Source organism: Trichosurus vulpecula, chromosome 6, assembly GCF_011100635.1.
Source record: "Trichosurus vulpecula isolate mTriVul1 chromosome 6, mTriVul1.pri, whole genome shotgun sequence".
In the NCBI taxonomy this organism is placed as follows: domain Eukaryota; kingdom Metazoa; phylum Chordata; class Mammalia; order Diprotodontia; family Phalangeridae; genus Trichosurus; species Trichosurus vulpecula.
Genome location: NC_050578.1, coordinates 150,349,211 through 150,421,299, shown reverse-complemented (window position 1 = coordinate 150,421,299; position 72,089 = coordinate 150,349,211). Strand labels below are relative to the sequence as shown.

Here is a 72,089-nt window from a genome sequence, read left to right as displayed (position 1 = left end):
ATGAGTGTTTCACACTCAGGTCCTCCAATTCCAGGTCCAACATGCTTTCCACTCTAGCAGACTAATCATTGCTACTTGCCAACATGCTTTTACCACCCCATCACCAGCAACACCACAACCCCAAAGGACTACTTTCTCTCTTCATGTATATGTATTTCAGAATATTAAATGAGTATATGCTGATAAATTCAGCAAAAATCAGAAAGGAATAAAGGAAGCTTTAGGAAAGGGAACAATAAAAGGTGTATGAATGTACCATTTTCATTAGTTATTAGATATAAACAAATCATTTGTGGTTTTCTATAGAGGTAGGTATACATATAGATAAATATAGACATACTTGTATCTATATCTATTAATATAGCTAACATTTCTTGCACTGTTTTCTGACGAAGTTTTATAAAAAATTTAAAAATAATATATTGAAATCTCAGTTTAAGTAGTTTTATTGAATTTCTGGCATGTTTGTAAGTACTTTGACATTTGTATGCAAAAATATTTTATATTGAAATGATGGGTTTCACTTATTATCAATCAATATCCTTCAATGATGTGGTATTAGAAGGATATAGATTTCCATTTTTTACTTGAAGATGTATGTAGCTTAACAGAATAAGGTGAATTGGAGGTTTTTCAATAATACACTTAAGTTTTCAAAAAATCAAATTACTTTAAAAATGGAAGAGATAATTGATATAATCTACAGCAGCTTCTTTTCTTTTCTTTTTTTTTTTGAAGGGGTGAAGGCAGGGCAATTGGGGTTAATTGACTTGCCCAAGGTCACACAACTGGTAAGTGTGAAAAGTGTCTGAGGTCAGATTTGAACTCACATCCTCCTGATTCCAGGGCTGGTGCTCTACTCACTATAATACCTAACTGCCCCGTAGGGCAGCTTATTTTTTTTTAAAGATGAGGAAACAGTTCTAGAGAGGTTAAGGGATTTAACTAAAATTATACAGCTCCTTGTTGCCAGGACAAATATAACTTTCAAAATTTTCTGTTTCACAAACCAGTTCTTTCACTAATAGTTTGCTATGTATGCTGGCTAACCAAAACAAGACTAACGTTAACCAAATGATCCCATTTTAGAATTTTTTTTCATTTAGTCTACTTAAATTTATGTTGTCCTGTGGTGCTTTTTCCCCCTCATGTTAGGAAGCAGTGTATGCAAGGAACATTTTACCATGTATATACTGTCACTGCATATATTTGGCAGTGTATGTAGAAAGGATATCTGACAAAGAGTCAGGAGATTTAGGTTCAAATTTCTATCCTGCCTCTCTTCAGTAGAATTTGCATTCTTAATCTGATAGTCCCAGATCCAGTAAACTGTGTGTTCATGCCCAACTCTTTGCCAGTATTACTTAGCATCACTGAAACTCATTTTGCTTATTTGTGAAATAAGGGGCTCAGAGATCTAAGTCAACTTTAATGTTCCTTCCAGTTCAGTTCTTGATGCTCTAACATCATGATGCTGCTGTCACTTTTGCACTTATCACACTCTCATTTATATCATATGTGAATATAACTTTTCTTATTCTGTCTCCTATCAATTGTTAGATTATAAATCTCTTGAGAGTAGTGTCTATGTGAACTCTATCTTAGTATCTACAGCAACTAACCCAGAAACTAGTATGAAATAGGTGCTTAGTTACTGTGTGTTGAAATGAAAATTTTTGAGTGGAAGTATTTTAAATTGGCCAGACTTTTACATGCCCATTTTGATGTGAGCAGTATACTCAAACTCTGCCTCCTGCAGGTTAGGATAGTTGTTGGTTTTGTTTTGTTTTCAATTAAAAGGTACTAAAACCATTCTTAAGATTTAATTTGCTCAGGGGACGAAAGCCCAGGCTACTGACAAGACTTCCTGGTCACCTAAGTACAAAAAAGAGCCAGGAGGAACTTCAGCTCGGCCCTGATGCTTGACCAACTCAGAAGCAGAGGAATTGCGATCTGCTAAATCCATGTGGACTCCTATTGAAAATCTGTATTAAATATCATTTCCATACTATGGCTAAGTAAATCTACTTTTAGTCATAATCAGGTCTTTTAGAAATGTTTCATTTCTTTACAATATCAAATCTGAGTGCCAAACCAGCCAGGTCAGCCCTCAACTGAAAGACATATTTTCTACCCTCTTCATCTTCATTTCTCTTTCAGAAGCAATAAAAAGAAATTTACTTTAAAATCTAAGTTGAAATTCAGAGCCAAGAAGAGAAAATGCCAAAATTCATTACATGTGAGTAATGAAAATTTGTTATAGGGTCATTCAATATTTTGATATTTTGATGAATTGAGTCTGTCATAGAAATAGATATTCCCACCAATGGAGCAGATCAAAACCCTATCTGTGACTTCTTTTCCTGTGCAACATTATCTTTGACCTTACTTCTTTTTTTAAAGAGCTTCTGTTTTCATTGCATTAAATGGATTTTGGTTGTTAACAAATAATTAAAGCACTGGGATCTTTTTTTTTTTCCCCATCTTACAATAGTGTGATTTTTGCAATTTTGTTGTTGTAGTCTTTCTGGCACTTTCTTCCTCAAATGCCTTTGGAATGAACTGGCTTAATCGAGTCTATCATCTACATTTCTGTTGACTCACTTCCCCTCAATTGTTTATGACTATTTTATGAGGTGATATGCTTTTAATCACAATCTATTTCCTTTGAAAAATTTTTGCAAATCAGTTTATATCCTAAGCCAATCTCATGAACCTCATCCCTCTCTTGTTGGACAAGTAAAAAGGAAACATGACAACAGTATTAGAAGTAAAATTAAGAGGGGGTGGAGCCAAGATGGTGGAGCAAGGGAAGCACTTGTTTGAGCTCCCACCCAAATCCCTCCAAATACCAGTAAAAATGACTCTAAATAAATTCTGGAGCTATAGAACCCACAAAATGACAGAGCCAAACAAGTATCCAATCCAAGACAGCCTGGAAGGATGCTGCGAATTTCTATCCCATGGTGCTGGGAGCAGAGTGAAGCCCAACCTGGGCCTCACCTGCACAGACTGGGCCAGAGTAGACCTGGTAGAGTAGGCCTCAGGGCACTGAATCACTGGCAGCAATGGCAGTTTCTAGACTTCTAAACCCACAAATGCCAAAGACATCATAAAAGGTCACTGTGAAAACTCAGACTTGAGTGAGAGAAGAGTCTGGCCCCAGTCCCAGGGCAGGGGAGGCAGCAGCTGCTTCCAGAGCTCCAGGCCCACAGACAGTGGAAGGATCAAGTGACTGATCAGAGGGTGACTGCAGGGATCTGTTTACTGGCACTGAGGCAGGATTCTTTTGCTTTGCCCTGCTTGGATCTGTATCGTGGTCCTGGGTAGCCATCCTGGGGTGAGGAGAAGCCTGTGGCAGAGCTTGTGTTGGCTGTGGAGAGAGAATACTGCTCACAGTTCCAGGGCAGAGAAGAGTGCTTGAGGTCACTCATAGACCAGAGTATAGGCCAGGAGAGGAGTAGATACTTCTCCTTGGATCATACCACCCCAGAAGAACTGAAAATTTAGAGGTGCCTAGAAGTAGCTCTGAAAACAGCTGTGCAAAACCCATAAAGCTTGGGACACAGCACTCTCCACTTTGGAAGTGGAGTCGTACCTTGACAAAGAGCTCAAAAGTCAAGTAATTGACTTGAAAAATGAATAGACAGCTTAATAAAACCTCAATCTTACTTTGATGACAAAAAAAGATCAAAACATACAACCAGAAGATGACAACAAAGTCAAAGCTCCTACATCCAAAGCCTCCAAGAAAAAGGAGAATTGGTTGCAGGCCATGGAAGAACTCAAAAAGCATTTTGAAAATCAAATAAGAGAAGTAGAGGAAAAATTGGGAAAAGAAATGAGAGTGATGCAAGAAAATAATGAAAAATGAGTCAACAACTTGCTAAAGGAGAACCAAAAATTACTGAAGAAAATAGCACCTTAAAAAATAGATTAACCCAAATGGCAAATGAGGTCTAAAAAGCCAATGAGATGATGAATGCTTTAAAAAGCAGCAATGGGAAAATGGAAAAGGAGGTCCAAAAGCTCACTGAAAAAAATAATTCCTTAAAAATTAGAAGGAAGCAAATGGAAGCTAATGGAGACATCAAGAAATTATAAAACAGAACCAAAAGAATGAAAAAAACAGAAGACAATGAAATATCTCATTGGAAAAACCACTGACCTGGAAAATAGATCCATTGGTAGGAAAGTACAGTAGGATGGAGTGTACTTGAAAAACATGAATTACAGGGCCGGAGTGAGATTTCAGGATGAAGAGACTTTTAGGACATGGTAGAGGATGCCTACACTTCCTGGCATCTAGGTTGTTTTATTTAGGGTCTATGTATAGCTCCAACTTTTGGTCTCAGTAATTGGAATATCAGAAGCAAAAAGAGATAAGACTGGCCCTTTAATCCCTTTGCCCCAAAATATTCCCAATAATTCCTTACTCAACAGATGATTTCATTTCAGTGTTCCTTTTGTTTAAATTACTGTAGTTAGTGTGCACATTGGCCTTCAGGTTCTGCTTATTTTGTTTGCATCAGTTCATACAAATCATCTCATGTTTCTCTAAATGCTTTATATTTATCAGTTCTTAACATACAAAAATAGTTCATTATATTCATTTACCAATTTTTTAGCTATTCCATTATTGATGAGCACTCACTTGGTTTCAATTTGTTTGCTTCCATACAAGGTTATACTATGAATACTCTTTATATAGGGATTTTCTTTTTATCTTTGAATTCCTTTAAGGTAAATGATCATCAGGGGTTATCTAATTGACTCTTCTATTTTGTCTCTTAGTATTTAGAGCTAGAAGAGTTCTTAATGACCATATAGTCCAATTTCCCTGTTACACAGAAGAGGAACCTGATGTCTAGGGCACTTAATGGACTTTTTCCTCATCACACAGGTAATCAATTGTAAGGCCAAGTTTCTTTTTTTTTTTAATTCATTTATTTAATATTTTTAGTTTTCAGCATTGATTTTCACAAGAGCTTTAATTACAAATTTTCTCCCCATTTCTACCCTCCCCCCCACTCCAAGATGGCATACATTCTGGTTGCCCTGTTCCCCAGTCAGCCCTCCCTTCTGCCCCCCATCCTCTTTTCCCTTACTTTCTTGTACAGCAAGATTTCTATGCCCTACTGCCTGTATATCTTATTTCCTAGTTGCATGAAAAACGTTTTTTTGGAACATCTGTTTTTAAAACTTTGAGTTCTAAATTCTCTCTGCTCTTCCCTCCCCACCCACCCTCCTTAAGGAGGCAAGCAAATTCAACATAGGTCACGTGTGTATCATTATGTAAAACCCTTCCACAATACTCATGTTGTGAAAGACTAACTATATTTTGCTCCTTCCTATCCTATCGCCCTTTATCCAATTTTCTCCCTTGACCCTATCCCTTTTCAAAAGTGTTTGCTTTTGATTACCTCCTCCCCCTATCTGCCCTCCCTTCTATCATCCTCCCTTTTTCATCTCCTTCCTCCTTCTTTCCTGTGGGGTAAGATACCCAATTGAGTGTGTATGTTATTCCCTCCTCAGTCCAATTCCGATGAAAGCAAGATTCACTCATTCCCCCTCACCTGCCCCCTCTCCCCTTCCTACAGAACTGCTTTTTGTTGCTACTTTTATGTGAGATAATTTACTCCATTCTATCTCTCCCTTTCTCCCTCTCTCAATATATTCCTCTCTCATCCCTTAATTTGATTTTATTTTTTTAGACATCATCCCTTCATATTCAACTCACCCTGTGCCCTCTGTCTATACATATATACATATGTATGTGTGTGTATACATATACATATATATGTGTATATATACATATATATATATATATATATATATATATATATATATATATATATATGTATGTATGTATGTATATTCCCTTCAGCTACCCTAATACTGAGGTCTCTTGAATTATACACATCATCTTTCCATGTAGGAATGTAAACAAAACAGTTCAACTGTTGTTGTTCAGCCCCTGTGATTTCTCTTTCTTGTTTACCATTTCATGCTTCTCTTGATTTTTGCGTTTGAAAGTCAAATTTTCTATTCAGCTCTGGTTTTTTCACTGAGAAAGTTCAAATGTCCTCTATTTTATTGAAAATCCATATTTTGCCTCGGAGCATGATACTCGGTTTTACTGGGTAGGTGATTCGTGGTTTTAGTCCTAGCTCCATTGACCTCCAGAATATCATATTCCAAACCCTTTGATCCCTTAATGTAGAAGCTTCTAGATCTTGGATTATTATGATTGTGTTTCTACGATACTTAAATTGTTTATTTCTGGCTGCTTGCAGTATTTTCTCCTTAATCTGGGAGCTCTGGAATTTGGCAACAATATTCCTAGGAGATTTCTTTTGGAAATTTTGTCAGGAGTCCATCGGTGGATTCTTTCAATTTCTATTTTAGCCTCTGGCTCTAGAATATCAGGGCAGTTCTCCTTGATAATTTCTTGAAAGATGATGTCTAGGCTCTTCTTTTGATCATGGCCTTCAGGTAGTCCAATAATTTTTAAATTATCTCTCCTGGATCTATTTTCCAGGTCAGTGGTTTTTCCAATGAGATAGTTCACATTCTCTTCCATTTTTTCATTCCTTTGGTTCTGTTTTATAATATCTTGATTTCTCATAATGTCACTAGCTTTCACTTGCGCCAATCTAATTTTTAAAGTAAGATTTTCTTCAGTGGTCTTTTGGACCTCCTTTTCCATTTGGCTAATTCTGCCTTTCAAGGCATTCTTCTCCTCATTGACTTTTTGGAGCTCTTTTGCCATTTGAGTTAGTCTATTTTTTAAGGTGTTGTTTTCTTTAGTATTTTTTGGGTCTCCTTTAGCAAATCATTGACTTGTTTTTCATGGTTTTCTCGCATCACTCTCATTTGTCTTCCAAATTTTTCCTCTATTTCTCTGACTTGCTTTTCCAAATCCTTTTTGAGCTCTTCCATGGCCTGAGACAAGTTCATGTTTTTCTTGGAGGCTTTTGATGTAGGCTCTTTGACTTTGTTGACTTCTTCTGGCTGTATGTTTTGGTCTTCTTTGTCACCAAAGAAAGATTGCAAAGCCTGAGTCTGAATCTGAGTCTGTTTTCACTGCCTGGCCATGTTCCCAGCCAACTACTTGACCCTTGAGCTTTTTATATAGGTATGACTGCTTGTAGAGTAGAGAGTACTTTGTCCCAAGCTTGAGAAGTTGCGCTGTTGTTTTCAGAGCTACACAGCAAGCTCTGCCACACCAGCGCTCCTCCTCCCCCAAGAACCGCCAACCCAGACTGGATTCAGGTCTAAGCTGGCTCTGTACTCCAGCTCAGATCCACCACTTAATTCCTCCTACCAGGTGGGCCTGGGGCCAGAAGCAACTGCAGCTGTAGTTCTGTAGCTGTACCACCGTGACCGAATGGTGAACTCTTTTCACTCTGTCCCAGCAGCTTTTCCCACTAACCTTCTCTGTTGTCTTTGGTGTTTCTGGGTTGAGAAGTCTGGTAACTGCCACAGCTCACTGATTCAGAGCACTAGGGCCTGTTTTGCCTGGCTCCCAGTCTGATAGGTCCAGGCGTGGCTCACGCTGGGCTCTGCTCTGCTCCACTCCCCATTCCCTGCAATAGACCTTACCCAGCTACCATCCAGGCTGTCCTGAGCTGGAGCTCTGCTTCCCTCTGGTATTTCGTGGGCTCTGCAATTCTAGAATTTGTTCAGAGCCATTTTTATAGGTGTTTGGAGGGACCTGGGTGGGAGCTCACGGAAATCCCTGCTTTCTGGTTGCCATCTTGGCTCCACCCCTAAGGCCAAGTTTCAAAGTGAGGTCTTCTATTTCTAAATCTAGGCTTCTTTTCACTATATCCTGCAGCTTCCTGTGACTATGGAAGTATCTACACAGCTGATACAGAATTTGATACTACAGGGGGAAAAAAAGAATCCTTCTGATACACAGTGACCTTTCAGCATAGTAGCAAAAAATGCCAAATCCCTAATATTTAGTTTTCAGGAACATAGTGCTTTCAAAATGTTCTATGGTCAGTAAGATTAACCATTTTTGTAGTTACGCCAATTTTATAGCAGTCATGAGATACAGTATCATATGTAACAGAAGTTTTATAATTATTTCGTTAATTTTATCCAAAATTTTTTTCCTATATGGTTGATCATAAACATAGGTCAAAATTATCAGGTGATTACTTGGTATATACTATAGCAGTTTGTCTAGTTCATACAGATTTGACAATGGAATACATGGTTCATACAGAGACAATGGAATATATATGCTTTCTATATCAATCAATCAACATTTATCAAGTGCCTACTATGTTCTAGGCACTGTTAATATAAAGGAAGAAAGAAAGAAAGAAAGAAAGAATGGAAGGAAGGAAGGAAGGAAGGAAGGAAGGAAGGAAGGAAGGAAGAAAGGAAGGAAAGAAGAAAGGAAGAAAGAGAGAAAGGAAGGAAGGAGGGAGGGAGGATGTGAGAGAATGAGGGGAGGAAAGAAGGAAGGAAGGAAGATAATGTGTATGTATATATACATATACACATATGTAAACAGTATATATGAAAATCTGCATATAAATTATACATTCACACATGCCCACAATATGTGTGCATGTTTGCATACATGTACATACATGCATAGTTATATACATATAGAATGTACATGTATTTATTCCATAATTGAATTAGGCCTTTATTTAAATTGGTATGGAGAACTAGGAGTGAGTAAACTTCCAATGCAGATCAGCAATTATGCAACTTACAGACTCAGCAAATTATCTGGGTCATCAAGTGACTTGACTAGGAACCCACAGCTATTATTTGTTAGATGCTGTAATTCAGGTTTTAAGTCCAGTCAGCTCTCTATTGACTGTGAAACACTGCCTCTTACATTAAATAATATAATTCTTTAAAGAAGAATACAATTTTAGTCTGTGTCTTGCATTTGGGTTTTTGGGGTGGGATACAATTCCACTAAATGAGGAAGCTTGCTATCATGTAAATAGTTTAAACTAGGATTTAGTAGATACAGATTTCTATTCTAGCCCTAAGATAACAAATGATTCTTTAGATTCCTATTGTACTTTTATAGACATCCATTCATTAGATCTTTACAAGACCATTGTGGAACATATAGGTAAAATATTATGTACTATTCCCATTTTATAAATGAGGAAAGAGACCGAAGGAACTAAGGCAATTTCCAAAGATCTAATAGATAATAAATGTTAGAGAAAGCACAAGCATCCAAGTTTCTTGATGAGCTGTCCTATTATCTTTTCCCTATCAGCTGATTCCTTGATTAGCTATAAATATATCATTAACTCCTATGGTCTTCAGTTTTCTCATCTGTAAAAATGAGGATAACTTTACCTACCTGGTAGTTGTGAAGATGAAAAGAGATAGTTTATGTGAAAATATATGAAAAATATGAAGGGCCATACAACTGTAGTAGTCATTATAGTATGGCCTTTCAAGAAAAGCCCCTTCGGACATAAATATATTAATTTTTTTGAGCCTAGATGATAAGATTTTTTCTTAAAAATACCAATGCTTGATTCTATATACATGTATACATATAAATATATTATATGCATATACATATATGTATACATATACATATATTTATATACATAGACATATATGTATACATATAAATATATTCTTTTTTTCACCTAGATGATAAGACTTTTTTCTTAAAAATCACCATGCTTGATTCTGTAGCCACTTAGGCATACAATTGGTCATATTTGTGTGTTGTATTGGATTTGAAATAATATAATATCATAAAACACTATCAGGTTGAAAACAAACCCAATAGGATATGGCTTTCTTCACCCTGAGCTGTGTCTATGTACGCTTCCCAAACTGCCACAGGCACAAGTTTAGCTTTAATGATAATGCTGCACCTGAGCCTTTTTGTATCCACAACACCAAACTGATGCCTGTTAGAGCACACAAGAGCTAACTTGCCCACAAAAGTGGGCAGATGTGCCTTAAAGTGCCACTTGTACGTAAGCCTTTGCTTTTATGTAATTCATCTCAGTGTGTGCCAAGTGCAATCTGATTTCCTTGAATGGCAATAGCACAAATATTTCTGCATTTCAACCTCAAGATAAAGGCACTAATAAGTGAAATATTTGTAATTATGATTAATTTTCGTTGATATTTTTATGAAACAACTCACAGCCAAATGAAAGTTGTCCTGCATTTTGATTGGTTTCATTCTTTTCAGTTATGTTGTGAACTCCTGTTTATCTGACAGCAAGATCGATTATTATTTTCCTGTATAAAGTAAGGGCCTTGTCTATTGTTATCTCCCTCTTAGAAATCCTCTTGGGAGATACACCAGCTGTGAAACAGATGAACAAATTAGAAAATGCTTGTAATTAGGAGATAAGTCTGGTTGAAATATTTTTTTTCTTTAAGGACAAATCTAGTTTTCCAATAACAGGATACCAACAGGCTAGATTGTATGTTGAAATGAATATTTGATAAACAGATTCATAAATGAGATTTAAACAATCTTCCACAATACTCCTTCTGCCATATTAAAGAATTCATGGATGTCATATGAATGAAGATGAGGGAATTACTCTATGGAAGCAATTCCTTGTACACCTGTAGATAAGTTTCCCTCTGGGAAGAGGAACATTTCTGAGGTTTGGAATCTGTCCAAAGGATCAAGCACAGATGTTAGAGTACACATTGATAACAGCTGATGCTAACACATGTCTGATTTAGAAAAAACTATAGAGTGGGACTGCAGTCTTGCAAGTAGAGTTGGGAGGCATGCCTAAACGAAGGGGGAGAAATGATGGCTACCTTCAGCATTCAACAATTTCATAAAGATTTTGCAAGCTATCTTCATCTCAGTTCCAATTTCTTTCTGAATTCAAAGACTTTTCAATTTCATGAGGAAGATAGCAAGACACAGTAGAGACAGAGCCAGCCTGAGAGTCAGGAAGAACTAGATTTGAACTGAGCCACTGACATATACTGTGTGAGCCTGGGGTAAATCATTTAATTTCTCCATACCTCCAAAATCCCTCTAAAATTATAAGCTATAGCCAAATTTCTGGTGTCCATTGAACTAGAAAATTTCTACACTGGAAGTTTCTTGTTCCTATGAAATTCCAGTTCTCATGCGAAAAAGGCATACATATGCATGTATAGATGTGTGGATGGGTAGAGTATTTCATATTTATGAATATGGAGTTTTTAGTTGTTATTAGCCATGGGAATCAAAGTTTAGGGCCTCATTATTTCTTTCCTGGACTATTTTAGTAGCCATCTACTTAATCGCCCTGTCACCAGTCTTTCCCCCTCTACAATTCATATTCCACACAGCTGCCAAAATTATGTTCTTAATTTGTCACTGTCCCCTAATAATTTCCTGTTCACTTCTATAACTCCATAACTTTGGCACCCGCTTCACCTTCCCTCTGTTGTTATCATCCTTAGAGGGCTCAATGGTGAAATTGTTGGTCCTTCTAACACCTTGTACTTCAAATTTCTTGAATTCTTCATCCTCTATGATCAGCTTTTCCCATGGCTTTCCATCAGGGATGTCAGATTTGGGATCTCATCACTACTCAAAATTTTCCTACTTCCCAAATTCTGAATTCTAAAATGTCTCTCTTTGGCCATAGTCACCAGTATGTCCATCTCTCCTGATTCCTGATTTTTTCTCAACCTCATATTGGCCCCGATTGTGGCATTTGGTCTCTTAATTCATCCACATTTTGCCATTTTGTTGATCCTTTTTTGGTCTCTACCTCTTCTTGATATTACTAACCACTAAAAATCACTCTTTCTCTATTGTTGACTTCTTTACCCCCTTTCTTCTATAATTACTACCCTATTGACCATTAGAAGTAGTGTGTGTGTGTAGCAGTGGAAAGAACATTGTGGAATGCTAAACTTAAGAGTCCAAGAACCTGAAACGTTCTGCTGCTACCATCTAATACTTGTGAGACATTTGGAAAGCCATTCGATATCCCTGGGCTTCAGTCTCTTCATTTGCACAATGATGGGGCTAGACAAAATGACCTCCAAAGTTCTTTCTGACTCTAAACACAATTCTAATGTCTTAGAATTAATTATTTCCTTGCATTTTTCTCCTCTGTTCTCACTCCTGAATACTTGCAAAATCGTGCTGATTGTTTACGCTACAATCTGACTGTCTACAATCTGATTTCAACTGATCTTTCTTTGTTATTCTGTGAAATTTGTATTAATTTCTTGTTCTTTCTCACATTCTTTATAATGGTTGTTCTCAAGCTTTGCTTTTGCTCTCAGATTCCCAATTCTAACCTTTTCTTACTTTTTTCCCTCATCCTTACCCCTCATTAATTGCTTGACCCTTTGCAACCTGCCTATAATCCCCAAACTTTCTCCTGAAATTGTTCTCTCCAAGATCACTACTTGTTATTAAACCCAATGTCAAAATCATGAAGAAGGAAAGTCTCAGGAATGAATGGATAGACAGACAGACAGACAGACAGATATAGATAGATAGATAGATATACTTCAACTTAGCAAATATATTTAATAAAAGACATTAAATGGAAATTGCCATCTAGAAAGATGGTGTTAATATTGATGGAGAAAAAGAAAGGATCATCTGTAATATTCAGTTGTTTTGTTGTAGAGTCCTCTCTCTGACCCCATACTGGGGCAATTTGCCATTTCCTTCTTCAGCTCACTTTACGGATGAGGAACTGAGAAAAATAGGATTAAGTAAAGTGTCTAAGGCCAGATTTTAACTCAGGTCCTCCTGACTCTAGGGCCAGTACTCTGTTCACTGCACCATCTAGTTACCTGGAATATTCAGTAGTGATTATTAAATCTGTATTCTATAAATAATGCAATAATTCTTGTGGGCAAGAAAATGGTAGAATTCATTGGAAAAAATTAAGAAATTTTTAAAAAGTATTATAACTTCCAAATGAAAGCCCTTCAAATGACAATATCAAAACTAGAAGCAGACCTTGAAAAGAAAAATTTAACTGTCTCCAAGGGGAAAAATGTGAAGAAACAAAAAAACATGAATTGCCTGTTGTAGGAACTCCTATAAGATAATTGACCACAAATATTAAGAACAGAGGAGAGAATGGATGTAAGTAGGCTACACAGGATTTTAGCAGAAGAACCACAAATTCATTTCACCCAGAAATTTGGTCATTAAACTACAGTCTCTTCAACAATGAAAGATTTTGTTCTTCTAGAACAAAATATTAAAATAAAATTGTGTAATATCTATATTTAAAAAAGATTCATTTGGCAGCTCCCACATGTCTAATACCTTTCCAATAAAACAGAATTTTGTTAAAATACATTTTTAATATTGCACCTTTTTTGTATTATTCTTTACTATGATTTACTCTACCCTTCCTGACTCCACAGACATTTTCCCAATCATAAAGGAATGTAGTTAAGCAAATAAGTCAACATATTGACCATAGATAACAGTATACATCATGCCCAGTTTATTTCACAACATTTTGATGAGAGGTGAGAGCCATGCAAACTATACTGTCAGCCCTTTGAAGTTATAATTTTGTACTGCAATGATTTAAAGATTTAGTATTTCAAAGTTCTTTTTTTTCCTTTTACATTAAAGGGGCAGCTATGTAAATTGTCAGACTGATTATTTTTTAAAAATTAAAGAATATGTATTAATGTATACATACACAGATATGTGTGTGTGCAAGTGTGTGTATGCGTGTGTGTGTGTGTGTGTGTGTGTATGTGTGTGTGTGTAAGTGCAGCAGCTAGGTGGAACAGTGGATAGAGTACTGGGCCTGGAGTCAGGAAGATCTGAATTAAAATCTGACCTCAGCTTTGTGACCCTAGGCAAGTCATTTAACTCTGCTCAGTTTCCACATTCATAAAATGAGCTGGAGAAAGAAATGGCAAAGCATTCCAGTATTTTTCCCTAGGAAACCCTGAAAGGACTAATGAAGAGTTTGACACAATTGAAATGACTCAACAACTATCTATTGAGCGTATGTACACACACACACACACACACACACACAAATATTTGTGTGTATATATATGTGTGTGTTCATATAGATGTGTTTATGTGTGTACGCATGCATGTATGTATGTTTGAATATATAGAACTATATATATTTATTTGTATTTATTTATCTATTTGTTTATTTTCCCTAAGTCCTCTAAAATAATCTTCAGTCAAATAAGATCATTCTAGTTTGTTGGCAAGTTAAATTGGCCACACAATCCATGGGTTTTTCTTGGCAAAGATAATACAGTAGTTTGCCATTTCCTTCCCCAGTGTATCCCCATTTTTTCCTACATATTAGAAATTGAGGCAAATGGGGATTAAGTGACTTGACCAGGGTCATATAGCTTGTAAATATCCGAGGCCATATTTGAACTCAGATCTTCCTGACACCAGGCCCAGTGCTCTATCCAATGTACCACCTAGCTATCTCTTTTTCCATGTTTTACATGCTTCTAGTTCTTCTGGTTTCATCTTTAAAGGCTCTTAAGCTTCTTGCTAATATTTCTATAAATATATTTTTCCTGTGTTGCTATTTCATTTGGGTTATACTACTTACAATCTAATATCATGTTAGATTTTATATATATATACAAATGTGTGTATATTTCTTTTGCAATTTTTTTTAATTTGAAACTAGCACTGATTTGGGCTATTATATCTCTTCCTTGTAAAGGGAACAGTTGTTTGCTGGTTAAGCCATTTGCTGGGCTCTTTTGGGTTCTTTTGGGTCACAAATTTATAAATGGCTGAAATTCCTTAGGACTTGGTGATAAACTGCATTGATATTTGGCCTTTTATTAGTTTCCCATGTTTTATTGTCAATACTTTATTTAAATGCTTTCAACAAGATGTATAAGACATGATTTATTTTTATTAGTTCTTCTAATTTGACATTTATTATTTTTTCCACTCTAATAATAGTCAGATGATCAGAATGTATACAGGCAATATGAGGGAGCAAGAGAGAGAGAGAGAGATTTTCTATGTGTCATATAAAATTTTTTGTTATTTTGTCTAAATACTGGTCACCAAATATTCAAATACACACACACACACACACACATATATATATATATATATATATATATGTATATGTATATATATGTGTATATATATATATATATATATATAATTACTGCTTGATTCAGAATCTTTTCAAGTTTTCATTGAATTGCCGTTTCATAGAGTCATTGATTTAGAGCTGGAAGTTACATTAGAAGGCAACAAATCCATTCAATTCCATTTTCTTCATGGTGAAACTCAGGGACAGAAGGGTTAATTGACAACTTTTCAAGGCTCAGAAAGCTCTTAAGTGTCTGAAGTGGACTTGATTCTTGTCCTTGCTTCTAAGGCCTATGTCATTCTCACTATGCTACCTCCTCACACTCTGCAAAGGATATTACCATCTAAGCAATCTAAGTCATCTACTCCGTGGTCCTTTTGCTAAGTGCTCATCATGACCATTAAGGATGAGCAAATGTCCCATGGTATTATTAGTATTGTTTTGAGATAGATGACAAATTGATGCTGCCAACTCCTTTATTTCCACCCCTAAACTGGTTGATTCTTCTATTTAGATGTAACTTACATTTATCTTCTGATTTCATTTATATTAGGAATATCAAGATGAAGTGTATTCATTTTCTCCAGTATTATGTTCATTCAATATTAATGTTTATAGATTGTTTTAAAATACTGTGACTCACAATTACAGACACATTGTTCAATGACTCACTTCGATAGACTTGGTTCTTCTAAGACAACTCCAAAAGACTCATGATGGAAAAATAAAAAACTATTCAGATCCCGAGAAAGAATTAGGGAATCCAAATGAAGATTGAAGCAAACTATTTGCTCTCTCTCTTCTTTTTGTTTTGTTTCATCTTTCCTTTTTTTATAATTAAGATATTTTATTTTTAGTTTACAACACTCAGTTTCACATAATTTTGGGCTCCAGATTTTCTTCCTCTCTCACCCTTCCCTCCCCAAGATGGCATGGAATCTGATATATCTTCTACACATAACTTCACATTGAACTTATTTATACAACAGTCAAGTTGTAAAGAAGAATTATGACCAATGGAATGAATCATGAGAAAGAAGAAACAAAACCAAAAAGAAAAAGAAAGAAAAACCAAGGGGAAAAAATGGAGAGCATACAGTGTGCCTCAATCTGCATTCAGACTCCATGGTTCTTTCTCTGGATGAAAATAGCTCTCTCCATCATGAGTCCTTTGGAGTTGTCTTTGCACCTTGTATTGCTGAGAAGAGCTAAGTCTATCAGGGTTAGTCATCACGGAATCCATATATCTGCGGTTCTGTATAATGCTCTCCTGCTTCTGCTCTGCTCATTCAGCATTATATCATGTAGGTTTTTCCAGGTTATTATGAAGTCCGTATCATCCCCATTTCTTATAGCACAATAGTATCCCATTACCTTCATATGCCACAAGTTGTTCAGCCATTCCCCAACTGATGGGCAACCCCTTGATTTCCAATTCTTTGCGACTACAAAGGAGCCACTATAAATATTTTTGTACATATGGTTCCTTCTCCCACTTGTGTGATGCCTTTGGGATACAGCCCTACAAGTGGTATTGCTGGATCAAAGGGTATGAACATTTTTATAGCCTTTTGGCATAGTTCCAAATTGCTTTCCAGAATGGTTGGATCAGTTCACAACTCCACCAGCAATGTAACAATGTTCCAATTTTCCCACATCCTCTATAGCATTTATCATTTTCCTTTTTTGTCATTTTAGCCAATCTGACAGGAAAGATGTGGTACCTAAGAGTTGTTTTGATTTGTATTTCTCTAATCAGTAGTGATTTTGAGGATTTTTTCATATGTCTATAGATATCTTTAATTTCTTCCTCTGAAAACTGCCTGTTCGTATCCTTTGACCATTTCTCAATTGGGGAATGACTTGTATTCTTATAAATTTGGCTCAGTTCCCTGTATATTTTAGAGATGAGGTCTTTATCAGAGACACTAGTTGTAAAGATTTTCTCCCAGTTTTCTGCTTCCTTCCTAATCTTTGTTGCATTGGCTTTCTTTATACAAAAACATTTCAATTTAATATAATCAAAATTATCCATTTTGCATTTTGTAATGCTTTCTATCTCTTGTTGGGTCATTAATTCTTTTCTTTTCCATAAATGTGATAGGTAAACTATTCCTTGCTTTCCCAAATTGCTTATAATATCAGCCTTTATTCCTAAATCATGAACCCACTTTGACTTTATTTTGGTATATTGTGGAGAGCCAGCTATATCCTTTTTAGGCCTTATTAGACCTCTGCAAAGCAGCCTTTTTAAATCTCTGCATGGCAGGATCAATTGAGGAAGGGTCTACACAAGGCAAAAGGCCATGTGTAGGATAAGAAAATGTGGCAAAGAATACCCACCTTCTCAGCTCATTATCCACATGGGAAAGAATGTTTCAGAATGATCACCCGTATGGGAAAGAACAGAAATGTTTCAGTAAGGTTATCTACATGGGAAAGAGTAGAAATGTTTCAATTTGTTAGCCTGTAGGAGACTGGTGTCTCGTTCCCAGGAACAAGGAGATAAAAAATATTAACCAATGCTCCATTGTACTCTTCTGAGAAGTCAGGATGACTCAGCAATTGGCCTGTATAAAGTACTGTCAGTAACTCCATTAAAATTAGTCTATAGCTCAACTATACGACTCACATAGCCCCACGTCTTTGTCTTTTTGTGTCAATTACTTCATCATATAATTGCGCCATTGCTGTGATGGTATATGGTGTAAGACATTGGTCTATGCCCAGTTTCTGCCCTACCATTTTCCAATTTTCCCAGCAGGTTTTTGTGAAATAGTGAATTATTAGCCCAGAAGCTGGATTCTTTGTGTTTATCAAAGAGTAGATTGCTATAGTAGCTGACTACTACGTCTTGTGTACCTATCCTATTACACTGATCCATGATTCTGTTTCTTAGCCAGTACCAAGTAGTTTTGATGACTGCTGCTTTATAGTACAGTTTAATATCTGGTATGGCTATACCACCTTCCCTAGCATTTATTTTCATTAATTCCCTAGATATTTTAGACTTCTTGTTCTTCCAGATGAATTTTGTTATTATTTTATCCAGCTCTGTAAAATAATTTTTCGTAGTTCGATTCATACGGCACTGAATAGATAGATTAATTTAGGTAAAATTGTCATTTTTATTATATTAGCTCAGCCTAACCATGAACAACTGATATTTTTCCATTTATGTAGATCTGACTTTACTCATGTAAAAAGTGTTTCATAATTATGTTCATATAGGCCCTGGATTTGTCTTGGCAGATAGACACCCAAATATCTTATAGTGTCTACAGTTACTTTGAATGGAATTTCTTTTTCTATCTCTATTGTTGGGTTTTTTTTAGTAATATATAGGAATGCTGAGGATTTATGTGGGTTTATTTTATATACTGCAACCTTGCTAAAGTTGTTTATTATTTCAAGTAGTTTTTTCCTTGATTCTCTGGGATTCTCTAAGTAAGTCATCATATCATCTGCAAAAAGTGATAATTTAGTTTCTTTTTTACCTATTCTTATTCCTTCAATTTCTTTTTCTTCTCTTATTGCCACATCTAACATTTCTAGTACAAAATTAAATAGTAACACTGATAGTGGACATCCTTGTTTGACCCCTGGTATTACTGGGAATGCATCTAGCTTATCCCCATTGCAAATAATGCTTGTTCATGGTTTTAGGTAGATGCTATTTATAATTTTAAGGAAGGCTCCATTTATTCCTATGCTTTCTAGTGTTTTTAATAGGAATGGGTGTTGTATTTTGTCAAAGGCTTTTTCTCCATCTATTGAGATGGTCATAAGGTTTCTGCTAGTTTTGTTGTTGATATGTTCAATTTTGCTGATAGTTTTCCTAATATTGAGCCAGCCCGGCATTCCTGGAATAAATCCTACCTGGTCATACTTTATTATTGTCATTATAAGTTGCTGCAATCTTTTGGCTAATATTTTATTTAAAATTTTTTGCATCCATATTCATTAGGGAAATTGGTCTATAATTTTCTTTCTCTGTTTTGACTGTTCCTGGTTTGGTTATTAGTACCATATTTGTGTCATAAAAAGGATTTGGTAGGACTCCTTCTTCACCTATTTTCCCAAATAGTCCATAATGTATAGTAATTAATTGTTCTTTAAATATTTCATAAAAGTCACATGTAAAACCATCTGGCCCTGGAGATTTTTTCCTGGGAAGTTCATTAATGGCTTGCTCAATTTCTTTTTCTGAGATGGGGTTATTTAGGAATTTTGCTTCCTCCTCTGTTAACCTGTGCAATTTATATTTTTGTAGCTATCTATCCAGGGTTGTCAAATTTATGGGCATACAACTGGGCAAAAAAATTCCTAATTATTGTTTTAATTTCCTCTTTATTGGAGGTGAAGTCACCCTTTTCATTTTTGATACTGGTAATTTGATTTTCTTTTTTCTTTTTATTTAATCACATAGACCCAAGGTTTATCAATGTTATTGGTTTTTTCACAAAAACAGCTCCTTGTTTTATTTATTAATTCAATAGTTTTCTTGATTTCAATTTTATAAATCTCTCCTTTGATTTTCAGTATTTCTAATTTGGTATTTAATTGGGGATTTTCAATTTGTTCTTTTTCTAGCTGTTTCAGTTGCATACCCAATTCATTGATCTCCTTTTTCTTTATTTTATTCATGTAAGCATTTAGAGATATAAAACTTCCCCTAAGAACTGCTTTTGCTGCATCCCATAAGTTTTGGTATGTTGTCTCATTATTGTCATTTTCTTGAATGAAGTTATTAATTGTTTCTATGATTTGTTCTTTGGCCCACTCATTCTTTAGAATAGATTATTTAGTTTCCAATTAATTTTTTAGCTTATTTTTCTATGGTTCTTTATTACAAATAATTTTTATTGCATCGTGATCTGAAAAGGATACTTTGACTACTTCTGCCTTTCTGCACTGGATTGTGAGGTTTTTGTGCCCTAGTACCTGGTCAATTTTGGAGTATGTGCCATATACCACTGAGAAAAAAAGTATATTCCTTTTTATCCCCATTCAATTTTCTCCAGAGGTCTATCATACCTGTCTTTTCTAAAATTCTGTTCACCTCCTTAACTTCTTTCTTGTTTATTTTAAGGTTAGATTTATCAAGTTCAGAGAGGGGAATGTTGAGGGGTCCCATTATTATAGCTTTGCTGTCTATTTCTTTCCGTAACTCCTTTAACCTCTCCTTTAAGAATTTGCATGCCTTAGCACTTGGTACATACATGTTAAACAATGATATTGCTTCATTGTTTATGGTACCTTTTAGCAGGATGTAGTGTCCTTTTTTATCTCTTTTAATTAGATCTATCTTTGCTTTTGCTTTGTCTGAGATTAGGATTGCTCCCCCTGTTTTTTTTTTTTTACTTCAGCTGAAGCACAATATATTCTACTCCAACCATTTACCTTTACCCTGTTTGTGTCCACCTGTTTCAAATATGTTTCTTGTAAACAGCATATTGTAGGATTATGGTTTTTAATCCATTCTGCTATCAGCTTCCATTTCATGGGAGAGTCCATCCCATTCACATTCACAGTTATGATTGCTGTCTGTGTCTTTTTCTCCATCCTATTTCCCCCCTGTTTATGCTTTTATTTCTCCCTTTCCCCTTCCTCTTCTCAGCAAAGTTTTTTCTTTTGACTGATGCCTTCCTCAGTTTACCCTCCCTCTTGATCCCCCTCCCTTTTTTTTTACCATTTTCCCCTTGCTACTTCTTCCCTCCTTTCTGACCACCCCCTCTCTTTTTTTCCCCTTTTCCCTCCTACTGCCTGTCGGCCAAGTTAGATTTCTATACTTATCAGGGATTGTTATTCCCTTCTTGAACCAGATCCTTTGACAGTAAAGCTCAAACACTGTTCTTCTCCCTCCTTTCTTTCCCTCTACTACAACATGTTTTTGTGCCTCTTCATGTGATATTGTTTACACTTTTCTACTACCTCCTTACCTCTTCTCCCAGAACCATCCCTTTATATCTCTTAATTATATTTTTTATCAGAATATTGGTTATTTTATACTGATATTCACAGTCTATGAATATCTCTTTCAATTGTCATGATGAGTGTACTGTTCTCAAGATTGACACATATATCAAACATATATAAAACAAAATAATCCTATATAACCATGTAGTTAATTAGCCTAATTGATTAACTAGGGGTCCCCCCACCAATTTACCTTTTTATATCTCCCTTGAGTTTTGTATTAGCAGATCAAATTTTCCATTGAGCTCTGCCCTTTTCATCAGGAGAGTCTGGAATTCCCTTATTTCACTGAATGTCCATCGCCTTGGCTGGAAAATTATGCTCAATTATGCTGGTTATTTGAACCTTGGTTGTAGTCCAAGCTCCCTTGTGTTTCAGAACATTGTATTCCACTTTCTCCTGTTTTTTAATGTAGAAGCTGAAAGATCCTGCATGATCCTGACTGTAGTTCCATGATATTTGAATTGTTTCTTTCTAGCTGCTTGTAGGATTTTCTCCTTGACCTGGTAGTTCTGGAATTTGGATATAATATTTCTTGGAGTTTTCAATTTGGGATCTCTTTCAGGGGATGATCGATGGGTTATTTTGATGACAATTTTACCCTCTGGTTCTATGACCCCTAGGCAATTTTCCTCAAGGATTTCATGGAAGATACTGTCCAGGCTCTTTTTTTTCATCATAATTCTTAGATTGTCTCTCCTGGATCTATTTTCCAGGTTGGTTGCTTTTCCAATCAGTTGTTTCACATTTTCTTCTATTTTTTCATTTTTTAGATTTTGTTTGGCTGATTCTTGATGTCTCATAGAGTCATTAGCTTCTACTTGCCCAATTCTAATTTTTAATGTTTTGTTTTCTTCCTTTATTTTCTCTATCTCCTTTTCCATTTGGTTGATTTTACTTTTCAATGAGACATTTCATCCAATTATATTCTGATTTTCCTTTACCAATTCCCCAATTTTACCTTTTAATGATTTGTTTTCCTCATTGAAATTTTTTTCCATTTATTCTTTTACCTCCCTAATTTGGATTTTAAAGTCCTCCTTGAGTTCTTCCAGTAATGCTTTTAGGTCTGGAGACCAGTCCACTTTCCCTTTTGAGGTTTCAGATGTGGGTGTAGTGTCCATGTTGTCCTCCTCTGAATTGGTATTTTGATCATCCCTGTCTCCATAATATGAATCTACTGTCTTTGAAAGCTTCTAGCTATTCTTTTTCATGGTGTTTTTTTCCTCTTGATTTCCGAAGAGGAGCTCTGCTTCTGGGGCTCAGGGGCCTCTGTCCCAAGTTTCTTGTGTTGGGATCCAGCTTTATGTGCTATGGCCTCTGGTTTCATGAGGTGTGGGGAAGGGGTGGTCTGACTGCTGTGGGGTCTCCTCTTTCCCAAGACTTCTACAGAATGGGTGGTCTCAGCTCTCGTCTATGCTGGTGTCTGCCACTTTCCCTGGCTGTGCAAAGCCAAGCCTGGTGTCCTGACATTGACGTTAGTTAGCTCCACCCCCTGGGGCTCAGTTGATCTTCTGCTGAAGTGAGGACACCTCTCTTCCTTCACTAGCCTCCTTCTGCCACCACAGGAAGAGCCCTCTCCTCCACTTCTCTCACTACTGAAGCCCCCCTTCTGGCTTCTCTGTTTCTCCTGAGGTTTTATTCTCTGGGTTTATTGAAGGGAGGGATATGAGCCATTTTATCTGGCCATCTGTTTCAACAATCCGGCTAGCAGCTGTTGTGGGGGTGAAAGCCCAACAACAACAATGCTACCAGCATGCTGCAAAAACACAGGTTCTTTTGATCTGTTTAACTAAGGAAAGCAAGGTTAAAGGGTTGGCAAACTTACTTTAATTCAGCACACAAATATCATTCACTTAGTTCAGGGGAAAAAGCCAGCACACTGAACTTCAGAGCAAAATACAAACAAATTACAAACATCAACAGACAGACCCAACATAATTCGTAGTTACCAACATCTAGGTTCAGCCCGGGAGCTCAGAACAAGGGCTGGCCCAGAGTCACACGAGCCACCACTGCTGTGGGTAAGAGCTCCATAAAATAGAAAGCCAACCCCTGGTTTTATATCTTTTTCAGCATCAGGGGTGAGTCACACATGCAACTCACCAACGTGCCCTAAAATCATCACAAAGAGGTGACTTAAACCCACGTGGTCTAAGAGCCTCTGATGTCCCAAACCTATCACTCAAACTTATTTGTAAACTAGGCCCTCCCCTGAGTTAGCCCCACCTTGAGCCCCACGTTAGTTACCAATCCACACCCACGTAGGTTTTACACCTAATAGGGGTTTGGGCCTGGGGCTTAGCACCTAGTAAGGCTCAATGAAATACACTGAATTACTCAAAGGAAACAAACCAAACTCTTCAAGGGCACATGTTGAACTAAGTGCTAAGAGCCCATTTTGCTTACCAACACACCATCACGGCTCCCAGAAGTTCAAAAATGCGAGTTTCAAACCTTTAGACTGTGGGTTGGAGGCCTTCGGGCTAGCTGCTCCCATGGTGGCAGGCTCAATGCTCTGACAGACTCCTGGCCTGGGCTGGCAGGCCTGGGGCTCCTGTTTCTTCTTTCTCATGGTTCATTCCATTGGTTATAATTCTTCTTTATAACATGACTAATGTCAAAATATGTTTAATGTGAAGCTATATGTAGAACCTATAGCAGATTGCCTTCCACCTTGGTGGAGAGGGGGAAGGAGAAGGAAGGGAAGAAAATTTGGAGCTCAAAAGTGTGTGGAACTGAATGTTGTAAACCAAAAATAAATAAATTAACTAAAAAGGAAAAAAGTAAAAAATAATTGTTTAAATAGCATAAACCTAAAAAAAATACTATGACTCTTTATACCCTTTGACCGATTTTTTATCACTCTGCTATACTCACTGCATAATCAGAAAGTTGACTGCAAAGGACCAAGGGACTTGCTTTTATGTATTTGTTTCTGTTACACACTTAGCAAAGGCAAAAGAATCCATTATCTAGTGATAAGCAGATATCATTGATCGACATCTCCATACTAAGAAAGACTAGTTGCCAGACAGCAGATATAGTTTGTCATTGAGAGTGAATACTTAAAGCTTTTACATCATTGGTTGGTAGTATCTGTTCAGAACATACACTTCACTGGCACATTTCATTTCCACATCACAATGAAGCATCAGAAATATATAGATGATAAATGGATAGATAGATAGACACAGACAGACAGACAGATGGATGGATGAAATAAATGAGATAGATGAGAGAAAATAACTCCTCACAGGAAAGTAACAGAAAGACCAATGGAAGGAATAAACTAAAAAGACACTTGATACTCTGAATAAATATGGGATGACCCAAAGCAAGGAGGACTATCCAGAAAAAGAGCAACATGACACCAATAACTACACTACTAGAAAAGACATTAAACATACCTGAAGGACCACCAAAGTGCTTTAAATCACACAATAAAAGATAGAAAGTTAAATATGATACCTAAAATTTTGAAAATGTGATTACCAAAAGAAGATTCAGATATTAACACAAAAATGCAATAGTAAACACAATTAAAGTATAAAACCAGGGCAGGGAGGTGGCACAGTGAATAGAGCACCTGCCCTGGAATCAGGAGGACCTGAGTTCAAATCCAACCTCAGACACTTGACACTTACTAGCTGTGTGACCTTGAGCAAGTCACTTAACCCCAGTTGCCTTGCCTTCCCCCCTCCAAAAATAAAAAAAAGCATAAAATCACTGGACTTTCTGAAGTGTCAAATGACTCAGACAGCATGAAAAATATTTTGATGTAATAAACATAATTAATCATTCAGCAAATATTCATTATCCACCTCCTTTGTATCAGATGCTATCCTAAGCTCTGGGAATACAAAAGGATGTAAAAGAAGTCCCCTGCCTTCAAAGATCTTCCAGTCTAATGGAGAAACACCTGTAAACAAAGATATACAAAGGGAGCTACACACTGGAAATAGTTAACAGAGAGAAGTCCTTGCAATTCAGTGTTAGGGAAGTCTTTCTGTAGAATTTGGGATTTTAGTTGGGACTTAAAGAAAATTGTGGAGGTCAGTAGTAGAAATAGAGGAGGGAGAGCATTTCAGTCATGGGGAATAACCAGAGAAAAGGCTCAGACTAGAGATACAGTGTCTTATGTGGCAAACAGCCAAGAGACCAGTGTCCTTGAATCAAAAAATACATCTCAGGGAGTAACGTGTTAGAAGACAGGAAAGGTAGGAGGAAGATAGGTTATGAAGGACTTTTAATGTTAAACAGAACATTTTGTATCTGATTCTGTAGGTAATAGGGAGCCACCGGAGTTTATCGAGTAGGAGAAGTGACATGATTGGACCTGCAATTTAAAAAAAATCATTTGAGTGTCTGAATAGAGGAAGGGTTGCAATGGGGAAAGACTTGAGGCAGGGAGGTCCAGCAGGAGGCTGTGGCAGGAATCAAAGAGAGAGGTGAGGAGAGTCTGCAGTAGAGTGGTGGCAGTATCAGAGGAGAAAAGGGCATATTTCAGCGTGGTGAAGTGGTAAAAATATATAAACATGAAAGGTGAAATCAACAGGCCTTGGCAGCAGATTGGACATAGGGGCGAGAAACAGTGAGGAGTCCAGGATGACGTCTAGGTTGTGAGCCTGAAGAAATCAAGGAATAGTGTACATTACGTCTACAGTAATAGGGAAGATAGGGCAAGGTGGGCCGAGGGGTTAGGGGAGAGATAATGAATTCTGTTTTGGACATAATGAATTTAAGATGCCTATTGCACGTCCAATTTGAGATGTCTGAAAAGCAGTTGGGGATGTGAGATTGGAAGTCTGCAGAGACTTTGGGGCAGGATAAATTTAAAAATATTAGCGTAGAGATGGTAATTAAATAGGGAAAATGAATGAAAAAAATGCTTAAATGGCAAAACTAGAAGAAGATAGGATCTGGGTAAGCTAAAGCAATACCTGTATGCATTTAATCACTTATATATACAAGTGTATACACCGCCATGTATAGACCCATATGTATATGTATTATATATTAGATGTGTATATATCTGTGTGTATATATGTGTATGTATGTATATATGAATAAATACACACATATATATGAGTCTATATTAAACTACATATAGAGTGAAGCAATTAAAATGGATACATTTTTGACCTGGGGGTCAGAAGGACATGATATATGATCTTTGCTTTCCCATCTCCCATTTTTATGTTTTATTACCTATCATTTAGCATCAGATTGTTGAGGTTGTGTGTAAGCATTTTCTGTTCCCTGCACAGCATAGATAAATGTATTAAAGGCACTTCAGCCGAATCTATATTACTATTGGGTAATTTTTCCCTGTTGGGTCATTTTAAATTCACCTAAAGTACTAGTATTGTCCCCGGGGCCTATTAGGTCCAAGTATTGCAATAGTTTTAACAGTAAGAAAATGGAGCCCTATTTCAGCTGGCTCTCTTTACCAGAGGCAGATTATTTAGGAAAAGAAAGAATAAACAAAACATCGGTAACTCTTAGTACTCAGTTATTTTCTGCAAACTCCTCTAGTGCACTTAAATTTTTTAGTATGGCTAATACCAAAACAATAGGTATATGCCTAAGTTTTACAACGACAACAAAATCCCTAAGTAAGAATGACCTATGTTAGAGGTGTTTTTGTTCTTTGCCAATACTAAAGAGACATTTGCAAACATAAAAATTTCATGGTATAAGCTTTAATAAAAAGTAATATATTTTAAAAGGCATGTTTAATGTAGTAAGTATCATACATTTCAGGAGTCATCTAGCCTGCATCATTTTTTAAAATTTTTTTCCTCATTTCCTGTTTATTTTTGGGTTTGGGAACATCATCTTTTCAATATGAAAAAAGCAGCAAGTTCAACACAAAACAGAAACCTAGGAAGTGGGAAGAAGAGCCCAAGATAGAAATTGCAGAAGTGGAAAGGATGAGAGAAAATGAAGGAAAGGTTTGATGATGGGAACGGAAGTGTCCTGTTGCCCCTACTGCCTTCTTTTGGAGAGAATTGATTTTTGGGGGAGAGGAAGAAAATTGAAATCTTCCCCAAATGAGGAGCTTATCTGGAATTTTAGGAGTTGAAGTAGTTCTCACTTCTCAGTCTGGGGAAAGGTGGGTAGGTCCCAAAATGAGGGGTGGAAGAAGATCTGAGGGGGGAAGCCCACCTGGCAGAGTGAGGCACAGAGCCCTCCAAAGAAAAATGAACACTTGGCAGAGAAACCAAAACTGGGAGGAATAATACTGTCAACACTTCCCCCAGAGCTGGGGGAGAGAGAGAGAGAGAGAGAGAGAGAGAGAGAGAGAGAGAGAGAGATGAAGGAAAGGAGCACCTGGAGATAGGAATATGACAAGTTGGGGAGTATCTGGAGATAGTAGTTATACTAGAAAGCTTGGTTCCCCTAATAGACTTTTATGGAATGGAACACTCCATTTCCACCCTTCCCCCCAAACACCCACCAAGAGAACTCTCTCCACTAGGAATATGACATTTTGGTCCCTTTTTTCATCAATGGAAGCCAAAGAGTCCTGGCCTTTCCTCTTGGTCACCATTTTAGTTCAGTGCACTGAGTGGGCACAAAGTCCCCTAAATTGAGGCTCTGGGTTGGAGACATTCTGCTTCTTAGAGAGAAATCTGGGAGTGGGAAAGAAAGATTATATTACTGAGGTGATAGGTCATAAGGAAGGAAAAACAGAGGGCAGAGAGCTCAGCTCCCACAAAGAAGAGAAAAAGAGGATGGAGACCAAAAATGCAAACCTTAGAGGAAAAGGGTTATGGAGAAAGAATGTTGGGAGAACTGAGAAGACTTGTGGTGGCAGGGTATCTCCCTTAGGCCCCCTGTTCTGCCTCCTCATTGAAATGCTCCTTCTCTTCAGCAGTGGCATCCTGGTATTGTTGGTACTCAGAAACGAAATCATTCATGTTGCTCTCAGCCATGGCAAACTCCATCTTGTCCATCCCTTCCCTTGTGCACCAGTGGAGGAAGGCCTTCTGGTGGAACATGGCAGTGAACTGCTCTGAGATGTGCTTGAAGAGCTCCTGGATGGCAGTGCTGTTGCCAATGAAGGTGACAGCCATCTTGAGCCGACAGGGTGGGATATCACAGACAGTCATCTTGACATTGTTGGGGATCCACACAATGAAGTAGCTACTATTTTTGTTTTGCACATTGAGTATTTGTTCATCCACCTCCTTCATGGACATCAGACCATGGAAAACAGCAATGGTGAGATATCACCCTTGGTGGGGTCACATGCTGCTATCATGTTCTTGGCATCAAAGACTTGCTGGGTGAGCTCAGGCACAGTTAGGGCACAGTACTGCTGGCTCTCATGACTGGTGAGGGGGGCAAAGTCAGGCATGAAAAAGTGGAGTCAAGGGAAAGGGACCATATTGACAGCCAATTTGGGGAGGTTAGCCTTAAGCTGGCAGGGAAAGTGAAGGCAGGTGGTGACACTGCTCACGGTGGCAAAGAGTAGGTGGTTGAGGTCACCATAGGTAGGCATGGTCAGCTTGAGGGTACAGAAGCAGATGTCATAGAGTGCTTCATTTTTAGTGCAGTAGGTTTCATCTGTGTTTTCTACTAACTGGTGAACAGAGAGTATGGCATAGTAAGGCTCAACCACAGTATCTGAGACCTTGGGTGATGGAACCACACTAATGGTATTCATGATTCGGTCAGGGTACTCTTCTCTGATCTTGCTGATGAGCAGGGTGCCCATCCCTGATCCTGTGCCTCCACCAAGTGAGTGGATCAGCTAGAAGCCTTGCAGGCAATCACAGCTCTCTGCCTCCTTTTGAACCATATCCAAGACTGAATCCACCAGCTCTGCCCCCTCAGTATAGTGGCCTTTGGCCCAATTGTTGCCTGCCCCAGACTGGTCAAAGACAAAGTTGTCTGGCCTGAATATCTGGTCCAAAGCTCCAGAGTCCATGGTTCCAGGCTCAAGATCAACCAATATGGCCCAGGGAACATATTTGCCACCGGTGGCCTCATTGTAGTAGACAGAGATCCAGTCCAACTGCAGGTCGCTGTCCCCATGGTAGGTGGTGATGGGGTCGATGCCATGTTCATCACTGATCACCTCCCAGAACTTTGCACCTATCTGATTGGTGCACTGGCCAGCCTGGATATGTACTATTTCCCTCACAGTTAGAATTTATTTCTGCTTGTCTCAAGTTATGTGCAGCAAGGAGAGAATTGTATATAAATATATATACATATATACATATATATATATATGTATATATGTATATATATATATTTTTTTTTCTTCTTTTTGCTGAATGTGCTCTTTATCAATAGAAGGTTCCCCAGGAGGTTGGAGCTGCTAGTTCAGAACACAGCTACACAAACGTTCTGAGAGGGAGAAAGTGCATCATTTTTCATATGAGGAAGCAGAATCATCAGGATTAAGTGACTTGCCCAAGGTCACAAACTGGTAAAAACAGGATTTTATTTTTAGGTTCTTCTTTTTACTACATATATCATTGCTCTTGAGGGAGGTGTCATAATTATTTTTACTTGTGTGTTGAAGTAAATGTGCTGCTAACAAAGTTACTATAGTACCTACAACATACAGTGTACAACTGGAAGAAAAATCCAGAATAAATGATTTTATTGGGCAAGACCTATGATTTCACTGGTCCATGGAACTCCCAACAAGGAAACTGCCCCTTCCAATGAAGAACAGCATGTTCTCTGTGGCTTAACTTAGTGGCATGAGAAGCTAAGAGACCAAGCTGCTTGCCTGGTCACAAAGTCAAGACGTATCAGAGGCTACACTTAAACCCACATTTCCCTAATCCCAAGCCCAGCTTTTTCCATACTGAGCTGACACTCAAAACCTTCACATTAAATAAATAGGTGTTCATATACAAACATGTATATACCAAACTTTTAAAGCATACATACCTATATTTATATGTAACATGTAAGCATATATTATTTGTCTGTATATATTTACAAATGTATGTAATTGCTCTCTTATGTTTTATTATGAAACAACATGGATATTGAAAATTATCTATTAAATATTTAAAGAGAAATAATAAAAATGGTAAAATGTTAAAAGAATAACAATAACACTGCACTTTAAAACAATGAAAGGTGAGCAAATTAGCTATGAGGGAAAATTTATGTCATTGTGTTCAATTTTTTTATAAGAAAGAAAAGGGAATCATAAATGAACTAACTTTGCCTTTAAAAATACTAGAAAAGAAACAAAGCAATAACCCAAAAGAGAAACAGAGAGAGAGAGAGAGAGAGAGAGAGAGAGAGAGAGAGAGATTAAGAGCCAGAGTAAATGTAATAGAAAATTGTAAACAAAATGAGTTAATAAATAATGTCATGAGCTGAACTAAAGAACAACAAAATTGGTAAACCATTTTAAATTTAATTTTTAAAGAGAGAAAACAAAATTCAGGATATATACAAATTAAAAATGAGACATTACAACAAAATAGTTAAGGATATTAATAGGAAAAGATGCACACAACTATCAATTTTTTTGAAATAGAAAATTTAAAGGAAATGTGTGATTGGATCTATAAATATGACATTTTCCAAACTGACAAAATAGTAAATTAATTATTTGATAGATTTATAATATGAGATAATTATAAAACACTTCACATACTGCTTAGCACATAGTAGACATTTAATAAATTCTTATATCCTCTCCTTTTGCTTCCCCTCTAATCATAGGAAAAACTGTTAAGGAATCAAATAATAGCCCCCATGCACATAGATACACAAAACATTCTTCTCAGATTTTATAATAGAATTCTTTCATAAAACTGAGAAAAATATAATTACATAAAATAAATTATTCGTAACTATGGATAAAGATACCTTCCAAAAAGAAGGTCGGGTCTAAATTTTATAACCCAAATTAATCCAGTAAAAAAAAAAAGTTCAACTTTCCAAATATGCATACATGAAATACGTTAGCCAAAAAATACAAGACTACATAAGCATTATTATTTTCAGATGGTATTGATAAGAGGCATGCTAATTTTATTTAAATTGTTTAACATCAATAAAACATTAATACTTACAACTACAAAATGTATAGCCTTTTAAATAAACATACAAAGAAACACAGAAATCTATGATGTAGTTCAAAATCTAGTCACCATAAAAGCACTAAAAGAAAAGGCAGAAAGGAGTTTTCCTCAATAAAATAAAAAAGTTTAAGTTAAAAAAATCATAAGCACAGCAGAAATATTGGCAACATTACCACCACCAACTGCTAGAAAACAAGGATACCTACTTTCACAACTTTTATTTCATACTTTCTTGGAAATTCTAGCTAATTTAATAAGATAAGAATAATTAGCAATATAATTAATAATGGACATGGAAAGGTCAGATGATAGGGTAATGTATCTAAAAAGCCTAATGATCTCAAATAAAAAAAATAGAAACAACAAATGAGTTAACCATAGTTGGAGTATACAAGATTAATCCGCAAAAATTCCATAACTTGGGGCGGAGCCAAGATGGCCGCATGAAGGCAGGGTCTTACCAGAGCTCTCTCACAAGGTCTGTCAGATTCCTATAAAAAAGTGAATTTGAGCAGATTTGAGAGAGTCAGAAGCTGCGAGCAGTCTGAGTGGGGCAAATTTCCTAGCCGGGAGAGTCTGAAAGGCTGGAGGCACGAACCTGTAGGCTCGGAGAGTGCTTGGTGCGCAGCTGCTCCAGACCAAGGCGAAGCGGCTGGCCGGGAAATCCACGTGGGAGACGGGCTGGGAGAAAGCTGGGCGCCCGAACCGGCGGAGATCCCCAGGCCTCCCAACACAGGATGGCAGTCTGTGGAAGCGACGAGAGGCAGTGCAACGCCACTGGCTGTGAAATACCAACTCCAGAGGCTTGCAGCCCAAATGTATGTAACGCAGCTTCTTGAACTTCTGGGAGGCTTAATGGCCATGTAAATGGCTCTAATCCCTCCCCTCCCCACCCAGAGAATTCCTCGGGGAAAAAAAAAACTGCTGGAACTGAGCAGAAAGTGGTGGGGCTTCAGTGGTCAAATAGTAGAAGTTCATCAGTCCCAGAGGGGCAGAGTCAGCAGGGGTCAACGCCAGGAGCCCAGATGTAACCTTGCTCCCCCAGGGGAAGTGCCAGACATCAGCTCAAACAACAAACAGCTGAGACCATTGCTGATAAGCAAGTGCTGGAGAGGACCCATAGGGAGTGAGACGCCAGGGAGCCAGACCCCTCCCCCACACCTCAGGAAATTGAAGGCTATGTTCTAGACTCACAACCCCCAGAATAAGAAAGCTGGGACAGAAAGCCCTGAGGCCCAAAGGTAGAATTCATTGTAAAGCCAGCAAAAGGCAAACCAACATGAAGAAGAACACAAAAAAACCGAGGACAATAGATTCTTTTTATGGAGACAGGCAGGATCAAAATATCAACATAGAAGAGGAGAGAAATGACACTGTAGATACATCGGATACCTCAAAAGCTAATATGAACTGGTCTCCAGCCCAAAAAGCACTGCTGGAAGAGCTAAAGGAGGATTTTAAAAACCAAATTAGGGAGCTAAAAGAAAATATGGAAAAAAAGATTGGCAAAATGGCTACGGAGATTCAGAATCTAGAGAGAGAAAATGACACCCTGAGAGGTAAAATCAACCAATTGGAAAAGGAGACTCAAAAGCAAAATGAAAACACTAATTCATTAAAAATTAGACTTGGGCAAGTGGAAGCTAATGAATCTATGAGGCACCAAGAAGTAGTAAAACAAAACGTAAAGAATGAAAAAATAGAAAAAAAAATGTGAAATATCTGATTGGCAAAACAATTGACCTGGAAAATAGATCCAGGAGAGACAATTTAAGAGTTATTGGTCTACCGGAAATCCACGATGAAAAAAAGAGCCTTGACAGTATCTTCGAAGAAATTATCAAAGACAACTGCCCAGAGGTCCTAGAACCAGAGAGCAAAATAGTCATTGAAAGAATTCACCGATCACCCCCTGAAAGAGATCCCAAACTGAAAACACCAAGAAATATTATAGCCAAATTTCAGAGGTATAAACTCAAGTAGAAAATACTGCAAGCAGCCAAAAAGAAGCAACTCAAATATCATGGAACTACAGTCAGGATCACTCAGGATCTCTCAGCTTCCACATTAAAAGACAGGAGAAATTGGAATATGATATTCCGAAGGGCAAAGGAGCTGGGACTACAACCAAGGATCAACTACCCAGCAAAACTAAGCATAATTTTCCAGGCAAGGCAATGGACATTCAATGAAATAAGGGAATTCCAGACCTTCCTGATGAAAAGGCCAGAACTCAATGGAAAATTTGATCTCCAAATACAAAACTCAAGAGAGACATAAAAAGGTAACCAGGGGGAAAAACCCCACAAACCTTATTAACCCATAAGGGCAGGTTGTTTACATCTTTATGTGGGATTATATTATCTTATGTATGTTTTATATATATATATATATGTGTGTGTGTCTGTGTGTGTGTCTGTGTGTGTGTATATATATATATATATACATATATAAGTCAGTCTTGAGAATTATACAGCTATTATGACAATTGAAAGGGATATACATAGGTTGTGAATGCCTGTATAAATTAACTGATGTAAAGATATAAAATATAAGTAAGAGATATAAAGGGAGGGCTGTGAGAGAAGCGGTAGGGAGGTAGTAGAAAAGGGTAAATTACACCAAATGAAGTGGCACAAAAACATATTATAGTAGAGGGAAAGAAGGGAGGGAGAAGAGCAGTATTTGAGCTTTACTGTCATCTGATCTAGTTCAAGAAGGGAATAACATACCCTGATAAGTTTAGAAATCTAACTTGTCCTACGGGAAGTAGGAGTGGAAGGGGGGAAAAAAGGGAGGGGGGTGGTCAGAAGGGAGAAAAATAGCAAGTGGGAAACGGTAAGATAAGGGAGGGGAATAAAGAGGGAGGGTCAACTGAGGAAGGCGGTGGTCAAAAGCAAAACTTTGTTGAGGAGGAGAAGGGGAAAGGGAGAAATAAAAGCATAAACAGGGGAATTAGGATGGAGAAAAAGACACAGATAGAAATCATAACCCTGAACGTGCAGGGGATGAACATTCTCACAAAACAGAAGCAGATAGCACAATGGATTAAAAACCATAATCCTACAATATGCTGTTTACAAGAAACGCATTTGAAACAGGGGGATACACATAGGGTAAAGGTAAAAGGCTGGAGTAAAATATATTGTGCCTCAGCTAAAGTAAAAAAAGCAGGTGTAGCAATCCTAATCTCAGACAAAGCAAAAGTAAAGATAGATTTAATTAAAAGAGATAAGGAAGGACATCATATCCTGCTAAAAGGCACCATAAACAATGAAGCAATATCATTGCTTAACATATATGCACCACGTGGTAAGGCATACAAATTCTTAGAGGAGTTACAGGAAGAAATAGACAGCAAAACTATAATATTGGGAGACCTCAACCTCCCCCTGTCTGAACTTGATAAATCTAACCTCAAAATAAATAAGAAAAAACTTAAGGAGGTAAACAGAATTTTAAAAAAGGCCCATATGATAGACCTCTGGAGAAAACTGAATGGGGATAAAAAGGAATATACTTTCTTCTCAGCAGTACATGGCACATACTCAAAAATTGACCATGTACTAAAAATTGACCGTGTACTAGGGCATAAAAACCTCACAATCCAGTGAGGAAAGGCAGAAGTAGTCAAAGCATACTTTTCAGATCACAATGCAATAAAAATCATTTGTAATAAAGAACCATGGAATAGTAAGCTAAAAACTAATTGGAAACTAAATAATTTAATTGTAAAGAATGAGTGGGCCAAAGAACAAATCAGAGAAACAATTAATAACTTCATTCAGGAGAATGACAATAATGAAACAACATACCAAAACTTCTGGGATGCAGCAAAAGCAGTTCTTAGGGGAAGTTTTATATCCCTAAATGCCTACATGAATAAAATAGGGAAAAAGGAGATTAATGATCTAGGCATACAGCTGAAAAAGCTAGAAAAAGAGCAAATTGAAAACCCCCAATTAAATACCAAATTAGAAATACTGAAAATCAAAGGAGAGATTAATAAAATTGAAACCAAGAAAACGATTGAATTAATAAATAAAACAAAGAGCTGGTTTTATGAAAAAACCAATAAAATTGATAAACCTTTGGCCAATTTGATTAAAAAAAAGAAAGAAGAAAATCAAATTACCAATATCAAAAATGAAAAGGGTGAGGTCACCTCTAATGAAGAGGAAATCAAAACAATAATTAGGAATTATTTTGCCCAACTGTATGCCCATAAATTTGACAACCTTAGAGATATGGATGAGTATCTACAAAAACATAAACTGCCCAGGCTAACAGAGAAGGAAGTGAAATTTCTTAATAACCCCATATCAGAAAAAGAAATTGAGCATGCCATCAATGATCTCCCTAGGAAAAATTCTCCAGGGCTAGATGGTTTTACATGTGAATTCTATCAAACATTTAAAGAACAACTAATTCCAATACTTTGTAGACTATTTGGGAAAATAGGTGAAGAAGGAGTCCTACCAAATTCTTTTTATGAAACAAATATGGTACTAATACCCAAACCAGGTAGAGTTAAAACAGAGAAAGAAAATTATAGACCAATTTCTCTAATGAATATTGATGCAAATATTTTAAATAAAATATTAGCAAAAAGATTGCAGCAACTCACCACGAGAATAATATACTATGACCAGGTAGGATTTATTCCAGGAATGCAAGGCTGGTTCAATATTAGGAAAATTATTAGCATAATTGACCATATCAACAACAAAACTAGCAGAAACCATATGATCATCTCAATAGATGCAGAAAAAGCCTTTGAGAATTTACAACACCCATTCCTATTAAAAACACTAGAAAGCATAGGAATAAGTGGAACTTTCCTTAAAATTATAAATAGCATCTACCTAAAACCATCAACAAGCATTATTTGTAATGGGGATAAACTAGATGCATTCCCAATAAGATCAGGAATGGAACAAGGATGTCAATTATCACCCCTATTATTCAATTTGGTACTAGAAACATTAGCTGTAGCAATAAGAGAAGAAAAAGAAATTGAAGAAATTAGAATAGGAAAAGAAAAAACTAAATTATCACTTTTTGCAGATGATATGATGATTTATTTAGAGATTCCTAGAGAATCAAGTAAAAAACTACTTGAAATAATAAACAACTTTAGCAAAGTTGCAGGATATAAAATAAACCCACATAAATCCTTAGCATTCCTATACATTACTGACAAAGCCCAACAGCAAGAGATAGAAAGAGAAATTCCATTCAAAGTTACTGTAGGCACTATAAAATATTTGGGAGTCTATTTACCAAGACAAACCCAGGGCCTATATGAACATAACTATGACACACTTTTCACACAAATAAAATCAGATCTAAATAAATGGAAAAATATCAGTTGCTCATGGTTAGGCCGAGCTAATAAATAAAAATGACAATTTTACCTAAATTAATCTATCTTTTCAGTGCTATACCCATCTAACTACCAAAAAATTATTTTACTGAGCTAGACAAAATAATAACAAAATTCATCTGGAAAAAAGCAAGAGGTCTAGAATATCTAGGGTATTAATGAAAAGACATGCTAGAGAAGGTGGCTTAGACATACCAGATATTAAACTATACTACAGAGCAGCAGTCATCAACACTGCGTGGTACTGGTTAAGAAACAGGGGTGTGGATCAGTGGAATAGGATAGGTACACAAGAAGGAGAAATCAACAAGTTTAGCAATCTACTCTTTGATAAACCCAAAGAGGCCAGCTTCTGGGCTAATAATTCACTATTTCACAAAAATTGTTGGGAAAATTGGAAAATGGTAGGGCAAAAACTGGGCATAGACCAATATCTTACACCATATACCAAAATAAAGTCAAAATGGGTTCATGATTTAGGAGTAAAAGCTGATACTATAAGTAATTTGGGAAAGCAAGGAATAGTTTACTTATCAGATTTATGGAAAAGTAAAGAGTTCATGACCCAACAAGAGATAGAGAGCATTACAAAATGCAAAATGGATAATTTTGATTATGTCAAATTGAAATGTTTTTGTACAAAAAAAGCCAATGCAACAAAAATTAGGAGGGAAGCAGAAAATTGGGAGAAAATCTTTGCAAGTAGTATATCTGATAAAGGCCTCATTTCTAAAATATACAGGGAACTGAGTCAAATATATAGGAATACAAGCCATTCCCCAATTGAGAAATGGTCAAAAGATATGAACAGGCAGTTTTCAGAGGAAGAAATTAAAGATATCTATAGGCATATGAAAAAATGCTCTGGATCACTACTGATTAGAGAAATGCAAATCAAAACAACTCTTAGATACCACATCTCTCCTGTCAGATTGGCTAAAATAACAAAACAGGAAAATGATAAATGCTGGAAAGGATGTGGGGAAATTGGAACATTGTTGCATTGCTGGTGGAGTTGTGAGCTGATTCAGCCATTTTGGAGGGCAGTTTGGAACTATGCCTAAAGGGCTATAGAAATGTTCATACCCTTTGACCCAGCAATACCACTTCTAGGGTTGTATCCCAAAGAAATCACACAAGCGGGAAAAGGACCCATATGTACAAGGATATTTATAGCGGCTCTTTTTGTGGTAGCCAAGAATTGGAAATCAAAGGGATGCCCATCAATTGGGGAATGGCTGAATAACTTGTGGCATATGAAGGTAATGGGATACTATTGTGCCATAAGAAATGGGGATGATGCAGACTTTGTAACAACCTGGAAAAACCTACACGACATAATGCTGAGTGAGCAGAGCAGAGCCAGGAGAACGTTGTGCACAGCCACAGATATATGGATTCCGTGAGGACCAACCCTGACATACTTCGCTCCTCTCAGCAACCTAATGTGCAAGGACAACTCCAGGGGACGCACGATGGAGAATGCTATCTCCGTCCGGAGAAAGAACTGTGAAGTTTGAATACAGACTGAGACGCACTACATGCTCACCTTTTTTGCTTCTCTTTTGTTTTCATTTTTGGGTTTTTTTTTTTTTTGGTTCTGTCTCTTCTTTCTCATGATTCATTCCATTGGTCATAATTCTTCTCCACAACTTGACTAGTGTATAAATTAATTCAATGCGAAGTTATACATGGTAGTTATATGAGATTCCATGCTGTCTTGGGAAGGGAGGCGGGAAGGAGGGGAGAAAATCTGGAACTCAAAATTATGTAGAACCGTGTGTGGTAAACTAAAAATAAATAAATAAAAATTTAAAAAAAATTCCGTAACTTTATTGCATAGTAATAAATATCAAGAAATATGATACAAAAGGAACTCTTTTTACAATTAGGGTACTATGAAATATCTGTCTGTCAGACTACATGGGAACACACAGAACTTGAATAAGGGCAAACGTAAGGTTTTATTGATCAAAATTAAGAAGGACCTAAATATTAGTTGGATGTTCAGTGCAACAGAAAGGCTATACTAACACAGCAAAAATGATGGTACTCATTAAATTAGTGTATACCTTCATTTAATATTTGCAGAATATCAAGAGGCTATGTTCTTTAATTAATCAACATTACAATAAAATTTAGAGAAAAAAAAAGAAAGTGAACAAGAATTTTAAGAGAAATACTGAAAAGTTGGTACACATGACTCATGGCCTTCTAAATTTTAAATTGTCACAAAAATACTTGAGGGAAAACAGAAAAAGATGAATTACTGAATTACGATAGATACATGTCCTATGTATAAAAATATTCACAAAAGATTAGCATTTAATAAACCTGTAGGTATAAAAACTTTAAAAAAATATTGCTTGTTTTCAAAATTTATATTTTGAATAGCAATGTGATAGGAAAAGGCATTAGGATTTTCTATCATATACCCCAAATGGATACTTCCCTCTGACTCAGTCTGTCCATTCTCCTTACTTCTTATGCAGAGTAGTTGAATAGTAGGCATTGAGTCTAGGGTGAAGACTGAAGTGAGAGTGAGATGAAATCTGCAACAGCATCAGAGAGGGTTTTAGTCACAGTCAGAATGAAAGGGACAAAGGCACATGCAGCAGGGTCTCTTCCGTTTGCCCAAGCTGGAGGGCAGCTCCACTATGATGAGTTAGTAAAAGCTTGATGAGGTTACAAGTCCCCCTCCTCCACTCGAGTCAGTCAAAGTACTAACACCCCTAAGTTCTACTTCATACAGGAGCTTACATAGCCAGATCCCGTTCCATGAAAGTTGTTTTATTCCTTTGGTTGTTAAAGGAGGACTGATACCGTACATTGACTAGAACTGAGCATTAATAATTCTGGATAATATTCAAGTGATAGAGGCAGGTTTTTTTAATACTTGAAAAATGATTAACCTCATTAATGATCAGAGATTCAAATTGAAACATCTTTGAGATACCAACTCACACCTACCAAATTGATGAAGTGTTCTCAGAAATCAACAATAAAAAGAAATCTATTCAAAAATTTTCACATTACCATTATTTGTACATTTTTTTTTATCATTGTTCAGTTGTTCAGTCCTGTCTGCCTCTTTGTGACCCCATGGACTACACTGTTCATAGGGATTTCTTGGCAAAGATACTGGAATGGCTTGCCATTTCCTTCTGCAGCAGATTAGGGCAAAAAGAGGGTAAGCAACTTGCCCAGGGTCACACTCCTAGTAAGTGTTTGAGGTCAGATTTGAACCCAGGTTTTTCTGTCCATGTCCAGTGCTCTGTCCACTGAGCAATCTAACTGCTCCCAACATGTTATGCTATGTACATATTTGTATCTCTATTTTAGTATTATTTCAATATATTCTCTATCATGCTTAGCATTTTTTGATAGAGATCAGATAGAAATGGTCTTAAAAGTTTCCGTCTTTTCTAACTATGTATACATATTATATGCATGTGTATACATAAATATGTGGAGATTTGTATTTAATATTCTCTGTCCTATTGAATGGGTATAGGATTAAATTAGATTTTTGTATTGGCGTTAAATGATTTACTTTTATATTGCTTTGCCTTTTTATTGTCATAACCTTTGGTTTTCATGTTTTTATTTCAGGATTTTCCAATTTTTTTGGTTTTCTAGATTTCTTTTGTATATTTTTCTTCATCTCTTATGGTCCTAAGGAAGGGAATTATATATGTGGCAGAAACTGGCTAATGTCCTAGTCATGTTGCTATCTTACTGCCGCCTCTCATTTCTATCTTTGTGCTTTAGAGTCCCCAAATTTAGACCACAATTTATGAATAACCTTGCTTCACACCACTCTGCAAGGACTACACTCAACATTCCTATGAGTTGTGTAACGAAATGTATACCATCTCTGTGATACACATTAGGGAACCTTGCAGTTATGATTTAAACCTGTCTCCTGACTTCAAGTTTAAAATTGGATTCATGATACACAACTCATAGGATTGTTGAGGCAAGCACCCTGATAACCTCAAACATGCAAACACTTCCCCTGGAGGAATGGGTAGATGAGAAGTATTTGTCCCAATGGCCAAAAAAGGAAGCTATAAAGATATAATAGATTACTGACCTTTAAGTTTTTTCTTAGTAATATGTATTTTGTCTCATTTTTAACCAATGTTCATTCTTTTTTTATTTTTCATGACTTTATTTCATGGAAAAAAAAGCACAGCAGAGTAGGTAGACATCCTGGAAATCGAGGCAACTAGGGTTCTGACACATAATAAGTTTGTTATCCGGGGCAAATTACAAACTCAAAGCTCCAGAGCAGCTGCCTTTAGGCTTGATAGAACTTCCTCCATAGGTACTCCCTATATCAATGAAATCACAAGTCTGACTGTAGATACAAAAACATTCCCACATATATGAGTTTTTATGCATGTATGCATGTATATGTCATCATATATACTGGATAAATGTATGTTATTCAAGAAATAGAATTTCTATTATCATGTCAGAAAAGTGGAGACTACAGCAATCCAGTCTTCTTTCATCACTTCTTTTATTGAGAAATATTCCAGTGTTTCTCCTTTAGAAGTAATTCTAGCTCTTAGTTTTAGATGAAAGCTTTTGATCATGTTCATTTCCACTCTTTTTCAGTATTTTTAACATAAATGAATCCTGTAATTTATTGAAGGTTTTTCTTCATCAATTGACATAATTATGTGACGTCATTATGTTTGTTATTATAATGATTTATTATGCTAATTATTTCCTAATGATGAACCTTATATTCCTAGTATAAATCCAGAGTTGTCATAAGAAATATTTTGGGAGAAATATTGCTATAGTCTCTTTTCTCCTATGTTATTTAGTGTTTTTGCATCAATATTCATTAGGAATATTGGTCTATAGTTCTTTCTCTGCTGTAAAATTACCTCATTTAGATATCAGGACCATATATATCTAAGAGAAACAATTTGTTAGATTGCTTTCTTTTTCTATTTTTAAAAAGAGTTTAATGTAGCATAGGAATTATTTATTCTTTAAATATTTGCTAGAGCTCATTTTAAAATAAATCTGCTTGACCCTGGAGCTATTTTTTCTTAATTTTGGAGTTCATTTATGGAATGATCAATGTTTCTTGATGAAATTGGTTTAGCTGGGGTGTCTTTTATATTTGTAAATATTAGCATTTTATATTTTTAGACATTAATTGTACAATTCCCATTCAATCAATCATACTTTTGTTAAAAGCCTACTAACGCAACATCAATTGGGATAGACATTACAGTTATTAAAAAATTGTCTTTGTCTTCATGAACTTCCATTCTATAAAAGGAGACACTGTGTATATGTGTCAGATATAAATGAAATATATGCAAAATATTTTACGGGCTGGGGAAAGGATGACTCCTGGCAGAATAATAAAAGACTTCATGTAGAAGGCAATGTTTAGGAAGAGATTTGAAAGTAAGGAATGAAAGTGATGTTCCATGACTACCTAACTAGAAGGATAATGGGTCCAGCAACATAAGTAGGGAAATAAAGACAAGAAATAGGTCCAGGAGAGGTATGGGAGAAGGTAAGAATTTCTGTTTTACACATATTGAAGGTGAGATATCTATGAGACAGCAAATTTGTTATATCCAAAAGGCAATTAATAATTTTACCTGGGTCTCAAAAGAAGAATAAATAGATATGGGACACATCTTAATTGAGATTATAATTAAACTTGTTTCATTTTTTGTAACAACAGGCATACCTGAGAGATATTGCAGGTTTGCGTCTAGACCTCACAATAAAGTGAATATCAAAATAAAGTGAGTCACATGACTTTTTGGTGCATACTAAAGTCATGTTTACACTATACTGTAGTCTGTTAAGCATGTAATAGCATTATGCCTAAAAAAATACATATCTTAATAAAAATACTTGATTGCAAAAAAAAATGCTAACCATCATTTGTGCCTTTAGCAAGCCATAATCTTTTTGCCAACTGTAGGAGTGTCTGAGGTGTTCAGTGAGGACCACTCACTTCAAGGCTGCTGATCCATCTTTGGTGTCTACTTTTCACCTAACTCTAGCCTATGGCTACAAGAACCTGTAGCAAACATAGTGGCCACATCCTGGTAAAACTGTCTTGGCAAATGAGATAAACCATACTGAGTGTAATGACAGGTCTCAGATCTGTCAGTGAGTTAGGAGGATGTCTACCCCAAACATGCAAAGACTTTTCCTGGAGGAATGGGTGGATAAGAAATATTTGTTCCAATGGTCACAAAGGAAGCTAAAGAAGGCCTTGTGGAGCCCTTAGAGCTTAGTCAAGCATTGAAGATGCCAAGGTCATCCATTGCATCCTGGGCCTTCACTGGTCATCCTGACTTATGTCTTTCCACTGGATATTGATGACTCAGGAAGAGAAAGTGATGTCAATTCACACACAAGTCAAGACATCACCCGGTGATGTCATTGGTCCCCTTCAAAAATAAAGGACTAATAATAACAACAATAATATTTTTGCTGCTAGATATCTTGCCTCAACATTGGTAGTTGCTGACTGATCAGAGAGGTGGTTGCTGGAGGTTGGGCTACTGAGACAATTTCTTAAATTAAGACAACAATGAAGTTTGGCACATCAATTGACTTATTCACTTAATCACTTAGAGGCTATTTGGGGTTATTGATTGGTGTGATTTCAATGTTGTGTTTCAAAGAATAGGGAGGCCCTAGGAGAGAGAGACTGCTGGGAAAGACTGGTCAGTAGAGTAGTCAGTACACATTCAACCATTATTAAGTTCACCATCTTATATGGGCATGGTTTGTGGCACACTAAAACAATTACAATAGTAACATTAGATATTACTGATCACAGATCACCATAACAAATATATAATAATGAAAAAAATTTGAAGTATTTTGAGTTTATTAAAATGTGATTCAGAGACATGATGTGAGTACATTCTGTTGGGGAAATGGAAAAATAGATTTGCTCGACACAGGATGGCCACGAATCTTGCATTTGTAAAAAAAATAATTAAATTGAATTTAAAAATTAAAATAAAAAAGTCTTTGAAATGCAATGAAGCAAAGTACAGTAAAATGAGGTAGGTCTGTAACTCTGCTCCATATTCAATTTGTACATCAGAAAATGTGCCCACTTCATACTTTCTAAAGGGAAAAAAATGTTTTCACTCCTATTCACTAGGTAAGTCCACTTGGATGTCAAGGACTATTTCCCTTACTTTTTAGTGTATCATCTTCTAAAATCTTATTCTTTTTTATCCTTGGTGAATAATTCACTATGATTCAAATGAATATTTTAATTCACATATGATTTGATTGTCTTTGCCTGCTTTTAAGATTCTCTATGAAACTGAAATTCTGGACTCTGATGGCTGCATTTCTGAGTGAGTTAAACTATAGTTTCCTTTTTGATGGTATCCTGTTTATTTGATTTGTACTTTGTCCTCTCTTCAATAATTCCAGATAATTTTCTTCAATGAGTACCTGAAATACGCTATTCAGAATCTTCATTTCTTCATATTTTCCTGAAAGTTGAACAATTCTAAAGCTGTCTTGATAAGATGTGTCCTGTTTTATTTTATATTTATAATGATCTAAAAATTTTCAGCTATGAATTTTCCCCTAATTTTGCTTCATTAATTGGTTTTTGACTACTTTATTAAAGTTTCTCACTAAATATTACAAGCTCTCAAATCTTTCATGTTAACTCAATGATCTATGTTCATCTTCATAAATGCTACATTTTCATCTTTTAAGGTTTTAGATACTCAATTTCCTTGTAGTAATTTTTACTTCTAAGTTTTAATAATTTTTACAGTATTTAAATTTCCTTCTTCACTTTCTACTATGGCTATACTATGATATTTTTATTGTATATATTAAGATACTGTATCTTTCACACACTCTTTCTCTCTTTCTCTGCATGTGTCTCTGTCTCTGTTTCTCAAGGCCTCTGTCACTCTCTCTCACTCTCATTGTCTCCTCTATTCACTTATTTATTCAGCATTGTTTTCCACATTTCTTTGAGTGTTATACTTTCCTGTGAAGGTGTAGTTCCATTTCTCTTTCTCTCATAATTATCTAGTCTTTTAATGTTTTGGTATATTTGTTTCTATTTTTAGGCAATAAATAAATTTAATATCAGCCACTAATTCAGTTATCCCATCAGATCAAATGTCAAATGAAAATTAGATATTTGCATTATAAAATTAAACAATTTAATTAATGGAAATAAATAAAATATAAGATAAGTATAATAGAAAATATTATCATGGTCAATGTAAAAAGATAAAGCTTCTTGAAGCCAGTTTTTTTAATATAGCCATTTATGAAAACTCACATTTTATTTTTTAATCAGAAATTCTTAAATTGCAGATACATTCCAATAGCTATGTCAAAATATATTTCCCCCCTTTTCAGCAATATAGCTGTAGTTGTTGAAAGTTATCTTTTGCTTCTAAGGTAGAACCTTTACTGAAAAATGTAACTACATTAAGATTTGCTATTTTCTTTTTAACACTTTGAGATGATATGGTGCCTATTAAATTTTGAACAAATATAAATCAACCATTTTACCAAAAAATTTAGAAGCATCAGAAATAAAATTAAATGTCTTTTCAAAAATAATTTTAAACCAATTTCCATGTAGCTATCAAGGAAGAACATCATTATCTTCTGTTTTTAATATAAACAATTAAAACTATCAATTTGTTTTTTTTTTTAGAAATAGTACTCTTATGTTTTCATCAACTTCAGCGTAATTATCATGTTACTGCTTGAGTTTTGTAATACTAAACACAATTAATTATAAACCAGAAGGTTTAGAATGTTACCATTCCATGCTTTCAGATGATTAAATGCTTATACTTTGTCCCTACTATGGTGAAGCAGTTTTGTGATAACAGAGAAAATATTTGTGGGAAGGCAGTGTTTAATGTGTAAAAAAGAGGAGTGTCAGATTATTTTAAGTGATTGTGTGGAAGAACATCTCAAAGTTGACCATTCTGGGATACTAAAAGAAAGCAAAAGAGGCTAAGGGATCATGGTAAACTTATAGGGACACAAGAATAAAGATACAGTCAGACTAAATAATGACACCAAAATTCTGAATTTGGAAGAGACCTTAATGGATGATCTCATCTAAACAACATATTTTATAGTAAGACCAAAAGTGGTTTGATGACTTGTCCAAGGTAAGTCATATAGTTAGTGGCAAAGCAAAGCTGTCAACTCTTCTGATTGTTAGTCTAGTATTATTGTTATTCAGTCGTCTTTACTAATGTCTAATGCCTTGTGAATCCCTTTAGGGTGTCCTTGACAAAAGATATTAGAATACTTTGCCATTTCCTGCTCCAGTTCATTTTATAGATGAGGAAAATGGGGCAAACAGGGTTAAGTGACTTGCCAAAGATCACACAGCTAGTTTAGTTTGAAGGCAAGATTTGAACTCAAGGAGATGAGTCTTTCTCACTGTAGGTCTGGCAGTATATCCTTAACTGCACAATCCAGTATTATTTATACTATAAAAATGTTTGACTGATACAGTTTATGCTGAAATGCATTTATTATAATATCATGTTGCACACAATAAAAATGAAGAAGTATTGATAAACTACCTGTGGAATTTGAGCATTATCTATAGACATTTTAATGTAACAAACACTACTTTACCAGTATTTTTTTTGTGTGTGTGGGGGGGGGTTAAAATTGTTAACTTACCATCTTTGAGTTAAGAGTTCTAAAAATGCCTGCATTTCCTATTTAATTGCCCCTAAGATCTGCCTCTGACTTTCTGGCTTAGCCTGAGCTGGACTGTGTTCCGTTCTCAATATTGTGAGACAGACCATTCCTGCCAACTTTCTAAATGGTCTTGGGCTGCAAAATTGTTTCACTCTGACTTTTTGTTGGGTTTTTTTTGTTGTTGTTGTTCATTCTGCCACTCCAGAATTTGTTCTGAAGTGTCATTTTACCAGTGTTTGGAGGGAAATTTAGGAACACTCAGGCAAGTCTCTGTCTTTACTCTTCCAGCTTGGCTCTGTCTTTCCTCAACCCCTAAGCATTTCTTTTACCTTAAAATTTAAAGGAAAGTAAAATTATTTTTTAATTGGTTTTCATAAGGTTTTCATAAAACCTCTTGAGATAACTGGAGGTATTTTCAGATAATCCTAAATAAGGTTTGAGAATTAGTTTACTAAGACCACAGAATTTTGTACCACACTAAGACATGACTTTGTATTGCAGTGATTGTTATACATTTCTCCCTTTAAGAAAATCTAGTTACTATGACTCCACCTTGAGTGATCTTGAGCTCTTAAAAGTTATCAGTCAATTAGCATTTATTAATCACTTCTTATGTACAAACTTTAGGAGATCCTACCAAGCTGATAATACTTTAAGGTTGTCCCATTAACAAAGTCCAACCTAGCTAAGTTTGTATAAAAACATTACCAGATGGTTGGTCACCTGGCTGGTGTTGTCATCACAGCAATTTTATATACATATACATACATACATATGTACACACAAATACTATATATGTGTATATGTATATATATATATATATATACATATATATATATATATATATATATATACACTTATATATGGAGAGGGAGAGAGAGAGAGAGAGGAGAGAGAGAAGGAGGGAGGGAGGGAGGGAAAGGTTGCTAATTACACTAGTGGGGAAGTATTCTCTAACAAATGAATGGAAAGTTCCCACCATTTATTTTCCATGAGTGAAAAAAATACATCTTTGAAAGTATTGAGGAAGTGCACAGTTTTTGAGCATGGGAACATACAACATGGTCAATCTAAGTTTTAGGATGATTACTTTGGCAGAAATGTGAAACACAGACTATAGTGAAAGAAAGTTGAGGCAAAGATTTAGGAATCTCTTACAGCTGTCCAAGAAATACCAAATGAGGGTAGAAGCAGTGAGGGGACCAACGTTGAGAAAGAAGGATGACCAATATCATAGAGTCTCAGAATTAGAACACAATTTAGAGGCTTTGGTTCTACTTGTACCTGAGCAAGAATGTCTTCCACAGTATCCGCCATAACTATCATAGTGTCTTCCCTTCACTATCTCCAGTGACAGGGAATCTACTATTTCCTAAAGCACACCATTCCATTTTTTGTTAAATTGTTCATTTTTTCTTCTACCTTACATTCCTTTTATTTTTAAATTTATTTATCTAATATATTTAGTTTTCGGCATTGATTTTCACAAGCGTTTGAATTACAAATTTTCTCCCCATTTCTACCCTTCCCCCCAGTACAAGATGGCATATATTCTGATTGCCCCGTTCCCCAGTCAGCCCTCCCTTGTGTCACCACACTCCCCTCATCCCCTTTTCCCTTACTTTCTTGTAGGGCAAGATAGATTTCTATGCCCCATTGCCTGTATATCTTATTTCCTAGTTGCATGAAAAAACTTTTTTTGTTGAAAATCTGCTTTTAAAACCCTGAGTTCCAAATTCTCTCCCCTCTTTCCTCCCCACCCACCTTCCTTAAGAAGGCAAGCAACTAACAGAGGCCATGTGTGTATCATTATGTAAAACCCTTCCACAATACTCATGTTGTGAAAGACTAACTATATTATGCTCCTTCCTATCCTATCCCACTTTGTTCTATTTTCTCCCTTGACCCTGTCCCTTTTCAAAAGTGTTTGCTTTTGAGTACCTCCCCCCCATCTGCCCTCCCTTCTATCATCCTCCCTTTTTACCTCTTTCCTCCTTCTTTCCTGTGGGGTAAGATACCCAACTGAGTGTGTATGTTATTCCCTCCTCAGGTCAAATCTGATGAGAGCAAGATTCACTCATTCCCCCTCACCTGCCCCCTCTTCCCTCCCTACAGAACTGCTTTTTCTTGCCACTTCAATGAGAGATAATTTACCCCATTCTATCTTTCTCTTTCTCCCTCTCTCAATATATTCCTCTCTCATCCCTTAATTTGATTTTATTTTTTTAGATATCAAACCTTCATTTCAACTCACCCTCTGCCCTCTGTCTCTCTCTCTCTCTCTATATATATATATATATGTATGTATGTATGTATGTATGTATATTCCCTTCAACTACCCTAATACTGAGACAAGTCTCATGAATGACACATCATCTTTCCATGTAGGAATGTAAACAAAACAGTTCAACTTTAGGAAGTCTCTTATAATTTCTCTTTCTTGCTTACCTTTTCATGCTTCTCTTGATTCTTGTGTTTGAAAGTCAAATTTTCTATTCAGCTCGGGTCTTTTCACTGAGAAAGCTTAAAAGTCCTCTATTTTATTGAAAATCCATAATTTTGCCTTGGAGCATGATACTCGGTTTTGCTGGGTAGGTAATTCTTGGTTTTAATCCTAGCTCCATTGACCTCTGGAATATCACATTCCAAGCCCTTCAGTCCCTTAATGTAGAAGCTGCTAGATCTTGTATTATTCTGATTGTGCTTCCACAATACTCAAATTGTTTCTTCCTGGCTGCTTGCAGTATTTTCTCCTTCATCTGGGAGCTCTGGAATTTGGCAACAATGTTCTTAGGAGTTTTCTTTTTGAGATCTTTTTCAGGAGGTGATCAGTGGATTCTTTCAATTTCTATTTTACCCTCTGGCAGTTCTCTTTGATAATTTCTTGAACGATGATATCTAGGCCCTTTTTTTGACCATGGCTTTCAGGTAGTGCAATAATTTTTAAATTATCTCTCCTGGATCTATTTTCCACATCAGTGGTTTTTCCAATCAGATTGTTCACATTGTCTTCCATTTTTTTCATTCCTTTGGTTCTGTTTTATAATATCTTGATTTTTCATAAAGTCACTAGCTTCCACTTACTCCAATCTATTTTTTAAGGTAGTATTTTCTTCAGTGGTCTTTTGGACTTCCTTTTCCAATTGGCTAATTCTGCCTTTCAAGGCATTCTTCTCCTCATTGGCTTTTTGAAGCTCTTTTGCCATTTGAGTTAGTCTGTTTTTTAAGGTGCTATTTTCTTCAGTATTTTTTGGGTCTCCTTTAGCAAGTCATTGACTTGTTTTTCATGGTTTTCCCGCATCACTCTCATTTCTCTTCCCAATTTTTCCTCTACTTCTCTAACTTGCTTTTACAAATCTTTTTTGAGCTCTTCCATGACCTGAGACAAGTTCATGTTTTTCTTGGAGGCTTTTGATGTAGGTTCTTTGACTTTGTTGACTTCTTCTGGCTGTATGTTTTGGTCTTCTTTGTCACTAGAGAAAGATTCCAAAGTCTGAGTCTGAATCTGAGGCCATTTTTTGCTGCCCAGCCATGTTCGCAGCCAATTACTTGACCCTTGAGTTTTTCACCGGGTTATAACTTCTTGTAGAGTAGAGAGTACTTCGTCCCAAGCTTGAGGGTCTGCACTGTTGTTTTCAGAGCTTTTTCTACACAGCAAGCTCTGCCATGCCAGTGTTCCTCTCCCCCAAAAAACACCAGCCCAGACTGCAACTCAGATCTGAGCAGGCTCTGCACTCCCTCTCAGATCCCCCACTTAATTCCTCCCACCAGGTTGGCCTGGGGCCAGAAGCAACTTGCAGCTATTGTCCTGTAGCTGCACCACCTCCACTTCCCCCAGGGCAGCCGCCTAACTGAGAACTCCTTTCACTCTGTCTCAGCAGTTTTTTCCCACTAACCTTCTCTGTTGTCTTTGGTGTTTGTGGGTTGAGATGTCTGGTAACTGCCACAGCTCACTGATTCAGGGTGCTAGGGCCTATTTTGTCCACCTCTTGGGTCTGGTTGGTCCGGGCACAGCCCATGCTGGCTCTGCTCAGCTCTGCTCCCAGCTCCACGTGATAGACCTTACCCAGTGATCATCCAGGCTGTCCTGGTCTGGAACCCTGCTTCCCTCTGCTATTTCATGGGTTCTATAGCTCTAGAATTTGTTCAGGGCCATTTTTTTTAGCTATTTGGAGAGTCCTGGGGGAAAGCTTCAGGCATGTCCCTGCTTTCCAGCTGCCATCTTGGCTCTGCCCCCTTCTATCTTACATTGTTGAAATTCCTTCTTTGTCACTAGCATCTATTGCTCCTAATTCTTAACTTGGCAGGGAATAGGAACACACACACACACTCACACACACACACACACACACACACACGCACTCCATGCCTGAGAAGATAAACCTAATTTTATAGTTATATTTCTGCTTCTCTCTGCTATGAATGAGGTGTTTTTACCCATCCTTAAGAAGCTTTCTCTTCAGCCAACCATCCACAAAACTTACTGTACTCTAAAACTTCAATATTTCTCCTATGTTTCATAGTTAATCTCCTAGAAAAAAAAAGTTTTCTATACTTAATACCTACATTTTCTCACCTCCCACTCATTTCTCATTTAACTTAAAATTAGTTTTTGGACTACACATTCTACTGAAACTGTTCTAAATAAAATTAACAATGGTATCCTAATTGACAAATCTGATAACTTTTTTCTCATCCTTTATACTGTTTGCTTTCTCCGTCACATTTAACATTCTTCATTAACCCATTCTCTTAGACAATTTCTCCTCCCTCTATTTTAATTACTCTTCTCTCTCCTATTTTTTCTCCCCTTTGGCTACATGTTCTCAGTCTCCTCTGTTGGGTAAACATCCATCTTTGTATATCCTAGCGATCTGTCTTAAGCCCATCCCTCCTATCACATGTTTTGCCCTTATCTATAATCCAATACAATCATGTGTGTTTAATTACCACTTTTATACTGATAATTGACATGCCTACACATATCTATGTGTGTATACATATACATGCATGTATGTGTTTAGTTATATAAAGAGATATATGTATATGTGTCTGTGAATTGTATTTATACATATATGTGTTCTACATATATACATACATGTACATGTACATACATGTATACTGAAAAGGTGGGCCATCTCTGATTGATGACTCATGATAAACTCAATATGCCTCAAAAAATTCACCATTTTGCCTTCTAAACTCTATCCTCTTTTAAAGCATTCTATTTCTGCTAAGATAACCTTTCCTAAATTCATTGGCCTATAGGCAAGGGGAAAGTATGCCAGTATCACCCTTGGTTCTTTCCTCTCACTCATTCTTCATATCCAACCATATTCCAATATTCTATTTTGTCTTTTATAATGTCCTATATCTCTCATATCTTTAAGAATTCTCCCTTTATCCATCATTATGAAAAAGTCCTGATCTTTTTCTATTCTTATTTTTCTACATCATGGCCTTTTTATATACAATCCATGTACCCATTTTGTACTCACCAAAGCATGGGACACAAGATGTTAACCTAAACCTAATTTATGCCAAGCTGCTTTCAATTTTCACATTTTTTATTAAGCAGGAAGCCTCTCACTCCAATAACTTGTGTTCTGGAGTTTAAATAACCACTAAGAAACTGCATTTTATTGTTTCTATTTCTTACTTATCTAATCTGTTCTACCATGATTTCTTCTTAGTTTTAGTAAATACAAAATGGTTTTGATTATTACTCACTCAATTAATCTAATGAGCACAGATTTTTTACATCCTTGACTGAGGAACTGGGAGAAGGACAGTTTGGCTAACCTGTAATGGGAAGCAGATAAATACATATGGTCTTAGAGCCAAATTGTGATGGACTTTGAAAGAAAAACAGAATAATTCATACTTTATTCAAGATGAAATAGGGAGTCACTGGATTTTATTAAGTAGGGGAGTGATCTGACCATAGTCAGCTCAACTGTGAGACTAAAGAAAATCACTTTGAAAGTTTTTGAAAAATAAATTGAACCTGGGGAGAGACTTGAGGCAGGGAAAAAAAAAATTAGTGGGCTTTTTCAATAGCATAGGCAATGGTTAATTGGGGCTCAATCTAAAAAAAAGCAGCTGTATGATAGAGAAAAGGGATCATGTGTGAAAGATGTTATAGAGCAACAAACAGCAAAACTAGCAACTGGATGGATATGTAGAGAAATAGACTAAGGAATTGATGACATACTAATATTAAAAATTGGGAGTTTAGAAGAATGGATACTTTAATAGAAATAACTATATTTAGAATGGGGTTGGTTTGGGGTAAAAGGTAATCAGCTCTGGGTCATCTAGTTTGAAAGGCAATTGGTGATGTTGTAGACCTCAGGAGAGAAACAGGATCAATAGATTGATCAGGGAGTCATCTAAACAGGAATAATAACTAAACTGAAAAAAGCAGATGATAACTAGATATTGAGAGAGAAAATAAGGTCCAAGAAAAAGTCTTTGGGTATACCTAAAATTAATAATTGTGATATGAATGATAATTTCTCAAAGATAACTAAGAAGTAGTCAGACATATAGGAGAACCAAGAATGAGAATATCATCATAATGATCCAAAGGATCCTTAGAAGGAGGCAATTGTTAGCGTAGATCAAGAAGGATGAAAACTGACAAAAGATTCTGTCATCTCAACTTCTACATATGCCATTGTTTTTGTCTAAATCCAAGCAAAATTTTTGCAATGTCTAGTACAATTCATCTTATTAAATTTGCCTAAAAATCCCATTCATGGAAGATCTTTTTGAATTCTGAGTCAGCCATCCACTGTTAGCTCTTCCTTTTAGCTTTGTGTTATCAGCAAAATTAACAATGATGCCATCTAAGAAAACTCCCAGGTATGCAATCTTAATAACTGGAAGGATAATGGTAGCATTGCAGAACATTGGAAGAGTAAGTCAGTCAAGAAACATTTGTTACACACTTACTGTTTATTGTGTACTCTATTAAGAACTGGGGATAGTAAGAGGCAAAAGACAGTTAATGTATCCAAGAGGCTTTTGATCTAGTGGGGAAGATACCAAACAAATAAATATGTATAATCTATACTCAGAATAAATATAAAAAATTATAAGAGGTAAGGATCTATGATTGAGAGAGACAGAGAAAAGCTTCCTATAGAGGATGGAAAGAAGAGTGAAGATTTTGGAAAAAAAAATCAAGTAGTTCAATTTCGAACATGGTGAGATTGGGGTTGCTAAGGCAATCCAGATATAAAAGTCAACTAGATACCTGAAGTTTCCAGTTTGGGGTTACATATTGAGCACAATTGAATAACAAATTCTTGCTGAATGAATAAATCATCAAAAGATCCAATGGAAGTTGACAAACCTATGCAAGGGTCTAAGATCAATCAGAATAATGCCAAATACTTTGAATTTAAGTGTGCAACTAGTATGATAGAATGTTATTAAAATTAAAACTGGATTCAACCAAAATTGTGTTGATTATATCTTTCTACATTAAAAATGGTGGTTTGAGAGACTATATTGTGTTTCCTTTTCTCAAATAGTTTTAGAATTTTTGAAGACCAAGCTTCTAATATAGCTTTAATCCCAAAGAGCTACATTTTGAGAATTATACTTAATAAGACATATTTTCATAACATAAAGGAGGTAGATAACTTTTTTAACTTATTAAGTCTTATAAAAAGAGTGTACACTTGAAGAAACAAATAAATGAAATGGAAAGATCACAGCATGGGTATTCAGAAACTTGATCTCCAGTATTTATTCTTCCACTAACTAGATCCAAGATCTTGTACAAAACATATTACCTCTCTACATCTCAGTTTAATCATTTATGATAAAAGAGGTTTAAATTAGATGCTGTATAGTATATCTACCAGTTACAATGAACCCTTTTTCTATTATATTATATTCCACTGATACACTGAAAAAATGATATTACACTGTGTTCCATTTGCTAACCTTGATTACTTCCCCTCAGCCAGCTTTACCAGAATTGTGACAGCTGAAATCTAACAGAAATCCCTCACAGATTCAGTGGAAGATGAGGCTGTCTTGAACCTAGCTATTATTCTATTTAAACAACCCACCCTGCAGAATTTAAGTGGCCACAATTATAGCTGCTTGCAGCATGACAAGTGTTTGGGAAATAGAATCATGTTCAGTAATTGAGAACATACCTCATTTAGAATCCAACTTGGCTACTTGAGAGGAAGCACCCGGTAGAGGCAAGCAGAAGCTCTCCCTGAACTGTCTCCTGAAAAATTATGATTCTGGATAGTTTTGATCACAGTGGGGCAATTAGAGAACAAGAGGTAAAACAGAACCATGATATTTTTTCCAACTGATTGCAGATTTGTTTAATAATTATCTTGTACAAAAAAATTGACACAGCTTACTATGTGCCAGGCATTGTGCTGGGTCCTGAGGATAAAAGTACAAAAATAAACAATCCTCCCACCATGAGCTTATATTCTAATGGTTGGAGTAAAACAAGTCCAGATGAAATATATAAAATGCATACACAAGTTAATAAATGCATATTCATGTAAAATAGTTAAACATAAGGTTTGAAAGGAAGGAAGACAAGCAAAGCCTTCATGTGGAACTGCATGCCTGAGCTTTATATAAAGGAAAAAAGATACTATAAGGTAGAGGTAAGAATGACACGTGTCATAGGTATGTGGGATAACCCATGCTTGGGCACTGAGACAGGAAATGAATTGTGTGTGAGGAACAGAGTGCAAAGCAGTTTAGTTGGATCACAGAATTCAGTACAGAAATGATATATAACAAGTCTGGAGTAATAAGTTGTGGTCAATTTGTATAGGACTTTAAAAAATAAATGGTGTGATTTATAGTTGATTGCCATTGAAGTTGAATGAATAAGGGAATAATATGGTCATATCTGTGTTTAGGGAAAATTACTTTGGCAGGATAGTGTAAAATTAACAGGAATTGGAAGAGAGACTATCCCCCATGCACACACACATCCACCCCACACACATTACACAAAAATATCAATTTTATTGAAGACCCTCACTCTTCAAACAGCTGTTTTGCCGTGGAGACCTCATTCTTGGTGTTTTTTTTTGCAGGGGTGGAAGGCAGGGCAATTGGGGTTAAGTGACTTGCCCAAGGTCACACAGACTCAAAATAAGACCTAGGTAAGTTGACCCAAAGGTCACACAGCTAGTGAGTGTGTCAAGTGTCTGAGGCCGAATTTGAACTCAGGTCCTCCTGACTCCAGGGCTGGTGCTCTACTCACTGTGTCACTTAGCTGCCCCAAGACCTCATTCTTAACTAACTGTAGGACACCAAGGTACTATGTGGTACAGGACACCTGACTGGACTGCATCTTTTCTCCTTTATTTTTTCCTCTCCTCCTCCTCTTCCTCTTCTTCCTTTTTCTGTAATCAATCAGTAGCATACTGATGGAGAATAAAACAAATTAAAGAAAAGAGTTGTTGTTCAAAAGAACAAACCCAAAAATTTGAAATAGTTTTAGAATGAAATTTATTAGGTTGTTTGGCAAAGGGGAACAAACCAGAAAGGTTCCAGGTTCTGGAACATTTACATTATATAAGATTTAGGCCTGCACATGAACCACACAGAAGCAGTTAAGCAATTTTACCAAGAGGGCAACTTGAAAATAAAGTAGATTGGGGTGAACATCAGTAAATATAAATATTCCATAAAATTTTGGCAAAGTCAAAACACAAGGGAACCAAAGCTACGCTAGCTTAGATGGACTCAAAATAAGACCTGGGTAAGTTGACCCAAAATATTGATGTTTTGGATGGATTTGGGGAGAACTTGTGAGAACCCAAAATTCTTTGTAGCCATCTCTGCTATTCCTGTAGAGTTATTGAGGTCAGGGTGACATTCTGGATTCAATCAATCTCTAGTCACATAAAGTTAGATTTAAACAGTATAATAGTTAACAAGTTTTCCAAACAATATAATTAAGGACTTTACATAGGGCTTATATCACAATCCAATTTGATCAACATTTATTTACTAAGCTCTGTGCTAAGCATTGAGGACAGAGAAAAGAAAGGAAAAGAAAAGAAAAGATCCTTGTTCTTTACATCCTTTTGGAGGGGGAGGGCATAACTACAGATTACTAAATACATAAAATGTGCAAAGTATTACAGAAAAGTTATCCCTAAGTAACCAACTGTCCTCTAAATCATCCACCTAATAATTTTTCAAGGCTTAAATATTTATCCCCTTTAGATAGCATTTTTTCACTTGATGGATGATAAAATTCCCTTGGAGCAACAGAAAGTGAACATGTATGTCACATAGTTAAATGTCAGAAGAGCATCTTTAAGCCCAATTACATTTTAAATAATTTGGTGAAAGTACTTTATTTTTCCCAAGTCACTAGAAATTTACACTTAACTGGTTTAAAATCACACACAGATAGGCTTGTTCAAGAGGCTGCTAATGGAGAAAGTGGAATGATGATAACATTTAATTAACATTTTGAATGCTAATTCAAACCACAAATGATGGTTTTGTCATTCTTCTCCTTGTCCCAATATTCCTCTTCTTTCCTTCTCGGCTTGATGAAATCCCTATTAGGATGATTTTTTTCACCTTATGAAGGATAGTCTCTCTCTCTCTCTCTCCCTCCCTCTCTCTCTCTCTCTCTCTCTCTCTCTCTCTCTCTCTCTCTCTCTCTAGTGTGTGTGTGTGTGTGTGTGTGTGTGTGTGTGTATCCTAGATTTTTTTTTACATGCAGCAAAATGGAGAAAGCCTATTGTGCTTAATGCAACAATTTCAATGAAAGACATGCACAGACTTGTAAGAAGGGTGTTCTACAAAAGGACAGAGAATTTGGCCTAACATTGTTCTCTTAGATACTTGTGTAGTACCCTACAGATCGACTTGTGAGCACAAACAGAATCATTTACATGCTTAAACCACTTTCAGAGGGGAAAAGAAATGTTTCACATTCCTATGAGAAACATTGCTCTAAGAGAAAAGCCTTATGCCTCAAAATGTGCTTGTGTTTAAATGGCAAACTTATAAGAAAAGATACCAATTCCTTTGTTTTTGATCCTTAAAAATACAGCTCCAAAGGACTCATGATGGAAAAAGCTAGCTACATCCAGAGAAAGAACTGTGGAATCTGATGCAGATTGAGGCAAACTATTTGCTGTCTCTCTTTTTTTTTTCTCTTTTTTTTTGGTTTTGTTTCTTCTCTTTCATGATTCATTCCATTGGTCATAAATCTTCTTTGCAACTTGACTATTGTGTAAATAAGTTTAATGCGAAGATTTATGTAGAATCTATATCAGACTGCAAGCTGTCTTGGGGGGAAGGGGGAGGAGGGGATGGGGGAGGGAAGGGAAGGGAAGACAATTTGAAACTCAAGAACATGTAAAACTAAGTATTGTAAACTAAAAATAAAAAATCTAATTTTAAAAAATAGCTACTAACTGACTTTATCCATACACCTTTAGAAATTAAGGAGGGAAATAGCTCAAGAACCAAGGAAAACTGATTCAAAAGTCTATTTCCATTGACCCAAGTTTCAATCAATCCACCAACATTTATCATGCCAAACGCTGGGCTTAAATAAGTTAGATTCATACAAAGGTGAGACAATTCAGGCTCTCCGGGGTGCTTATATACTTTATGTGTTTTACATGATGCAGGTAGTTAGCAAGGGAACAAGAACATGGATGTCCTGATTTGCATTCAGTCTAGGATTTTTCTCACCATGCCATATTTCTTTTTTTTTAATTTTTTTTGTTTTGTTTTTTGACAGAGCAATTGGGGTTAAGTGACTTGACCAAGGTCATACAGCTAGTGTGTCTAGTGTCTGAGGTCAGTTTTGAACTCTGGTCTTCCTGACTCCAGGGCCGGTACTCTACTCACTGCACCACCTAGCTGCCCCCATGTCATACCTCTTATGTGCACAATACACTTACATGTGTATAAACTTCTGTAAGGTCACATCTTCCCTGGCCCTAAGTACTCTCATTTTTAAATTGTGGAGTTAGCATTGATCATATCTGAAGTATTTTCATTTATTAAACTATCATATTGCAAAAAATCTGTCATATTATTGGTTTGTATTTGATACAAAATAACAAAGTTTCCTCACCTGCATAAGTATAAGAAGAAATGAAAAGATGCTTTTAGATTAATCTGTTGTTGCTATTCAGTAGTTTCAGTTGTGTCTAACTTTTCATGATCCCTTTGGGGGTTTTCCTGGCAAACATTGGAGTGGTTTGCCAATTCCTTCTCCAATAAATTAAGGCAAACAGAGGTTAAATAACCTCCCCAAGCTCAGTGTCTGCGGTCAGATTTGAACTCAGTAAGAAGAGTCTTTTTGACTTTCTGGCCAGGCACTCTATCCACTGAGCCACCTACCTGCCCTAGACTAATTAGAACACTATCGAAATTGCAGTCACATAAACGCTTAGCCACTTGAAATTTCAACGTAATACACATTATTTCAGCATGGTTTGAAAATGTCCAATCACTTTCTAATACTTCGATTAGTAGTTTTTCTATCTATAAGAAAATGATAAAGATTACCATTGAAAAAAGATGCCCAAGATGAATGTCATCTGATCTGTCAAGTTCTGGGTCCCCTGAAAACCTGAGTTAACTCTGAAAAGGCACTTCAGTAGTAGACAGTGGAACTAGGACTATATAGAGTAAGGTTTAAAAAGAAATAACGTTGAAGTGAAGATGTGATTCTTAGCCAAACTTTCAAAAAAGTATTGACAAATCACATAGCATGTCTACAACTAAGGATGGTACTAAAATTTGCCAAAACAAATGGGTTGTCATAGTGGGCTGAAAGAAAATGTTCATGGTGAAAACATCACTGCAAGTTGGTTAAATGGTATAATATTCACCAGCATGTGAAGTCAAATCATTCGTTCATCAGGATTATAAAGATAGTCTCTATTTGAACTACAGGTGCTCATTGTATGCAGTCCTAGCCATTTGATTTGTGTCATGTTGACTCACATTTCTTTGTTGTCCTCAATAAAAAAGATCCACTCCACTTAATGTTACTCTGAGTTAGGTGGTTTCTCAGAAATCCTTGTTTCTCAGCAGTCCTCAGAGAAGCTGCTTTGTTTGGGGTTTTGTTTCACTGTAGCCTTCAAGTATGTTATGGTTAGTTGAAATAGAGTACCCCATTTGTCGTTGCATGATGTCAACTAACCATGCAACAGCTTCTTGGGTTCCCGCTGGTTAGACATTCTTCACATATACCCAGCCCTGTCATCGCTTTAACAATGGTTAACTGGCTTTGTTCCCAGAATCTTTAGAAATTTTTGCCATGCCTTTTGTTAGGACGCTGTTGATATCAGACCACTGTAGACTATGTTGACCTTTCAGGTATGTGTTTCTAACACAATCTTATTACACATAGTGGGCACATGATGGAGGAACACCTAAGGAAAACTAAAACAATAGAAACTCTAGCAATAGACTTATAGATTATAACATTTTATATATGTGCATGTGTTTAGATAACTGATAACTTAAAAACATAAATATTTAAGGTCTCTATCTTCCCTTTAATTCCTATGAACATCACCTACTATGAAACCACCTATCCCAATTTTTGTTCAATCTTTGCCTTATGTAATAAACCATAGACTGCTATAGTGTTTTTGTATTATGTAGAAAAAAAAGTCTGTACACTATTTTCATCCTCAGCATAGTTAAGAATTGTCATTTTCCAGGGATACTTAGAATGTCCCCAATCAATACGGTCCATACTATAGTCTTCAGCATTTAAAGTACATCCACAAAGTACAATATTCTGCTGGTCTGTTGACATTCTAACTCTTGGGCTAGCTGAGATGCTGCCTCTGTGGATCTTGAGTCAACAAGCTGGAGTTGTATGTCACAGAGCTCAAGAGACCTCTTGTTGGTTTTTTTTCAGATGAACTGCAGCACATCTGTGCATATTCATAGGCTTTAATGTACTTTGCATTCCCCTCCCTCCTTCTGTAAGATGAAGAAATTCTTTATAAAGTGGACGATAACAACCCCATCTTAAAAATTGAAATATTCACTGATCTGTGGTTCCTCTTGCAATATCACCAGCATTGGTGAATAATTCAAATTAGAGTACTTTCCTATATATTCCATTTTTAAAGAGACTTCATTTACTTTCTTTCAATGGTTTTCTCTTGTGCCATTCTCACCCTGCATTATTCATGTGCAACCTTGCAAATTGCTTCGAGTTCGAACAGTGCTGATATAAATCACAGGGCCATTTTCTGAGGACTTCAGCCTTAAGCTCCACAGCTTTTTTTTTAAATTGAAAACTGTTTTCAATTAAGGTGATTTGTTTGCTACAAAAATTGTTAAATATCTCATATTGCCATTTTCAGGAATAGAAGACTGAAGCCATATTCCAGAACATGGATATTTCTTAGTCATCTTATTTGCCACCTCATTCACTCTTTGTAGCCCTGTCTCCCACTTTGTAGTGAATTTATTTACAGATGGGACATAATCCCCTGGTTGAAACTTCTTGATATTTAAACTTGCATTTCTTGAACTGCTTTACAATTTGACTTTCAGATAGGACTATTGTAAACGGGAATAAGTCTGAGAACTTCCATCCTTTTTTCAGTCTTTTAGTAAAGAGATAGAGAAAAGGTAATAGTTGTTTTTTTTTCTTTCATAAATGAATGTAAATTTTAGAAACCTGCCAGAAAACCAGCATGCTGGTTTTGCAGATATATGCAATGAAGTAGCAGTTGAAGTCAAGGTATAGACAGTAACTTACAAGCCATACACTGTGCCGTAATTCCAGTCCCTAACAAATTGGAGATAGCCATGAATGTTCAGAGACTCCAGCTGCTTTCCAAGTATTCAAAGACACTTCAGATCCAAATAGTTATTGGAAGCTGAATGCAGACACCTAGGCATAATATAGAGTATTGCTTTTAAACCTGGACAGAACCAGAGAACTAAAAAAACCTGATTTATGTTCATGGTTCATTCTCTAGGGCCACCCTAGAGCAACATATCATTTTGGTTGTCTCAACAACCACTAATTGACTAGTTTGCCTGGAACCCTAACCTTGATATGACAGAACACAATGGTTTCTACTACAGTGATTTATAAAGTGTTTTATATGATAAATGTAGTCTGATCATTAAGAGAATGACATTCAGTTCCTTCCCCACATGTTTATTCTTTAAGTAAAATCTCCCTCCCCAACATGTACATGTGGCCATAAGGTAAAAAACTAGTAAAAAAAAATGAACAAATGGAGTAACTTTACATAAACTGGATCTACTTCATCTCTGTCAAAAAAAATCAGAAAAAAATTTAATTAATCTGAAAGTAGCATAGTGGGGGGAAATGCTCTTCCTGCAACAGAACAGTTGTTCTGTTAAAAAAAGACTCTTCAAAGAAGATTCTTTTGTAATTGATTAAAATAATTTCATTTGAAGTTTTCATACTGTTTAAAATGTTTCAGATATGAATTCTGTTTTCCTGGAAAATTCTAAAATTATAATGTATTCTTATTAGTTGCCAATTTGGAAAATAATATTGTTTTAGAAAAGAAAAAGACAAATACATGTGGAATAAACATATTTTCAATAATATTACTGTGTTTCTTTGCATCCAAATATGAAAATTTAAGAAAATATTTCATTTGTACATTAGCAAAGAAATAGAATCACCCATTTTATAGGCAAAACCCATGGGCTGGTACCACCAAATTCTAGGCTCCAATGATTTGAGCCTGATTTTGGGGAGCTGGTCTAAAAGATTACAAAGTCTTTGACTCATATGATCTTCATCCAGAGTTTTTGTTTTTGGATTGCACAGGGAAAGTATCTAATATGCCCCATGTCTATGTCTCCAAAGATTTGAGTAAAAGTATCCATAGCTCTCTTAAATGGGCTATGATAACAGAATAATTTATAGGATACAGTGAAATTTTTATTTCATACCAAAGAAAATGAAGGGGACTGAATCACAGGAATGCTTAAAGTCAGGAGAACTTATTGGAGGTCCATGAACTTAATTTAAAATATAATAATATTATACATATATATAATTATGAATATTATACATAGTATATGCATATATATAATACACATGTCAATTGATTTCTTTTGTAATCATAGGTATTTCATTTTATGCAATATAAAAACACTATTCTGAGAAAGAACCTATAGGTTTCATCAATCTGCCAAAGGAGTCAACAGAACAAAAATAGTTCAGAATCCCTAGCTTAAGCAAAACAAAAAATACATAAATGTCTTAAAATAACCAAAAAAGCAACCAATACAATTCTCCCCCCTCTCCATAAGGTGAAACTTTTTTGCTGGGGTTCTTGATGTTATCCAAAAGACTGTGTTAACCAATTTATCTTAGAGGCAATGGTCATTAGTGAAACCTATTCACCAGAAAGTGACAAGGGGCTTTTACAAAGCAAGCAATTCAAGGTAGAAGGGAGGGGAGGAAGGGAGAAGGAATTCCAGTAACTGAGACTTAAGGAGATGGCCTTTAGTATCTCAATGGGATGACCGTAGGAATTTCCATGCCTTGGAGAGTAAGATGCTTTTGAAAAGTTGAAAAGTCTCTGTGTGGAGTCAAGATGGCAGAATAAAAGCAGGGACTTGCTTGAGCTCTCCCCCAAACCCCTCCAAATACCTGTAAAAATGGCTCCAAACAAATTCTAGAGCTACAGAACCCACAAAATGACAAAGTGAAACAAATCTCCAGTCCAAGGTAACCTGGGCGATCCATGGAAAAGGTCTCTCACACCAGGCTGGGAGTGGAGCGCAGTCCAGCGAGGCCCATACTGTCACAGATGGGGCTAGAGCAGGCCTCAGCAGACTGAATCACTGGTAGCTGTAGCAGTTTTCAGACTTGTCAATCCATAAATCCAAAGACAATTTAGCAGGACAGTGGGAAAACTCTGTCAGACCTGGGAGAGAGAAGAACGTGGTCCTGGACTCAACCCCAGGGTGGCAGAGGTGGCAGTGGCAGGGGCAGTGGCAGCTGCTTCTGGAGCTCCAGGCCCATGGGTGGAGGGGGAATCAAGATGCTGATAAGAGTGGGAATGCAAGGATCTCTGTGCTGGGACTGAGGCAGGTCTCTCTTGCTTTACCCTGCTTGGATCTGGGTCACAGTCCTAGGTAGTGGTCCTGGGGTGAGGAGGAGTCCTAGTGTGTCAGAGTTTGTGGCTGCTGCAGAAAGGAAATCCTTCTCACACTTCCAAGGCAGAAAAGAGTGCTTGATATCATTCACGGGCCAGAGTACAGGCCAGGAAAGGAGCAAATACCTCAGAAGAACTGAAAATTTAGAGATACCTAGAAGTAGCTCTGAAAACAGATGCACAAAACCCCTGAAGCTTGGGACACAGCACTCTCCACTCTGGTAGCAGAGTCATACCTTGACAAAGAGCTCAAAAGTCAAGTAATTGGCTGGGAAAATGAGCAGACAGCAGAAAAAAAAACTATAGAATCTTACTTTGGTGACAAAGAAGATCAAAATATGCAACCAGAAGAAAACAACAAATTTAAAGATCCTTCATGCAATGCCTCCAAGAAAAATATGAATTGGTCTCAGGCCATTGAAGAGCTCAAAAAGGATTTTGAAAATCAAGTAAGAGAAGTAGAGGAAAAAATGGGAAAAGAAATGAGAGTGACACAAGAAAATCATGAAAAATGAATCAACAGCTTACTAAAGGAGAACCAAAAAAATACTGAAGAAAATAACACCTTAAAAACATAAACTAACCCAAATGGCAAAACCAATGAAGAGAAGAATGACTTAAAAAACAGAATTGGCCAAATGGAAAAGGAGATCCAAAAGATCACTGAAGAAAATAATTGTTTAAAAATTATAATGGAGCATTTAGAAGCAATTAGAAATTAGAATGGACTTTAAGAGAAATCAAGAAATTATAACACAGAACCAAAAAATGAAGAAAAATAGAAGAATGTGAAATATCTCATTGGAAAAACCATTGACCTGGAAAATAGATTGAGGAGAGATAATTTTAAAAATTACTGGACTACCTGGAAGCCATGATGAAAAAAGAGCCTAGATATCATCTTTCAAGAAATTATCAAGGAGAACTGCTCTAATTTTCTAGAATCAGAGGGTAAAATAGAAATTGAAAGAATCCACTAATCACCTCTTGAAAAAGATCCCAAAAGGAAAACTCCTAGGAATAGTATATCCAAATTACAGAGTTCCTAGGTCAAGGAGAAAATATTGCAAGCAGCCAGAAAGAAACAATTTGATTATTGTGGAAACACAATCAGGGTAACACAAGATCTAGCAGCTTCTACTTTAAGGGACTGAAGGAAGGGCTTGGAATATGATATTCCAGTGGTCAAAGGAGATAGGATTAAAACCAAGTATCACCTACCCAGCAAAACTGAGCATAGTACTTCAGGGGGCAATATGAGTATTCAATGAAATAGAGGACTTTCAAGCATTCTTGATGAAAAGACCAGAGCTGAGTAGAATATTTGACTGTCAAATGCAAGAATCAAGAGAAGCATGAAAAGGTAAACAGGAAAGAGAAATCATAAGGGACGTATTAAAGTTGAATGCCTACATCCCTACATGGAAAGATGATGCCAAGTAACTCATGAGACCATTCTCAGTATTAGGTAGTTGGAGGGAATACACACACACACACACACACACACACACACACACACAGCATAGGGTGAGTTGAATATGAAGGGATGATACCTAAAAAATAAAATTAAGGGGTGATAGAGGAATATATTTGAAAGAGAAGGGGAGAGACAGAATGGGTTAAATTATTTCATATAAAAGAGGGAAGAAAAATCTGTTATAGTGAAAAGGAAGAGAGGGGAGGTGAAAAGGAATGAGTAAACTTTACTCTCTTGGGATTTGGCTTAAGGAGGTAATAACATACACACTCAATTGGATATCTTACCCAACATGATAGCAGGGGAGAAGGGCATAAGGTGGGGGGATGATACAAGGGAGGGCAGATTGGGAAAGGAGGTAGTCAGAAGGCAAATTCTTTTGAAAAGGGACAGGGTTAAAGGAGAAAATAGAATAATTGGGAGTGGGATAGGATAGAGGGAAATAAAGTTAGTCTTCCACAACATCACTATTATAAAAATGTTTTGCATAACAACATATGTATAACTTATACCAAATTGCTTGCCTTCTCAATGAGGGTGGTTGGGGAGAGAAGAAGGCAGAGAATTTGGAACTGAAACCTTTAAAAACAAATGTTAAAAAATAGTTTTTACACACAACTGGGAAATAAGATATACAGGCAATGGGTTATAGAAATCTATCTTGCTCTACAAGAAAGTAAGGGGGAAGGCAATAAGGGGGGGTAATAGAAGGGAGGGCAGACTGGGGGAAGGGGTAATCAGAAACCATGCCATCTTGGGGTGGGGGAGGGGAGAGGTAGAAAAAAATGTGTAACTCAAAATCTTGTGGAAATGAATGTGGAAAACTAAAAACAGATAAATTTTAAAAAAGAAAAGACAAAATAAAAAAACAACCACCCCCCAAAAAGAAAAAGTCTGCCTGCCCTTTAAGCTTATTGATTGCAAATCCTTTTATCAACTCCCTACATAAGTTAATGCAACTCATAACAAATTCTAATTGCTAACATTCATTTATGGTCTGATGTTTTCTAAGCTCCATTATTTGGGCCTTTCCAAACCACATTCTTCATTCATTGAAATGAAGCTCTTTTCTAAATCAATGAAAATAAGCATTAAATTTTATCTTTGTCATAGAAACAGTAGAAACAAAATGACAGAATACCCTGTTGGTTCCATATCTAATTGAGATATGTTTCTTATTTATATTAAAGCTTAGATTCTCTTTTTAACATACGCTTATTAAACCCACATACATCCTACCTACTCAGCTTCTGTAATATCTATAGCTACCATTTTCCAATGTTTTAAATATCAGCTGTAACTCCATTTTCTTTTTAGCAGTATATTCTCTGATAATGAGCTGGTGACAGTCTCCAAATGATCTCTAATGCTTCCCTTCCAACTGGCTTGGTTATTTTTGCACTGTTTTATCCAATCTGATGTGAAGATTCTCTTGAAGCTTTCAGCTTGCAAATACCCTTGAGAAAATGTGCCTATTTTTAATGGAGGACATTCTGCTTTTAACAAACTCAGAGACTAACAGCATTCAGGTAACCACTGCCACTTAACATTAAACCAATCATTACCGAACTACCCACTGTATGTATTCATGGCTTTCAAGACCTTACAGTGGATCTTGACTTTAACTTTGCTAGCCATTTAGGCAGGGCCAGCCCCAGGCAAAAAAGATGAAGTAACACAGTTTGTCTTTTGATTTCTCCTTTCTTTCTTGTTTTAGATCTACCACTTTTCTTCTTGGCATCTAGTATTCTCATACTTACCTCTGGGTACTGGACAGCAATCCATGCTCTCTCCTAGGTATTTCACCCTTGTTACTCAAAACTGATCTCCCCTGAAACCCATCCTCATGAAGACCTACAGCCTCTCCCATGTGACTCACTGATCAGATAAACAAATACAGGATAAGGGGATAATGAACATTATCACAGATTAGGTTCATACATGAGAACAGATGATTCCCACTAGAAGTTTTTAGCCCTAAAAAGTGGCACTATTTGAGAAAACTTTAAGAGCCTTGGCTACCTATTTGAGGAAACATTTTAACGACAAATTCAGCATTTTTTTCATAGTCCTTTAGATTAAACTAGTTTTACTTGGCTTCAAGATAGAGTGAAGACCAGTAAGTAGAAGGTACAGAGAGGAAGATCAATCAAATATAAAGGACCATGAAAACAGGAACATAAAAAAGTGAAATGAACTAGCTCAGGCAATAAGGACTTCCCCATCACAAGAGACATCCAAGAAGAGACTCTGTGATGAATTTCCTGGAATGTTGTACAAGGAATTTCAGGTTCTCCCTCATCTATGAAATTCTATAATTCTATGAACACTATTCTAAAATTCTATGATTATGCTTGAAGCTGCTTCACCATTAGATATTGAATATATCTCACATGTGAGTCTGTTCAAAAGGGGGAGGGTAGAAATGGGGAAAAAATTTGTAATTCAAACTCTTATGAAAACCAATGCTGAAAACTAAATATGTTAAATAAATAAATTAAATTAAATTTTAAAAATTTATTTGTGACATATTGAAGCAAGTCCTTATATCTCTATGTTGCTTACCACTTATTCTTTGCTTACAGCCACAAAGGCTATCTCTGACACATATGGGTTACGTGGCTTTGGGCAAGTAATTTACTGTCTCATTTCCCAGGAGAATCTGTAAGACAATAAGTTGCAGAGAAAATGTTGACCTGCTTTGTTAGTGGGAATTTCTTCTCCTGGGAGTTGCCTATGCTGATGAAATGACAGGTCCAGTTTCTATCCCTGTTTCTTAGTCTTCTGGAAGTACATCACTTAATTGTAGAATTCTGAGTCTTTAAGTTCCATGACACATTTACGCTTCTGGTTAGGTTTTTTCAGGTTGAATTTGGTTGATGACCATAATCTTCAGCAATACTCTACATTGCCTTTGTAAATAGGGCCATGATCTTGTGGGGGTATTTCTTACGCATTGTCAGTTATAACCATGATATCTAGACATGTGGGATTTTTTTAAATGCTTTAGAATCAGAGAGATTACAGTGGATTATTGAAGAAGCATGATATAGAAGTTGGACTACTTTGCTTAGAGTGAGGAACACCTGAGTATTAACTGTTACAAAGAAGTATAAAAAGAATTTACAGGGGCAGCTAGGTGGCACAGTGAGTAGAGCAATGGCCCTGGAGTCAGGAGGACCTCAGCTCAAATCTAGCCTCAGACACTTGATGCACTTACTACTTGTGTGACCTTGGGCAAGTCACTTAACCCCAATTGCCCTGCCTTCCCCCCTACAAAAAAAGAATTTATTTAAGTAGCTTAAGTAGCCTGATTGCTTAGTGAAAGAATACACTTCAACCAAGAATTTAAATTTACTACTAAAAAAAAACCTGTCTCATTAGTAAAGTCAATATTTCTAACTTAAAAGATACATATGGCTTTTAAAATTAAGATAAATGAGGGTATGGGAAAGAGCTAAGATAGCAGATTAAGGGCAGCAACCCAGCTGAACTGTCTCAACATTCCCTTTCAAACAACTTTAAAATAATACTTCAAATCAAATTCTGGCATTGCAGATACTACAAAATGTCAGGGAGAGATATCGTTCCAGACTAAGACAACTCAGGAGGTCAGCAGAAGTCTGTGATATCAGGTTGGCAGCCAATCCAGAGCGCAATAGCAGAAGTAGAAGCTTCTAGGGTACTTCACCATAGAGATGGTAAGGGAGTTGGACAGCTGGTCAGAAAAAAAAATAGTTACAGGTAAACCTTTAATGGCATAGGAGGGTACACTTGGCACTAATTAGCAACTCTATTGCCCATAAGCAATACTAGATCACAGTTTCAGGGCAGAGGGGAGCACTCACAGACAGAAATAAGGGAACAGGGACCCTGGGCACAGTTTCAAAGCCAAGATAGACACTAGTACTCATGGCTCTAGGAGTATAAGGCCCATGCCTGGGTAAAGAAGAGAGTGCAGACCACACCTCTCCCAATATAACACCAACCTCAGAAAACAATAGACTCGCAGAATGAGGATTTAAAACAGCAGCATGAAAAACCCTAAAGCTTAGGACAGTGCCAAGCCACCCTCCCCCCCACCCAGGTGAGTAGAGCCTAACTTTAACATAAAGTTCAAAAGTAAGAAACAGACTGGAAAAATTAGCAAATAACCACAACAGAAACTTAGCCACAAATAGCTATTACTCTGGCAGGGAAGACCAAGATATAAACTCAGTTCAAGTAGAAAACACTACAATTAGCCAGAAAGAAACTATTCAAATATGATGGAACCAGGCAGGAGTACTTACACAGGAACTTGCAGCTTCTATGTTAAAGGATTAGAGAGCTTGGAATATGATATTATGTAAAGCAAAGGAGCTTGGATTACAACCAATGATCAACTACCTAGAAAAATTGAGCCTAGTTTTTCAGGGGAGGAAATGGATATTCAATGAAATAGGGGACTCCCAGACTTTCCTGATGAAAACACCAGAGCACAATGGAAAATTTCATCTTGAAATACAAGACTCAAGAGAGGCATAAAAAGATAAACAGTAAAGAAAAAAAAACACCCAACATGTTATTAAACAAGGGCAAACTGTTTACATCCCAACATGGGAAGATGATTTTTATAACATCTGAGAACTGTATTTTTATTATGCTGTTTAGAAGGGATATACATAATCAGAGGGGGTGGGTTTAAAGTGATTTGATGTGATGATAAAAAGCCTAATTAAATGATGAAAAGGGATTGTAATGGGAGAAGAGGAATGGAGGAGGAAGAAAAGGGTAAATTACATCACATGAAGAGGCATAAAGACATATTACAGGAGAGGGAAAGAAGGAAGGGAAACGAGCATTGTTCGAACTTTACTTTCATTGGATTTGGCACAAGGAAGGAATAACAGAGTAAGTTAGGTATAGAACATTAACTTGTCCTGTAGGCAGTAGGAAAGGAAGAAAACTGAGGGAGTGGGAAAGGAGGGCAGATTGAGGAAGGCAATGATCAAAAGGAAAACTCTAGTGAGGAGGGAAAGGGGGAAGGGAGAAAGAAAAGCATAAATAGGTGAAAAGGGGGAATAGGATGGAGAGAAAGACACAGATAGCAATCATAACTGTGAATGTGAATAGGAAGAACTCTTCCATAAAACAGAAATGGAAAGCAGGGTGGATTAAAAACCATAATACTACAATATGCTGTTTACAAGAAGCACATTTGAAAGTGAAACAGAGGGATACACACAGGGTAAAGGTAAAAGGCAGAAGGAGAATATATTATGCTTCATCTGAAGTTAAGAAAAACAGAGGTAGCAATCCTATCTCAGACAAAGCAAAAGCAAAAAAAATAGTTCTAATTAAAAGAGATAAGGAAGGAAAATCAAAATTCTTATAGGAGAATTTAAGGAAGCTACAGGAAGAAACAGACAGTAAGACTATACTAGTGTAGGACCTCAACCTCCCCACTCTGAAAGAGAAAAATCTAACCATAAAATAAACATGAAAGAAGTTTAGGAGGTAAATAGAATTTTAGAAAAGTTATATATGGTAGACCTCTGGAGAAAATTGTATAGTTATAGAAAGGAATATACCTTTTTCTCAGTGGTATATGGCACCTACACAAAAATTGACCAAGTATTAGGGCATATCTCAGGATCCAATACAGAAAGCCAGAAATATTAAATGCATCCTTATCAGATCACAATGCAATAAAAATTATATGTAATAAAGGGCCATGGAAAGATAGATTAAAAATCAATTGGAAACTAAATAATCTAATCTTAAAGAATGAGTGGGTCAAATAACAAATCATAGAAACAATCAATAACTTCATCCAGAGAATAACAAGAATGAGACAACATGCCAAAACTTATGGGATGCAGCAAAAGTGGTTCTTAGGGGAAGTTTTATATCTCTAAATGCTTACAAGAGTAAAATAGAGAAATAGGAGAACAATGAATTGGGCAAGCAACTAAAAAAACTAGAAAAAAGAACAAATTAAAAATCCACAGTTAAATATCAAATTAAAAATGCTAAAAACCAAAGGAGAGATTAATAAAGTTGAAAGGAAAAAAAACTATTGAACTAAAATAAAACTAAAAGCTGGTTTAATGAAAAAAAACAATAAAATAGATACACCTCTGGTAAATTTGATTAAAAAAAAAGAAGAAGAAAACTAAATTGCCATGTCAAAAATGAAGAGGGTGAATTCACCACCAATGAAGAGGAAATTGAAAAAAAATAATCAGGAACTATTTTGCCCAACTCTATGCCAATAAATTGGACAATCTTAGGGAAATAGATGAATATTTGCAAAAATATAAATTTCCCAGACTAACAGAAGATGAAATAAAACACTTAACCCCATTTCAGAAAAAAAAATGAACTCCCTAGGAAAAAGTCTCCAGAGCCAGATGGATTTACAAGCAAATTCTGTCAAACATTTAAATTCCAATACCATCTAGACTACATGGGAAAATAGGCAAAGAAGGAGTCCTACCAAATTCTTTTTATGATACAAATATGGTACTAATACCAAAACAGGGAAGAGTCAAAGTAGAAAGAAAGAAAATTATAGACCAATTTCCCTAATGAATATAAATGTGAGAAGTTTAAATAAAATATTAGCAAAAATAATTATAGCAACTTATCATGAGAATAATACATTATGACAAGATAGGATTTATACCAGGAATGCAGGGCTGTCAATGTTAGGAAAACTATCAGCATAATTGACCATATCAACCACAAAACAAACACTAGAGAGCAAAGGAATAAATGGAGCCTTCTTTAAAATGTTTAGTAGCATCTATGTAAAACATCAGTAAGCATTATATGTAACGGGTATAAGCAAGAACATTTCCAATAAGATTGGTGGTGAAACAAGGAGATCCATTATCATCACTGCTATTCGATATGGTACTAGAAATGTTAGCTTTAGCAATAACAGAAGAAAAAGAAATCCAAAGAATTAGAATAGGCAAAGAAGAAACAAAGCTATCATTCTTTGTAGATGATATGATGATATGCTTAGAGAATCCTGGAGAATCAAGTTAAAAAATACTATTCAAAATAACAAACAACTTTAGCAAAGTTTCAGGATGTAAAATAAACCCACACAAATCCTTGGCATTTCTATATATTACTAGCAATGCCCAGCAACAAGAGATAGAAAAAGAAATTCCATTTTAAGTCACTGTAGACATTTTAAAATAT

At 36.3% G+C, this 72,089-nt stretch overlaps 1 pseudogene; it reads right to left on the bottom strand.

The window, feature by feature from the left end:
• Positions 1-27,883: 27,883 nt before the first annotated feature.
• Positions 27,884-59,499, bottom strand: LOC118854809 (annotated as a pseudogene).
• Between the last annotated feature and the right edge of the window lie 12,590 nt (positions 59,500-72,089).